General features: G+C 40.9%; 2 protein-coding genes across 6 annotated transcripts; both read left to right on the forward strand.

Moving 5' to 3' along the window:
- The first annotated feature begins 253 nt into the window (after positions 1–253).
- Positions 254–44,761, forward strand: cyth1a (cytohesin 1a). Of its 5 annotated transcripts, none has more exons than XM_039824335.1 (13): positions 254–512; positions 30,843–30,925; positions 32,814–32,878; positions 34,105–34,171; positions 34,268–34,386; positions 36,048–36,128; positions 36,650–36,762; positions 37,548–37,696; positions 37,789–37,901; positions 41,183–41,261; positions 41,366–41,434; positions 41,855–42,009; positions 42,741–44,761. In XM_039824335.1, the coding sequence occupies exons 1-13, from the start codon at positions 494–496 to the stop codon at positions 42,817–42,819; spliced, it is 1,191 nt and encodes a 396-aa protein (XP_039680269.1). In that variant the 5' UTR covers positions 254–493; the 3' UTR covers positions 42,820–44,761. The 5 variants fall into 5 exon arrangements, with proteins under 5 accessions (XP_039680269.1, XP_039680270.1, XP_039680267.1 ...); XM_039824333.1 differs by lacking the exon at positions 254–512 and adding an exon at positions 6,228–6,362 and having other exon boundaries at positions 37,789–37,900; positions 41,185–41,261; XM_039824334.1 differs by lacking the exon at positions 254–512 and adding an exon at positions 16,946–17,196.
- A 14,958-nt stretch (positions 44,762–59,719) lies between these two features.
- On the forward strand, positions 59,720–62,384 carry socs3a (suppressor of cytokine signaling 3a). Its single transcript, XM_039825899.1, has 2 exons — positions 59,720–59,946; positions 60,555–62,384. Exon 2 carries the CDS (start codon positions 60,688–60,690, stop codon positions 61,303–61,305), a length of 618 nt encoding a protein of 205 aa, XP_039681833.1. The 5' UTR covers positions 59,720–59,946; positions 60,555–60,687; the 3' UTR covers positions 61,306–62,384.
- The last annotated feature ends 9,705 nt before the right edge of the window (positions 62,385–72,089 follow it).

Genomic DNA, 72,089 nt, shown 5'->3' on the forward strand with positions numbered 1-72,089 from the left:
TTAAAGTTTGTGAAAGGTTGTTCCCACCTTAAACATAAATACAATATTTTATATATATAGTATGTTTTATCATTGTAATAGTGCTTGCATGAGCAATGTCTCTACTCTAGACGGTTCGTTTCTTACATCATTCCAGTGTTGTTGGTTAAAGATAAGTTAGCGTGACATCACATCTGGGATGGGCGGGGCTAACGTGCACCGGCTTCTCTGAACGCATAACAACAGTCTGCCAACATCGGCAGACACACTCACTAAACGGCAACTAGGGACAAACAAAACAGCAACAAGCTATATAAAAAAAAACAGAAGTACCACTTTAGAGTGAGATAGCATATTTAGAGAGCCTGCCGTTAAGTTGAAACCTGGGAGGTGAGCGGAGGGAGAGCTAAGAAGAGACCGGAAAGGAAAGGAAGAAGGTATCCGGATTGCTGCGGGCGCTTGGCGAGAGACACCCCCGCTGTGTGACTCCTTCAGCAGCATCAGGACCACCAGGATGGAGGAGGAGAATCACGGTTAGTCTTTATTCCACTCTTACAGAGACTGTTTGGCATTTTGTGAACGCTTTGAGCCCCTGACAGTGTGCAATGTACATGTTTTTTTTTTCAGCATTGCTTACCACGGTGTTCCTGCTTTGCTGTGCCTAGTGTACAGAAATGGCATGCAGTCTACTAAGCATAGATGTTCATACTGCTGCCAGTCTGGTGGGACTGTTAGAATGACAGCATATGACAGACTACTGTGCACATGTAGAATTTCCTAAAGTCGTAAAGGGACTCATTACTCATGTTGATTTATGTATTCACCAGATATGAAGTAGCCCACCATGTTGGGGATTTATAAGCCATCTTAAAAACAGGTGTCCCCTGTAGTATTCACTGCCAATGCCAAAAGGATATAACATGATCTGTATGATGAATTATTACATATCACACTGCAGCTGTGAGTGCATGGTGGACAGTGTAGAAATCCACATATTTGTTGTTGTTGTTGTTGTTGTTGTTGTTGTTGTTGTTGTAGCCTACACAGTAGAGTTAATGCAGTGAAAGATAGAAAAGTTCCAGCTCTTATGGGAATTAAGTTGCAAACAGATTTATTTATACCTCAGATGACACAGTTTCACAAAATGCCTTCTTATAAAACTTTTACAGGAAGTTCAATGTCCTGACATCATGTCCCCCATGATGATGTCAGGCCATGATGAGCAAGCTGATGGCTCAGCTTAGGCTATGATAGAGGCTTCATCTCAATTATTTAGCAGTTTAGTTTTTCTGGGATCTTAATGCATCTCAAAATAGAACCACCAGCAATGGCCTCATTGCAAAACTGATGCTCTGTAGAAAGAAGGGAGGGCTGGTACCCCACATTGCTTTCTGTGAGTCCCATAAATGTACCCGTGTAAGATAACAGTATAGAATGAAATATCATTTCACTAGAATTGTACCTGGTACTATTTCATGTGACAAATACAATTGATTGATTGATATTAGGGATTGAAAAACGAACGAAAATGTATCTAGGTAAAAGATGTAAACTGAGACAATTGTACTAATGCTTCGCTTACCAATCTTTTATAAGACACAAGGCACACAGGGTCCAGAAGTGACTTCTTGCATACAGCGTTTTTGCTCTTGGCTCCCAAGAAGGACAGTCATATTTATTTGCAGTCGTCTTCCCTTGTCAGTTTTTTCCTATTTGCAAGAAGAGTCGACAGTTATGTAATTATCTGCACAAGTGTGAGGCACAAGAGGAAGGACATGCCAAAGCTCCCAGCGCATTCAAATAAAACTCTCTCCGTCCCTGACACCTACTTAGTCGAGTCAGTGGCTTGTGGATCTGAATGAGTAAGTATAAGTCATCTCTTCTGTCCCTACGCACCGTGTCTGTTCAGCATAATTGAAGTCTGAGAAGGAGAGAGGATAAAAAAATCAATCCATCCACTGTCAAGACTTGACTCCAACAGACTTCATTTTATTTTGGCACAAAAGTGTTTCCTCTATTTTATTATTTAAGTAGACGTATGCATTTGCAGTATGTCTGAGGACAAATTAAGACAGGGTTACCATACTGTGTTTTTGCACTCTGTTCCTCTGATGTTGCTAGGTGCTGGTGCCCTAAACCAGCTATCTTGGGATTCATTGGGTGCATTCTGTTTCAAGACTCACTTCAAAGGCAACTGTTTTATCGTTTTTTTCTTTTCGTGCTCTTTTGCCCCACCTGCACCTGTCAGTGCAGATCTGTTTCCCTTTGCATAATGAAATTTGTGCACACAAAGGAAACAGTGTGCTGGTTTATAGGCGTGGTGCACTATAGTGACAGGTACATGTGGTTGCTGTGGTTATGGGTGTCATCTATCCTCTCAGTTTGAAAAAGAGTTGACGCTGCTGCTGGCCTGTAATGTGTTGTTTTCTACTGTATACTGTCACTCTCAACCATGTTGTCTGACAGGTTTACTCCAGGTTTAAGCTCCTCTCTCGTTCAAAGCACACTCTTAGAAAAAGCTGTCAAAGCAGCAGCAGCAGCAAAATCTCAGTGGACTTATGCAGACATATAGTAGGCTATTCCTGGTTAAAAAAAAAAAAAGTGTCATGAAAATCAAAAGATAAAAATGATAAGAAGTTTAAATCTGTCACTTCACAGTCAATTCAAACCTGCACTTGTGTTGCAGTTGTTCTTACGTAACCATGTAAGATACCAGTCTAGAAATAATTCAACATCATCCCTTTGTTTTCCATCATTAAATCTACACCCATACAAAGAGTTGTAGATAAAGAGAAGCACACAAAGGGAGGATATTAAAGCTTTGAGACGGCTAAAACAAAAAGTGGGCTAGGGTGCCGGATGATGTTACTTAACACATTCAATCCATATTTAGCCTGTTAAGCTAACTTATTCAGTTGTTCCAGCATAGGTGCTTATTCTGCTGTTAGCCAGTTCTTAGTCACTGGAGGTGATGCTAACAGTGTACTGCTATGTAGGAGTTCCACCAACACAGACCAGCAAGCTCTCTGTAGTTTTTTTTTACCCAAATGGGGAAACACTTTCATCACATAGAAAACTTGCCTGCCTATATGACTGTTTGAAGCCAAAATATGAGTGATTTTCTTTAGAATCTCCTATAGACTGCTTGCAGTTTTCTGCCTACAGTGTTTGTACATGAGTTGTTCAACCTACGTACAGTTCCAATTCAGTCTGCTGTAAGGTAAACTGCACTTGGTGTGTGAGCGAATCCTTCTGGCCTGTTTAGTGAACTAAGAATAAAGGTGTTGTTACATGCTATGTCCACCTGGTGGCATGTATGCGTAACAGCTCAACTAAAGTGTTGATGTGGTTCCAGTTCAAGGCCAGGGCTAGACTACATACAGTAGGCCTATGCAGCACTGTGCAGAGGAAACAAAATCTCAGCAGCCACTGTATGTGCTAAATGAAGATGTTCGCCTCATGATCTACTCAGATGTGGCTGCACCAGATATTGTTGTAATGCGAACATGTATTGATTGCTATTAGGAAGCTCTATTTTTTAATTAATAGCCTAGGTAGAGGTAGAGATTGAAGGATCAGCTACAGAACAGCTGTAAAACTGTAATATCTTGATTATACAGGATTACTGCTCAATTAGAAATATGTTATTGTGGATTGGTGGAGTTTTATATATTATGCTATTATAGTGAGCAACGTGTTTCCCCCTGCAGTTTGACTCCAGACTGTTAAGTACTCACAGTTAATTGAACTGAGCATGCATGTGAATATTTGTGCACCAAAAATGCTTAGTCTATAACTTTAAATATTAATGTTACACGCATTAAACAAAAGGGAGAACCACTCCTGCTTCATGGAGCTAATAGATGTCAAAAACTCCACAGGGAACCTTTAAGGGATGTCCAGGCTGTCAGTGACTGCTATTGGTATCTCTCTATCTATCTATCTATCTATCTATCTATCTATCTATCTATCTATCTATCTATCTATCTGTCTATCTGTCTATCTGTCTATCTGTTTACTTATTAATACTCTGCAGGTGCAGAGCGAGGTGCTGACTGCTGACAACACACTGTTATTCAGATAGGTAACGTGGAGCCTAGCGGAAGGAGCGGAATATGCATACTAAAAATGAGAGGAAAACATTTGTGCTGACTTTGCCGTGCTGCTGATCCTCTTGTGACAGAGCTGCTCCTCTGGGCGATGTGCAGCTGCAGCATTTTTAGGTGGTCAGGACTGACTTTGCAGTTCATGCAGGGGTCCCTCTGAGGCAATCTGCCCTCTGGCAATGAACTGGGCAATGATTGTTAAATCAGAGGTGATGTCATCGCCATGCAGACTGTAGAAATGCAGCATGTGTCAGATCTACCTTGTCGCGTTCTGTAATTGCCACCTAGCCTGAGTTGCTGACATGCGTGCCCCTGATGACAGGGAGGGCAGAGTTGAAAAAATAATTAATGACTGACACTGAATGAGATGGGCTGTTATTAAAGAGTGAGAGACACTTTGTGCGATGGGCAGGTATAGGCTAATTTAGAGTGGCAGTAGCTCAAGAGTGGAGGTAAACATTCCTGCTTTGCTCCACAAGAGGATGTGAAAATCCAAACCAAATAAATTGGCGTTGATTATGAGCACATCTTTGGCAGAACCAGACCAGTTTATTTTGTGTGTGTGTATGTGTGTGTGTGTGTGTGTGTGTGTGTGTGTGTGTGTGTGTGTGTGTATGTGTATGTGTATAAGCCCCATGTGTGTTATGTAGCTTCAAGACCCCTACAATGTAACTGTGTCGCGGTGAAAAACCTCAATAGGCGTGTGAAGATATAATCTAATCAAAACAAAAACCTCACAGTGTTTTGCCCAGGAGCAAATTATTTCTCCACCCTGTTGCCAAGCAACAATGCAATCTTGATTTTATGTACAAGGCTTTTGAAGCCAAAAATGATGGAGTGACTAGAAGCTAAAAAGCAACAGAGGGTAGAGATGGAACTCAAACACTGCACCGCACAAAACAGAGCAACGTGCTGCTGATAGGTCGCCATGATTCTAATGCACAGTAAAACTTTCTTCTTAATTGTTTCTTTAAAGTGCTCATATTATGCTCATTTTCAGGTTCATAATTGTATTTAGAGGTTATATCAGAAAACACCATATTTTTGTTACACATTTCTGCAGCTCCTCTTTTCACCCTGTGTGTTGAGCTCTCTGTTTTAGCTACAGAGTGAGACATCTCACTTCTGTTCCATCTTTGTTGGGAGTCGCACATGCGCCGTAGTTAGGTAAGGACTACTACCCAGTCAGAAGCAGAGTATGAGGTCGTGCCACGCTAGCAGCTAGGCGAGCATTATAACGTGTGTTACAAAGTGACACACGTTTGTCTCTGAAGTAAAGGCTGGACTACAATAGAGCTGTTTGGAGCAGTTTGTGAACAGTGTTTTCACTTTGGAAGCCTATTACATGCACAAAAAAGACAAGGAAAGGAAAGACGCCAAAAAGCATAATATGAGCACTTTAAATGATTTTCCCTTTGTTTCTACATTTTATCAGGCAAACTTGGTTCCAGCAAAAACAAAAAGTAATAGAAAGCAGAGATCTGTCCTTAAGGTACATTAATATATGCATTAAAATACAACCTGACTTTTCCATGTGTGTGTGCAATCTGTTGTGTCTAAGAATATCTACTTGAATTAGTATGGAAAGTAGCCAGAGAGTGCAAGTGGGTGAGAGAGAGAGAAAAGAGAGAAGAGAGAGAGAAAAAAAAAGAGAGAGAGAGAGAGAGAGAGAGAGAGAGAGAGAGAGAGAGAGAGAGAGAGCAGAGGAGGATAGAGGAGCTGAGACACCAGCACAAAAGTCAAACTGGGAGAAAGCAGAAGTGATTTCAGCATCCTGGCAAGTTGCACATTCTATTCAAGGCGGAAGAGAAAGTGTGTGAGTGTAAGAGATTGGCTGGGGAGAGGAGGACTCATCCAGCCGGGGGATTAGGTGAAGCAGAGTGACAGAGAGCGCAGGACCTAACAGAGTCTCTACATGGACTGAACGGCTGGGAGCTCGGAGGGACTCTCAGCAGCCACAGCAGGTTACCTGGGCCTCCCCAACTTTCCTTTTTCCTCAATCTGAATCGTCAGGAGGGAGCATTCCCACAGCCACTAACGGAGACGTACCTTCACACACACACACACACACACACACACACACACACACACACACACACACACACACACACACACACACACACACACACACACACACACACACACACACACACACACACACACACACACACACACACACATTACACACTGAAGCTATGGGGTCAGTGAGTGAACTTTGTGTGTCCAGCCTTCAGACATTCTTGTGTCCAGCTGTTAAGCCGCTCCACCAAGCTCAAGGTAAAGTCACAACTGTAGGCCTTATAATGCATACTGTGTTGTGTTTTAGTCTGTTTGGATTGCTCGTTGGAATGTGTTGTAGCATAGGTCCAGTATGTAAGATGGTTTAAAATGATCTTATTTTAAGCTATCATCACCATTAGTATTTTAAAGACTTATCACTGTCGATAAAAACCTGTTGATTTAAAGGGTATTTGTAGATGATAACATTTGGATGGAAATAGAGGGAGCGTCTTGTCGCTGAGGAGGCTCTCTCATTAAGCACTACTTAAACCTTGGTGTGCGCAAACACACTGAGAGATGGAGCGAGCTAATGTTATTACTTACTGAGAAGATCTAATCACCAGCAGGTCTCACACACTATCCACCGCCAAACTGAATTTAACTGCTCGTGATGACTTCACATACTAATGTTCACCCATATGTAGCAGATCCACATATTGTATTAGCAACATTGAAACACAGCCACACAGACTGACTATGCTCCTACAATACCCCGCTCGGCTGTGCGTGAAAATGTCTCTTCTTGTCCCTTGCTGTTACTAGTAGTCCTTCGATAACGGGGGTTAGGTTTACTTGAGATCACCTCCTGAACCCAGATAAACAACTTTCAGTGCTTCCCAGTTTAATTACAGATGGACCAGAAGTGGAGCTGGCTAAGACGTTGGCCTTTATTCTCACCATCTGTGCTCAGATTTATCCTGTAGTTAAAAATAGGATCTGAATTGTGATGGAGGTAATGTTTGTTTAGTTTTGGTTGTTAAGTGTTGCAACTGCATTACACTACACTGCTGGGTGGTGCACAGGTTCCCATTGGGAATGTTTGAAACTGTGCAGACAGGCAGACAGTGTTGACGTGACTAAAGCGGCTTCGCTGGGTTGTGGTGAATCAGCTGACTGAGCGCGTAGCGAGAGGAAATGGTGCTGCCTCAGTGATTTCAAAACACCTGAATCAGCACCACGGACCAGCGCAAAAAGAGGGGACTTTATTTTAGTTTGGGATATTCAAAGCAGAAGTAATCTGGTATCCGTTTCAGAAAGCAGGTTTAGTGAAAACTCTGAGTTTGTTAATGCTGAGATGAGGGAAACTCTGGGTTTTCCGTTTCAGAAAGAGAGGGAACTTAACCTCAGAGTCAGTTACTATGGTAACTGAGCCTGTGAACCTAACCTGGCCGGGAGCAGGTTTTCTTCAAGAAACTCAAGGTTTCTTCTCTCTCATTTCCTCATTCATTCATTCATTCAGTCTGTATCAGGTGCATTTTAATGCAGTTTGTTATCTGCATGAATAAAAAAACTTATTGTTAGGCAGATTATAAAACGTTTTTTTCTCAAACATGTCATGTCCTTTTGTCGACGATCCTGTTGATGAAAAAGCTGTATTACTTCACAGACAGTTTACTTCGGGAGATGATATTGAACCCGACTAATTGTATTTTCATTTCCACATTTTTTCGCAGTCCATCAGATATGTAGATACCTTATCCGTCCTCATATCACTAACATCCACCATCGTGGACATGCTTTAACATCCCAGCAGATTCTTTGTGTCGCATTAAGTTTTTTGCAAACGGCAGTTTTCTATATTGGTGTGTATACGGATCATACTGTAATAGTAAAGCCACTGTATGCAGAGCCATCAGAAAAGTGTGACTCGCTCTGAAACGTTTTTTAAACGTAATATTATAAGTCAACTGTGATTAAATATGAAATTAATACCCTGTTAATGCTTACGCATTGACTCGAGCAGCAATTTTCTCCCACACCAATTCTCTCTCTGTTGCAGCAGCAGCCGCTGTCTTGCTTTTTTAACGAAATGCATGTTCAAACTCGCTGTTTGTGCGCATGAGTATTTCCGCCGACCCGTTTGTTTGTGGTTGTTACCATGGTGAATCGTAGTATCATGGCTCCATTCATGCTGCCTTTTTATTGTGGTGGTGCACGCGCGTGAACATACTCTGAGTTAATTGAACCAACTCATATCAGCTGTTCTGGAACCGAAAACTCAGAGCTTTCCATCTCAGGGTAAATCAACTCAGACATCAGGGTTAGACTCAGAGTTTGTTAAACCTCCTTCCTGGAACGGACCCCTGGATTGTCCTGGTATCAAGAACATGGTGACTGCAATGTTTTACAGATTTTCGTCAAGCTAACAAAAATGACTTTAACATTTTGGTTAAAATTGAGGAAAAAGTTCTATTTAGATATGACACTGATTTTCCATTTGAATATTCAGCCTCCAGTAAAAGCATTTCCAAAGGCTTGATTCCAGCTGTCACCCGCCTGCAAGTGTCAGTTTTTTTGCTTAAACTGTATTAAAAACATTCCGGTCATGATGACAGCCATTACATTTCGGACGCCTTGTGGGAAGAGATTGGGCAGTGTTCTGAGAGTGTTGGCGTTTCTGTTTTTAATCGTGAATCTGCAAGTGATTCATGTGTGACTCATCGAATGGTCATCCAGCGAGTTTACATTGTATCAGCAGCATTATTAAATCACTCCTGAAATATAGCCAAATGCTGTTTGACATGAAAAAACTACTGCAAACATGAGAGATAAGTTTAAAAAAAAAATCACTTGGCTGCCTCACTGGCTGACCTCATGTAGTGACGTGTTATTTCCCAAAGTCTTTATGTTTCTCAGGGGACACAAATTGATTGCTTCAGTCTTCTTAGCCACTCTCCCTTTGCATCTACATGAATTAACCGCTACAGTGGAATGGCAGTGCCCTTTCAGACTGTAAATGTTACTGTGAGTCTAACTTTCACAGTCACTGTAAGTGTGACTCAACATGCCCAATTCATCTTCACAGGGCACAGGCTGGGACTGATAGCGGGCAGTGTATCGCCCAAAGCAGACGTGATAGTAATTTAGCTGATTAATATCAGTGCGATTACGAGGGCCGTCTGTGCTGTGAGGCAGGTGTGCCTGTGGCTTTGCCTTGCTTTTCTGTCATGGAAATGACTCCATATGGGCCCCAAGGGGCAGCTTAAGACAACGTGATGTCTTTGGGAGCATAAACAAGCCCATCAGCAGCAGCCAGTATTTAGAATATTTGCCAAATCAGCTGGTTGTAAAGGATGGTATGGTACATGGTATACAGACATGTATAAAGTACTAGAGACCCAGACTTGAGTAAAAGTACAAGTGCTCTATCAAAAAAGTGACTTGAGTAGAAGTTGAAGTGCTCTTTAAGCATCACACTTAAGTGGAAGTACTAAAGTATTCAACATTGTTTGTACTTAAGTATTGCAAGTAGTTTATTTTAAAGTGTACTACTCAATTTACATGGTAGTCATACCTGCCCAGGAACTACAGGTGGAAATTAGCAATTGTTGCTATAACCTGGCCCAAGACATATTCTCTTGTTTAATAAGTTTAATGTTTATTTGTGCATTGTCCCTGTTTCAAATAAATCAATTTCCATTTCCATTTCCATTCCAAGTATTGAAAGTAAAAGTACAAGTATTGTGTCCTGTAGTTATTAAAGAAAGCAGTCAAAAGTTTGAATATCATATTGTTTATATTGTTTCAAATGTTTAGCCTAAAGGACACTCACAATTCCTTTGGCTGTAGCAGCAGTACAAGGACAGGGATGTACAACACCGCATGTCATGAACTGCGGGTAGCTAGTTAGCTAGCGCTAATTGATAGCTCAAGCTGGTGTGCCATTTGTGTATTATATTTGTAACTTACCTTGATATGTTTCTCCAAATTCGATGTTGAATTTTTGAAGGCCATTATTTCGCAATCTTTTGGGAGGCAGAGTAGGCACTTCATTCTATATGAATTGTCTTTCACTCCGACAAATGAAAACGCGGACTCTAAGTAGGGCCAGGGATGGTCTCCTTCCTCACCCTCACTGCCACGATTACTCCATGGTTACTCCATACTCCTGGTTCTTCCATCTCGAAACAAAACTCAAGTGTTCTCAATGCAGGCAGACAGCAGAGCGAAAGGCAGAATGGGGGCACGCACAGCCTTCTATAAGACAGCATGATCGCTTGATTCGCTCAGTGATGAGCCAGCTTCATCAATCCTGGTGACAGAGCCATCTACTGCTCTGGCAGTGATAATGTGGGTTTGGAATGATTCAGAACATTTTTATAATTGTAACGAGTAACAATGCAGCACATTAAAAATGTATCGGAGTAAAAGTATTAAACTCATCGAAAATATGCACTGAAGTAAAAGTGGAAGTAGGAGAAAAAAATAATACTCCAGTAGAGTACAGATACAGCCTTTTAGTACGTAAGTACAGTAGTGAAGTAGTTCTACTTCGTTACTATACATCTCGGTGCAGTGACAGTGGGTGATGATGCTAACGTGATTATGGTAGGGGTTCCCAACCTGTCTGGCTTGTGGACCCTTTAACCCTAATTTTCTGTTTGGGTTCCTGGAGAGCCTGGGCCTGGATATTGAACTGAAAACTTGAACAAAAAAATACCTTGGTTTGGGGTCTCAGACAGTCCAGCTGTAAAACATGGTTTGCATGTTTTTGCCAACAAAGAATATGTCCATGTAGCTATAATTGATATCTTCTACCATCACTATCTTTGTAGGTACACAGCTATGCAGTGAGCTAAGCACACTTCTAATGAAGGCTGTCAGCGAATTGCCTTTGAGGTTTTTCACTGGAAGAAATTGTGACATTGGACAACAATATTGATTACAAATCAGAAAACCACAAGATTCCATAGACAAGAGTTAGCCCAAGGACATTGGATTCAGATAACAAGCTGTCAAATCAACCTAATTTGTGTTTTTCTTCTTCTACCCATCCTGTGATCATTTTCCTCCCTTATTGGGGTTTTTCAACCCCAAAGTTGTAAACCATTGGGTTATGGGATGCAAACCTCTAACTTTGTATGGTGATACAGTAATACACATTGATTATAAGGCCTAACTGATCAGTAAGCTCCTGTGTACATTTACATGAAAAAAGATATCTTCACTTGGTAATACAGTTTGACATGTTTTGGATGCTGAACGAGACAGGCTCTGCTGGTGAGCTGCTTTAAAGAGTCAGTGGTGGGAATCACAACAGAGGCAGATGAAATCCACACAGCTCTGTAAGCCAAATAAGTTCATTCTGGTTGCATTGGAGGATTTCTTTTTTTCTGAGTTCTTGGTTTTTCTCTTGATGAAATGGCATGAAATGAACAGGTGTGGTAGCACGTTCGCTGGTGAACTGGAAAATAACGTGCTATCTCGGGCATTTGTGACATAATGTAACTCGTATTGTTGTACTATAAATGTGTGGACATGCTGGCCTTTGAACAACGCATCAAGCTTCAATGATTGCAGACACAATCCCTCTATGAACAGAAGGGGTTTTATTCAGTCTTTCCCTAAGACTGCTTGTTAGTCAGACTTGTGCATAATAAATTACAGATGAACAAATGCTCTGTCAGCCGGTAGTCTACCAAGGCTTGTTGGGGTGATGTCAACTGTAGAAATGCATGCAGTGCAACGAATCTAGCCTGAGGAAGAGTGACTTCTGGACAGGCTGTCATACTTCAGCAGGAGCTTTCTGCATTTCACACTCTCTTACTAAAACTGATTTGCAAAGTCACATCTCCTGACAGCAGTATTTCTGTATGCATATTCATGTAAGTGTAGGTGAGGTCTGCTGGGTGCTGCTACACAGAAAAAGATTAGAAAGTCTTGCTGTTGAGGATATATGGAGAGCAATATAAAAATACAGCTTTATCTTTGCATTTTTAAAGTGATTGGCCGCCCACAGAGTGTTTTTCTCTCACAACCATATGAGAAAAGTGACACGAGAGCTAGATATTCTTGTATTTATATTATGACTCATGTCAGTAATTAATCACTCAGGTAGGTCTGCACACACCCTCTCATTCGGGAAATTACAGGATGGATTGATGCAAAGGTCTCATTACCTTCGACTGCACCCATAAAAGGAAAGCAGTGGTTTCAGAATCAGCTTGTGCAAGGAGATATGATGGAGCAAAAAAACTCCAGCCACAGCTTGCGCGGGGAGCTACCAGTCCACACTCTGTACAGGGACTTGAACCAGCAACCCTCCGGTTCCCAACCCAACTCCCTACGGACTGAGCACTGCCACCCCCAAACCTCCTATTTCTCAATATGCCTTTGCCTTTGCAAGTCATTTTATCATTCAGAGTTACTTTTAGAGATGTGTGTCAATATATTGTTTATGGAACGCAGTTAAATAAAGTTTCTCTACATGCCCTTTCTTTTTTCTGCAGTTTGACTGTAATTACTGCAGATGATCAGCAGGGGTCACTCTTGGCATCTCTTCTCATAGGATGGTTAAAGGTTTATTTTCTCACTTTCCCCATCTAATTTAATCTATTTAAACACAGATTTACTATTGCAACTTCAGGTGCTGATAGCATTATTATCCGTATGGCTAATAATAGAGTCTTGGGGTTTCAGGAATAACCACCGTTGTGCAGTTACTTTTGTGGAGAGTTGGCCACTTCATTGCCCCAGGCACATACAGCTGGAACCCGTCACAATAACCCTTCAGGCAAAATACCCATTACAGGGTCGTTCCACTGATTTTAAACATCAACATCAGTTCATTTGTATTATAATGTATTGCGGTTTTTAGATGGTGTTTTCTAAAGTTTGAGAAAATAACTAATAGTAACTTTGCATTATTGGAGCTTGGAGTTTGAAAGACATGGGTATTTACCAAACATGGAAAAACTAACAGAGACTATCAAGTTGCATTCTGGGAAGTGTGGGATCCAGTGTTTTTGGAGCTTGGCTCATACTAGAGACTAAAAGTCAGGATAACTTGGCCTTTGCTGCATCAGTTTTGACCGTTAATTTCACCTCAAGTCCCCCAACTTGGCAGGACAATCCCATAAAGTGCTGAATCTAGTATATTTCAGAATTTAAAGCCAGGGGTGTCTACCTGACCTGTAAACTCTCTGTAAATACAATACTGTGAAACATCACTGACTAGGGCTGGGCAATATATCGATATTATATTGATATCGTGATATGAGACTAGATATTGTCTTAGATTTTGGATATCGTAATAAGTGTTGTCTTTTCCTGGTTTTAAAGGCTGCATTACAGTAAAGTGATGTCATTTTCTGAACTTACCAGACGGTTCAAGCTATTCTATTATTTGCCTTTTCCCAACTTAGACATTATGTCCACATTACTGATGATTATTTATCTAAAATAAGTGTGAAGATATTTTGTTGAAGCACCAATTGTCAACCCTAGAATATCGCTGCAATATCGATATTGAGGTATTTGGTCAAGAATATCGTGATATCAGATTTTCTCCATATAGCCTAGCCCTATCATTGACCTGCATGGAGAAAACATAGTACACATTCTCTCATGCTGATTTTCTGTTTAACGAAAATTGGTCTGATTAGATGGTCAGCCAGTAGACAGAGAAAGATGGAACACCTTTCAAACATGAGAGCCAGGATTGCTCCTGAGAATTGGCTCCGTCCCTTTCAGCAACACTGTAATCCAAAAGGCTTAACAAAGTATGCTAAATCCGAATAACCGCTATTTCATAATATGACCAAGGCTTGTGGGAGGTTAAAATCTGTTTATGAGCTACTTTAGACTTATACAGATTTAGCTGCTGTAACGTTGTCAATAGAAGCTCTGTCTTGATTGTCTAACCAAATCTAACGTTTCTTCATTGCAAACAGAGCATATTCAAGTCCTTAAGGAAAAATATCACAAATAAGGGCAAAATAATAGTATCACTTGCCAGTATTATCCAATCTAGTCTTATAATGTATGTCTGAAAGGGGCTGATGCATATTTTTGTAACCTGTATCGTATTACCTTCAGTTGTCAGGTGTTCCTGTTGTTTTCAAACTGAAGGATCCTGAAAAGTGTGAACTAAAACCCTATGAACAACTGAGATGAATACAGAAGGAAACTTTTCATTTTGAGGAATGTATCCATCTCGTTGAAACTAATTATCAGCTGCATCTTTTAACATGCAAGAACAAAACCCTCTTTACTCTTCATAATCTAGTATGACGCTGCTTTGAGGTTTGCATAAACACTCTAGGATCAGTTCTACATGGCTTTGTGTTGATCAGGAAGTTGCAGACAACGTGTTGATATCAACTGATGATCTTTTCATTTAAAGGTCAAACGGCTCTCTGATTTTACTTGTTCTGGGTTCTTTAGCACAGATTCACAGCAGTGCTCTGGGGAATAGATGAACTCTTAACAATGAAACTTTGTGTGGACAGGGTTCACTTAACACAGACTACATTGTCAGTTGTTGAGTTTGGGCAGCACAACTGAGGCATTCATGAGCCGCAGCTTGAAGCTGAGCCCCTCAATGAAGTGGCCATGCAGACTAGGGCCCTTTAAGGGTGGGTTTATGCATTTATGCTTTAGGTGTCTCGATGATTGTACTATTTGAGCCAATATGGTCTTCAGAAAAAGGGGTGAATCACAGTATTTGGTCCTGATTTGATGATGGTTACTCAACACAGAGAGGAGGTGTAATCTCCTGGCTTCTTTCATTGGCTGTGAGTGCAGCATTCCTCTTGGCTCTCCTGTATTCATCAACAGGCAGGGACAGGCTCGGCCCATCTGACAGCAGCACAGTCGAGCAGGTGTTATACAAACAGCAGGCTGATTTATTCACTTTTAACAAGAGGACGGAAAGCTGGGTAGCTATGCTGTCTGCCCTTACAGTTTTCCCTAAAATATGCTGCCAAGAAATGTCTCCTTTCTGGGGCAGCCATCAGATGCACCTTTGATCACAAACAGCATACCTGTGTGTTGATTGGCCAGGATGAAACATTGAAGTTATATATATATATATATATATATAAAGATGATACTTTATATTTGAATTTTTGAATCAGACATTAAAAATGCTGCTCAGTCTCACCTGGATTTTTGCAGAACAAGTTTCACCAATAATGACACATCTGCATGTACATGGTTGTAGTCTTGTTGGAGCGATTCAACACAGTTGTGTAATAATTACAGTGTAATGACAAGCAACTCTTTACATGAACCAGGGAAACAACAACAGAGCTGCAGTATTTCCATTTAGCTTTTAGGGTGGCTGTCAAAATGTCTATGTAGGCTAATTGAAAGTGGAAATAAATAGGGAATAATACAAAATACCACAAAGTGTTGTAAGGCCAGTTAAAACGTTAGTTTTTTGTGTTGATTTCAGATTCATGTGATAGGCCCACTGTGATTTATTTGAATATTCAACAGGTTTGTAGGCTAAGTTTTATGCCAGCCACAGACAGGTGTTGTTGCTATTTTCTAAAGAATGGTTTACATTTGTTTCCGAGGTAGAAGTCACGTCTACACTGCTCTCAGCGGATGTGGTGGATCAAACGCAAGCGCAAGATCAGCTGCAATGAACTGCTGTCTGTGTGTGTCAATCACGTTTCTCTCCCTGCCCCCACTCATTCCCTATCGCAAAAACAGTTCTGTGTGTGTGTGTGTGTGTGTGTGTGTGTGTGTGTGTGTGTGTGTGTGTGTGTGTGTGTGTGTGTGTGTGTGTGTGTGTGTGTGTGAGAAAGGGCATTGCCCAAGGCAACAGGGTGCAAACGCAGACGCGTCATCTGGCCCATTTGCTGCACCTTTAGCAACGTCAAGTCAGGAGAGACTATTACCGGATAGGGATCAGACCTTCCTAAAAAATAAGAGTCTAAAACTATAATCACATATGCTAATATTAAATTAAGTTGTAAACTAGTAGGTTTATATTTTTATCTTTATTTCCAATTTGCTGAGGGGGCGTATGTATTTTCTTGAATCTAAGTCAAAATGTAATGCAATGAAAGAGGAAATCTGGGCCATTTGAGTATTTTATTTTAATCCTTATTTAAATGTAGCCTATATTATTTAAATTATATTATTATTTATTTATATCACCTTTAATTAGTACGTTGAGTATTTCTGCTTCCTTGATGCAAATTAATAACCTAGCTATTTAACTTGTAGGCTAGAGCTGGGCAATATATCGATATTATATCGATATCGTGATATGAGACTAGATATCGTCTTAGATTTTGGATATCGTGATATCGTGATATCGTGATATGACATAAGTGTTGTCTTTTCCTGGTTTTAAAGGCTGCATTGCAGTAAAGTGATGTCATTTTCTGAACTTACCAGACTGTTGTACCTTTTCTATTATTTGCCTTTACCCACTTAGTCATTATATCCACATTACTGATGATTGTTTATCAAAAATCTCATTGTGTAACTATTTTGTGAAAGCACCATTAGTCAACCCTACAATATTGTGGCGGTATCGATATCGAGGTATTTGGTCAAAAATATCGTGATAATTGATTTTCTCCATATCGCCCAGCCCTATTGTAGGCCCAGTCAAACGTGCAAAAAAAGAGACAATTATGTCAATATTCAATAGTTATTCAAATGTGTTAAGTTCACCAATTTTTTACAGTCCTCACTGGCACTGCAGCCAGGAGAAAACGTGTGCCTGGTAGAAGCATGAACTTTTGATTCGTTCATGATGGTTTTATTATGAAATTCCAGAAAGACCGGAGTCTCGTTGATTTTATTTAGCGTGTCCTGACAGAGTATTGCGCGCAGGGAAGATTGGTTGGCTAAAGTCCTTCGTCTCGTCAAACCACTCCCTTGAGCTGTCGACAGAGCCACCCTTCACTTACCGAGAACCGTTCCGAAGTGTGTTTGTTAACTCGGTAGAAAACGTGTAAAAAGCTCAATATATTTAACTACACTACTGTCTGGTCAAAGTTTTAACGCTCGGAAACCACTTGAAACTTTCTGAACTCGGACCTGCCAGCCGGAGAAAGCATGGTGCTAAAATCGGAAGACGGAGTAGGTGAGTGAAACAGTCAAGGAACAGTTTTCTTCGTCTAAATATCGTTTAAATGTCTTCACAGCAGTGCGTTTAATTGAAAACATGTTATTGAGACGTATAAACTGTTTATGGGTGAACGTTTTCAGGTAAATCTCAGGAACAAAATGTGTGACGTGAGTGCTGGATCGTCTGGCCTTGTTTACAGTGGTTACTCTGCCGTTTGTACTAGATTGATTTTTCTGAGCCAACTTTGTGCGTCTTACCTTATTAACTCCTGTGGGCTGAACTTTATTACGTGCCTTACCTAAAAAAAAACATGTTAATTAAATTAAACATCGTAATAAAATAATAATATAGGCCTATTGTAATTGATGGTGTCAGTCTGCAATTGGAGATTTACAAAGTACAAATTAATGAATAAAAAAACAACATAATTTTAAGTCCGATAAATAAATAAAAAAAGACAATTTTTTTTTGTTAAATGGTATTAGGGAAATTGCTACAGTTTATGTATCAGTCTTTGCAGATAGCAATTTTAGCACTGTGTGGTTTTTCTTAACCACACTTTGAAACATTTACACATTTAATATGTTGGCCCTTGGTGCAGAACACAATTCACCAGCTTTTCCCTTGGGGAGAACATCTTCAGTGTCATTTTTCAGTGACCGCTGAGCTATAAGCAGCAACAGGTGCGAGAGCAGACAGTTACTCCTCCAATGTCAGCAGCATGGCTGCTAAACATTCAAGTTTTCTTTATTTGTCCAGCCTTTGAGTAGAGTTTCTTAGTTAAAATCAGTATATTATCCTCATAGAAGCCCATTCCAACAGCCCTAGTATGTAGTTGCCATTCCTTTACATGCGGTTATTATTTTTTATTACCACAGAGTGAATAACTATGTAGAAATAAATGAGTGTGCAGCCTTTGAAGACAGAAATCCTTTGTTGCTGAGCATGACTTTCATCTCTTTGGCTTGGTTAGCCTGGCAGTATTAATTAGCACCCTCGACTTGCGTCACTGTTAATCGTGTTAGAGAACAGTGAACATCTGACTGACTGATCCTGTTAATATGCTGCTGCTTTTTTGTTCTGCTGATGGAGAGGGAGAAGAACTTACACACTCAGTTGCCCCATGGCTGAGTCTGGCTGGCACACCGCTGCATTGTGTTTACAGGGATGAGAGCTGAGATGGAAACAGTCAATTCTCTTTGAGTCCATTTGTCTCTGCCGTTTAAAGGTGGGTGGTCTGGGAAGTTAAAGTAGTTGTCACTAATGGTTCCTTAATGAGCGGCTCTGAGAGCTCTAATGGGCCCTCCAGCACAATGTGCCCTGCCTGGCACTAATGCCCCAGTGGTTTGATAACCCTCATTTTCTCCACATAATCATATTTTAGCCTTCTTTCTGTATCAGTTGCAGCCCTCTTTTCCTCTCATGTCAGTGTTTTATTCTGCACAGTTACTACCATAATGCAATTGGACAAATGTGTATTTACTATACAGTGCAGTAAGGTTTTTGGTCTCATGTTTGGTAGCTCAGCAATACACAGTAGGCTGCATTTCTGACATGTTTTATGGTAGAAAGAGGCAGAAAAACAATGGTATACAATATTTTAACCACTGCAACCTGTCGCAGTAGTGTTTGGCTAGATGTAGAGCGGCGATCAATAGGTATTTTTTTATTGTTTAAGTTTTTCATTTAATTAAATAATCACTTGGATTACAACAAGTCAAAAATAAGTGGTCCAGCACAGGTTGCCAGTGCCAAAAAATATTTTTAAGAAAGCTTTAGTTTCATTAGCAGCCAATGATGTTTTGATTTTATAGCAATATAAACGAGGAAAGCAAAGCTACGATTATATTAGCCAAAATCATGCAGCTCTGTCCAAGTCTAAATTTTAACCAAAACAATAAATTGATTAATCAAATGAAAAAAACAATCCCAACATTTTTGATAATTTTGTAATTGTTTAAGTCATTTATCAGGAACACATTCCAAATATTTGCTGTTCAAGTCTCTCAAATATGAAAATGTACTGTTCTCCTCTCTTTTATACGATTGTCAGTTTAATATCTTTGAATTTAAAGTGTTCGTCAGACAAAATCAATTTCACTGCGTCACCTTGGGCTCTGGGAGGTTGTGTTTGTGTGCGTTTCACTATTTTTACGCAATGCTGCCTGTCAGAATAACAGGAAGCTTTACCTGATAGGCTCATAAGGTCACTACATTTAGCTGTTGACACCATTGACAGTTATGGCTGATTTGCATGGAAGCTGTTTTTGTTCCAATGAGCTTGCCACTTTGCGCCTATGATTCATTTTGGTAATGATCTATTTCTTTTTCTCTCAGTCAAAAACATGCTGAGTCACACACACACACACACACACACACACACACACACACACACACACACACACACACACACACACACACACACACACACACACACACACACACACACACACACAGCTTTTGTTTCTCCAGAAATCAAAATTTTTCAATCTGTCTTGCACATTTTCTCCTGCAGTTCATTCTTCTCTCTCCTCTCCCAGCACTGATTTGAGTGACTTTCAGGTTTCTTTGCAGCAGGTCTAGACACGCCTGGAGTCATTTTCCTCATACAGGCCAAAACTCTGTGATCAGTTCTGTTGATAGGGCCCAGAAATTCAAAATGGCACCTGGCAGGTGCTCCAAAGCAAAAACAAGGAGTGTGCTTACTTGCCTACCGAACACAGCTTTGGTGCATGTCAGGCTTTTGTTTATGGTCTGGTTGTGCTTGCATAGTCTGCTCAGCATTATTTGTGTATTTTTGTTTTTGTTTTGGACTGCAGTAAAGTAATGCAAAGCTGAAAGCATCAGTACATCACATTCTATGCTTTGCTCCTGACCTGACTTGTTGATTTGACAAATTATTTACTATTTGTATGGTGTGTGTGTTGTCTCTTTTTGAAAATGCAAAGGATGCATTGAAAAGGATCTGGCACCATAGAAACCTTCTCAAAGAGATAAACAATGCATGCTGAGTAGTTGGAGTCCTTTTGGTTTTTGTGCACTCTTCAGATAACAGTTGAACATGCATGCCATCATATTGTAATATGGCTGAAGGATGAAAGTTATGAAGGAAGAATGGCTATTTCATTAAATTTCCCACAGGATGGGTGGGTTTAGTCATAGCTTTCACTCCTCCCCTGAAGTATGAAAACGGCTCACAAACAGGAAACCGAGAGTTTGACAATATGCTTGACAGGAAATTACATCCCACGGTTTGTGTGTGGGTTAAAAATTCGACACTTCTTTGCCACAAAAAAAAGCAATACAGAAATAGAATGAAAGAAAGATTAGTGGCTCTTCCAGCTTTCCCATCATGTGTTTTCTGTGCATGTGTGTGTGTTTTACTGGCGAGAGAGGATGTTGATAGTAGGACAGCCCCGATAAGAATCAAGGCCAGCAGCATCGGAGGACAAAGGCATGCATTGTGGGTAGAAATAGCACTTCCGCCTTTGAGGAAAAACATTGAAAAGGGTTCACATTGTCCTATCAAAACAATTAACGTTGATAAATGCCAATAAAACAGTATGGAGATTATTTAACAAAGCTTATCTTTTGTGTTCATAGTGACGGATTGGATGCCTGTGTCTGCGTGCAGCTGCAGGATGTTTATGCTGTGGAGTCCTCTGTATGTTTGCTTTACACTGAAGCTGTGTGTAGGGGATGCTCTCCAGCTTCCACCCAGTCACATCCCCTGGTCCCAGCATTCCTTCAGAGCAGCCTCAACACAGCCAGCAGACGGACTGTGAACTGTTTCTGAGAGACTGTCATGTTCTCTCGGGGTAGCAACAGTCCCATGAATCCTGTGACTCCATAGTGTGGCATACACCTGACCTGACTCATATAAATGCAACAATGCCAGGTTGTTTTTGTGGGACAGACGAGGCTCCGGAATTTGGGATGGTTTTGACTGCGCAGTGTAGTGGTTCCAAACCTGGGGTTCGAAAGCCCACAAGGGGTCCCTAGATTAATCTGTTAAGTTAACTTTTCAATTTTTCTTTTATTTGATTCTTCAAATTGAACAACCGGAGAAAAAGAAATCCCTCTGTGTATGTACTGCTCACAGCTCATGTTCGTACTAAGGCTGTAACCTGTAATGAGAACACATTGCTTCATTTTAAAAGGTCACCAGCCAAAACGATTGGGAACCATTAGTGTACAGTAGTGAATATGGGCTCCATATATGTTTATTTACATTCTCTATCTGGCATATGTACTTATACTTTACTTGATTGCCTACAACCCAGAGACAAAGTGTCTGATCATGAGCTGCGTTTTATGAAATATATGTTTTTAAAAGAGTAATTAACAATACTGCTAGTGATATCATGACCAAGTGAAGGTTTTTTCTGTCACATTCCATTATGGACTTTTTATAAGTCTAATGTAGGATTTAAATCATCACTTGTCAGAACTGGGTATAACCCTACTACACAACACATGGATCCCATACTGGCCCTTGTCAGAGGAAACTCTGTCACTGTGGGACTGCAGAGAGCAGACGGGACAGCAGAGGGCTCCAGGTTGACTCATAGAGACATACAGACATGAGGCAAGAGCTCACATCTGCTCTGGGATGCAGACATACCCAGGGCAAGTATACACTCATGCTGTAAAAACTCGAGACATGACAAGGAGGAATGTTGGGAATCTTGCGCAATCTTTTGGCATGCATCCTTAGCATTGGGGTAATGCTCATGCACTAGTCTCAACAAAAACATACACAATTATCTTCAGGAGAGTCTCCATTGTTTAACTGGAGTTTGGAGGTGATAATGATGGCATGCCTGGTCGCATGACTGATCAGTGGGGAAAGGACCTGGCTTAAAGTGGTGACTCATATCTACAGCTCATGGCTTCCTCACTGTGGTGACCGGATGCGTCCAAAGAAGAATGAATACATAGGTACATATACTGTTCACCATCAAGTTTAGTACTATTTGTCTTTGTATGACTTTTTTTCTTGACATGTTATATCTGGAGTCACTACAAAGATATAACATTAGCTACATTTGACTTTTAAATTAATCTTTTATGAAAAATATGACCTTTTTTTTGACACAAGGCAGACTTTATGTTTTCTCTTTTTGGCCGCTGGTTCTGAGTCGTATGATATACCATCTTAACCTCCAAAACATCCTTTGTGTAGTTTTTTTTTTTAAAGCAATGTGGGCTTGTTAATCTTAGTTTGTTAATCATTGTAATCCTATAATTAGGGCTGGGGTCAAACCAATATTTATATTCGTAATCGTATTTGTCTTCATTTCATGAATACAATTCCTGTAACCGCAACTATCCATAAAAATAAAAGGTTTATATCACAATATCCACACAAATTTCATTCTAGATAGATAGATAGATAGATAGATAGATAGATAGATATAGAATGAAATTTGGGTGGATATTGTGATAGAGACCTTTTATTTTTATTACGTGTGTGTGTGTGTGTGTGTGTAGGCGGCAGAGAAAGGAAAGACCAGTGGGTGGAGCCTTCATGTTAATGGTAGTGGCAGCAAAAGAGAAATAAGAGAGCAGCAGAGGGAGAGGAGGGAGTGAGGTGGTGAGTAAGGCTCCTTCCCCAAATGGACTATGTCAGTGTGCTGTGAGCATGCTGGGAGCTGATGGCTGTGCTGTGCAGTTGAGGAAACCCTGCAGTATCTCTCTCCCTGACTGGAGGAGGAGCAGGCTCCTTCTCTCTGCCACTTGTCATGTGGAAGTCCGGCTCTCCTGCGTTAAGCCACAGGAGCTGACAGAAAAGGGGACTGCTGGGTTTTTTTGTATCAAGGAAGAGAGATAAGGTGGAATAGAGAAAGAAGAGGAGCTCTCTGAACAGACCCAAAATTGACACTTTGGAGGATTTCTCTCACAGGTTAGCACATAAATTTGCTGACGCTCATGTTTTTATTTATTAAATTGATCTTGTGTTGTTTTCCACAGGTCTGTTTGTGTAGCTGGTCATTGCTGGTACTTTGCTGTCATGTGGATCAGTTTTTATCGACTCTGTGTCCACCCCCATCCACACTTTGAGTAGAATTGAAATGCATGGGCGTAATGCATGTTACCCAGATATAACCAGCTAGGATCAGAATTATTTAAAGTGCAAGTGGTTTGACTTTTCATTTGCTGGGCTCTCCTGTCATTCTCCAGCCCGTTTTTGTTGTGTTTTGATTAAGGTAGATCAGAGGTAGAGCGGGTCGGCCCTCAACCACAAGATTGGTGGTTCGATCCCAGTCTGGGAACTTGTCAAAGTGTCCTTGAGCAAGACACTGAACCCCAAGTTGCTCCCCAGACGCTGTATGTTGTTGTCCACTGCTACTAATGCTTAGGATGGGTTAAGTGCAGAGATTGAATTTCACTACACTGTGCTGTATGATTGTATGTGACGAATAATAAAGTTGTTTCTTCTTCTGACTGTGACATTTAAGAAGATTGAGTACTGGTGAGCAGAGGCGTGTTTGTATGAATTGGCAGGGATGGTATGAAGGCGTATATTTATCTCTAGGATCATATGTCTGAGCAGTAAAAGTGCAACCAGAGGCAAAGCTTTAGTACAGCTGCAGAAGTCAGACTGCGATTTTACTTTATTATGGAACTGAGTGGCACAAAAGGAAGCTGGGATGACCAACAAATAAATGTAGAGCCTGGACACAAGTAAAGCCAAGGATGCTGAGGCCATCAGTCCCCTTGCCTGGGCCTTGTTGAGGAATGTCCTAAGAGGCCACTTGCAGACACAAAGGGAAAGCTGTGATCGTCCCACTGCTCTTTTCTACTGTCTCTGTGTTCCCCTGCCTTACGCCGTCCCACGCCTCCTCGGCCAAACACAGGGCTCCTTCTCCTGTCATCTCTTATCTCTCGGTCCCCCATGCACCCCCTCCCACCCTCAGGCCAGGTCAGGTTCAACGCTTTGTGGCTTTTTGATCCATAACTGGTGGTCCATCTCGTACTATTTCAGGTTCTGTTTTTGTGTTTGGCAGCAATGGATCTGGAGGTTAGAGATGAATAACTTATTTCGGCCCGATGCCCATATTAAAGACTGGCATTCCTTTACAGCCCCTGCTCCGCCTTGGTACAAGCTGTCAGGTTCAGAAGATGAAGGGGTATGTGTGTGGTTTTACATATGAGGGAGAATCCCGTTGGGGTTTACTGTAGTAATGAGATTCAGATCAAAGATCAGTGGATGAGATGGCTCCCAATGTTCACGTTTTTAAATCATCCTTTATTGTTCAAGCAGCAATATTGGGAAATATCAGAAAGCTTGGAATAATTTTAACAGATCTTGGTGTACTCTTGTGTGTTTTTGCCCATTCTAGCTCACATAATCGAATGTTTGTGTGCATGTGTTTTTTGCTGAATGCTTTAAAGTCCATCATAAAGTAGACTTCAGCTGACGCTCTTGGTTTAGGCTAGGGGTCGATTGATTGGAGCCTACAGGGACTTTGGAGGGGTAGAGGGTGCATTTTGCAGTTTAAAGGGAACTATTTCTAAAACTAAGGACAAAGGCAGTACAGCAGCAACATCAGCCTTAAGGAACAGGGGGAGGAGGTGGAGAAGGGCTGGAGAAAATGGATAAGATTGGCTAGAACAGAGAGGGGTGTATAAAGGAGTAGATGAGAGGAGAAATGATAGAGAAAAAATAATAAGAGTAATTAAGCATAATGTAAAGTGTGTGTGTGAGGACCAGATGGATACTGTTTCCTTCGCAAAGATATTGAGGAAAGAAGATGAAGCCCCTTTTGCAGGGAGCAATTTCTGCTATCGGCATCATCCATCTGCCTCGATCAGTGCATGCACTTCATCAAAATGTAATTATGTACAGGCACACAGACACGTTGCTGCAGAAATAGTGTGTATCTCTTTGCATATTCCTTCAGTCAGCAGATCATAGGCAGCGTTGTAGCGTAAATATATTCATTGATGTCTCCATCTAGTCCAGTAGATATAGATGGAATAGATCCAGTGTCATACTAACCTGTGTTATTTCAACATGTCTTTTTAAGTTCACCTATATGTGTATCTTCTGACCCTGTTCAGTAGCTGTGTCACTGGGGGCAGCCTAGAGGAGGAGCTTATTTAAAAAAAAATTTGGAGTCCTTGTGAGCTAAGAGGAGCTCCCTAAATTGGGTCACATCTGCAGGGAAGGGGGGCTGAGAGATCCTACAAGCACTCAAGAATTCTAATTTCCTTATTTTCCAAGGAGAGTTCTTCAGTGATCTGGTTGGAAATAAGACGTCCGCCTCTTCTGCCAGGATGGCAATCAGGATGTGTATTAGTGGGCTCTGCCGCTGTGGGAGAGAGAGAGCTATAATTGGTCTCTCCCCTGATGTCACCTCCCCAGTGCTCTCGGCTGACCCAGCCCTCACTAAAAACTACTTCGCCCATCTAGGAACTCTGCAGATGCTCTAAAAGCAAAGGATAAGGACATATACTGTCGGACTGTGAAATTTGGATTTAGGGCTCAAATGAAGCATTGTGGTGGGTTATAAAATATTAAAGACACATGAGTTTTGCAAGAAGGGTTTATGTAAAACAAAATGCATTTGTAGTAGGGGATAGGGATGCAGCAATTCAGTGGGCACCATGATTATACTCAAAGGAAACGTATCAAGTGTTTTATAAATTTAGATTAAAAAGCACTACGTAGTAATGGGGGCCAGGACACGGCAGGCCAAATCTCAGATTATACTGTCTAGGCAAAAGAGCACTTGTGTCTGTACCTTTTTTAACATAGGGATATTGTCATATTTTGCTCTCCACTTGCATGTTTCCAAAGCACTTTGCACCACCTTCGTGTTGGCAAGTTATTTAACCCAGTATAGGCTACATCAAGACTTGATGTAGGTATTGCTATTCTTTCAAGAAAGCTAATGTGCAGATGTAATTTCAGTACGAGCACCATTTTATTGCTCCTATAAATGTCCTGCATGGTTTCCTGATACTGACTTTGGTTAACAATCTATTTGAAACATTTTTGCAGGGCAGTAATGGATTTAGTCTGAATATCACTCTGCACAGTTCCAGTCAGATGGTGTTAGTGTTGGACGTTAAAACAAAAAGCAAGTTACGGAGCGCTGACACAGCGCCAGGCACAGCATGAGACGTGCAGTCGGCCCAGGGCGTCGGTGTGTGTGTGGGGGGGGGTGTTATGCATGTGTCCGTGTGTGAGTGCATGTGACTGTAGTGTACCCTGTCTATGTGCGTGACTGCACTCCTTCCACGCACGCCTCCAATTGAATCTGATTTCTTTGAATGACCTGCTTTCCACGCAGCGTGAGACCCCAAAGGAGTAAAGATGTGGGCGGCCCGTGTTTCTCCTTCAGCCTGTGGAAATCGCTACATAGAGTGCTTTAGGGGCCCTCTGCTTTTGAGAGACTCCAGGAGTCAGATATAAACAAGGCAGATGAGGAGTAGTGCATGTTGTGAACATTGAGGAGAAAACACCAGATTTCCTTTCATATCATTTACTCTTCAAACTTTTTAAATCTATCTTATTGAGATAATTAGCTTTTAGAAACCGATTGTCCCCATCACTCTGTCTGTCTTCTGTCTTTGTCTGTTTCTGATGACCGTCTCTTTTCATTGGCCTTACCAGTGCAGAAGTTTTCTGAATGACAGCCAAGCAGCACTCAGCATTTACTTAAGTGGATGGGTTCCCCCCTCATCTGCTGCGTTCTGGGAATTGACACCCACTTGTTGCCCACCTCTGGCAAATACATGAGTGGGGCCTTTCCCTTCCCTGATGTGGTTCAATCTTTTTTAGGTGGCGTCGGGATGGCAGTGATGTAAGTCCTGATTGGCTCCTTGAGTAAGTCTGATCGTGTGGGTGACAACCTGATGACGTGTGGGGTGGCAGGGTAGAAATCCTGCCCTTTAATCCTAATACCAGGGTGTCATCATGCACTTGCTCTGCAGGTTGGCTAAGATACTGATTTCCTACAAGCTCCCTGGCTTCTCTTGAAGGAGGCAAGTGAACAGATGATTACCATCCTCAAATAATAACGTTCCTTTGCTCAGTTTCTTTTTAATTATAGTCCTCTGCAGCTCTTCTCTTCTGTCCGTCCTTTACTTTGTGTTCCTCCTTTAAGACAGAAATGCTGTGGTTGTGTTGGGCCAGCTGTCTTGTTTGTGTGGCGTGGCTCCCTTCAGCAACTGCCAGCTGCCCAACCTGACATCATATTTCCAGAAAGGGAATAGACTTTCTGTTTTAGGCTGGTCCGCTCTGTTACTCTTGTTTCTGTTGTTGAACGCACAGCCTGCTCTGGGTTTACTCAGAGTGACATTAACTTGTCTAGTCGATAGGGTCATTGAATGCAAGAAGAACACCCATTCTCAAACCTGTCAGCACTTTGTTTCATTACAAGTTACAAGTTTTCAGTTACTTTTTAATTTTAATGTAAAAAGCAAGTTTCCTAAAAATAAAAGTAAAAAATAAATAACTTGCAATTTTTGCAAACAAAATAAATTATTTTACAAATTGCCATATCAAAAGTAAAACACAAGGCTGCCAAGGGGAGGGAGCGGGGGGGGGAGTGGAGTTCATGTTCAGGACAAGTTAACAAGACTTTTGTCGCTGCACCATTCTCATTTTGTCTGCTAGAGTGGCCGCTGAAATGACCGGGACCTCAGTCACCTTTGTCAGCTAAACTTAACCATGTTGTCGTCTTTACTGAAGCCAAAATGTGTCCAAATGACGTACGCAGCGTTTTTTTGTTGTTGGTATAAGCTGTTGCTCAGTTGACTCATTGTTTGAGTTCTCCTCCCTGCTGCTTACATTCCACAGACTAGATGGGGCGGATTCACGTGACTACACACGCGGTAGTATGTTTTTAAGGGTAAAGTACATGCTGAACATGCGCAGTGGGCAGACAATTAACAGGATTTAAAAAAAAAAAAAACGAAATAACCGATATGCGGTCAATTATATTGATTAGAGGTTCTGAGTTTTGGTTACTTTTTAATGAATTGTCCAGCCCTACTCTCGAGGGAGCTGTCTAACCAAAAATAACAGTTGTGCAACTATTTATTTTGGTGTCCGCTTCCCTTGTAAGTGAGAACAGTTGTGTAGAGCTAACCATGGTTTCCATGGATACCCTGACCATTTGGGATGAATACAGTTTGCCAGGGATACTGTAGGCTGTGAGGTATGTGTGAAAGGTCAGTCTCGTGCGGACTGCTCTGCTCCCCCAGTCGTCTGAAAACAAGACGGGAAGACAACATGGCTTTGTTTTGGAGCTCCGTAACAGCCCGCTCTAAGGCTCTTGCATGCACTTCCATTGTCTATTATCTCCATGTTAAATATTAGCAGACATTCCATTAAGTGTCATGGGTATTTGCCTCAAGATGTTTAGGTCAGCATACCTTTTATTAAAATAAGTGCTCTCTATTATGCAGCATATATTTTGTCTTTCGGATATCATTTATTTAGCATTTTCTGCTTTGATAAAATTTTGTTACGGTAAAATTAAATGTGTGGATCTTGTATTTTTGTGTGTGTGTTTGTCTCCAAGCACAATGAAGCTCATAATTTCTGGATGGCTGGCCTCGTCCTTGCTTTATTGATTGCTGTGCCAGATTTTGTTTAGCTTTGCACTGACCTCTTACTGCAGGTACACTGCATCCATATTTTAGCCGCTGACATTTAGTCGTGAACCTTTTGCAGTTTTATTACAATTATTTAGGACCAATATTGAATTCATGTTTTTTGAAATAGAGTAAAGAAAAAGGGAGATTTTTTTTTTTTTCAGGTCATTGTTGGTATACTAGAGAGTTGTGAAATGAGTATTATAAAACCATTTATTCCTCTGTCCTAAGCTTCCATTACTCTATAACCTTTACCTTGTTAACCGTTTGTAGAGATCCACAGAGTCAGCCCTCGCCTCGACCTCTTCAACCTTTGAATCTTGCTGCTGAGGTAATGAGGGGAGCAGGAGGGGCTTGTCCACTTGGGGAATCAGAGAAAGAATGAGAGATGATCTCCCAACACAACTGCTGTGACTTGAGCAGCTTATGCCACGGTCAGGGTTCAGCAGGGTTAATTGCCACTCATGCTAAGTATCTCTAGTCTTGTAATACTGCTGCAGTGTCTACCAAACAACACTTTGCAGCAGCTTTTTTGCTGCAGAGCGTCCACCGTCCAAAGGATTGATTTCTCACACAGGCTTTCGTTTTATTTCACAGGAAGTTCAACAAAAATTTAGCATCTGCTAAAGGAGATGTACATTGGATCCTGCATCATGCATTTCTTCAGCAAGTGAAAACACGTTTCACACAACATGAAGAGGATGAAATCCGTTCCCTCTAGGCATCCCAAATGTTTTTTAGAAATGCATAGAAAGTTACATTTTAACTGTATACTTTCAAAATTGCCTGCCATTAAAAAGATTTTGATTCAGGCAAGTAATCATTGCCTTCTTTTAAGGGTTATTACCAAGTCATTTGGATACAAGAATAACTTTGTCTTCAAATAGAGACAGATTCGGATAGCCTAGAAATCTAGACGCACCCTAGCGGCAGCAAATTTAATTTGCTGCCAGGGGGGGTCTAGGCACTCTCCGTTGACTTGCGAGCTGGAAAAACCAAACTCTGGTCAGGCCAATCACATCGTGTATAGAGTCGGTGGGCGGGCTTATGGTTGCTGCTGCTGCTGCTGGGTACAGCGGTCTTCTTGAAGACTTGTAGTTAAGCTTTTCTTTGAGCAAAGAACGGCACTGAAGTCATTCTTAAAAAAGGAAGATGTGTTCGGATACGGCAAAAGTTTAATCTCTCAACTAGCTTTGCTACCTTCCTCCTTGCTCTGCCTGGTTGTAGCGCTATCCTATTGCGTGCAGGGGAAATTTGAAAGACAACCGTTTATCCCGCCCCTCGGATTGAGCTCCGTCAATGGTGAGTTCCCAACATCTTGATGTGGGTCTGGCTTGTCAGGCTAAGATTCTGACATAAAGCGGAGGAAGAGTAAAGGGAAAATGCTTCCAGCACAATGTTGTAAAGGCAACAGAGATTGTCCTTGGACTGCTGTTATGATTAGAGTGCTGATACTAGTGGTGTCCCTTTTTGCTTGTAGTGCAGGTAGGGGTTGTGCACACAAATGCATTGTCCATCACTCAGGACACATTGCTCGCTCCTTACTCCTTCCTACAGACAAAGCTAGTTATAGCAGCCTATAGCGTGACTGACAGGAGGACTGGCAACGCTTCGAGACCTGTCACGTTTGTTCTACTCTGGCCCGATGCTCACTGCTGCCTGGCTGACCTGAGCTGTTTATTTAGTCAAACAGATTACACACAGAAGTTAAATCCTCTTCAAAGTGCATCTGGCTAATGCACACTTGGCTGTCTGATCTGTCCCCTTCTCTTGTCCTCTCCTCTGACCACATATCAGTTGCTGCTGAGAAACATCTTTCATGATTGCCATTGCCACAGTTACATTTCATGATGCAGACTTCACACCCCTTGCCATGGGCTTTCAGTCACCTTCTGATATCAAGGAAAATTATAATAAGTAATTTCTGTGCACTGAACTACCCTCAGGGACATGCCTCAGGGGATAGATATGCATAGCGAATGATTAAGGTGCATTATATTTTGGGCACTACTGTCCTCCTAACCCTTCAACCGCTCATTTTTTCCCAGTGCCGGACGACCTCACTCCAGAGGAGCAGCAGGAGCTGGAGAATATCCGCCGGCGCAAGCTGGAGCTGCAGGAGGACATTCAGGTAATAATGGAATCTTTACACACTAGATAGGTACACAAAAAAACAAGCATGTACTCTATATGTTTGACTGCAGAAAATGTCCATTTTAAGCTTATTTACTCATTTTCAGGTGTACTGATCTTGTGTAGAAAAATGAGACAATTACACATTTTTCAAATGTAATTGTACTTGTTTCAGGAGTTCTTAATCTCTCTACAATGTCCAGCTATGTGGCTAACTTCAGCTGCCTTCAGCTACAACTGCAACTTCTCTGCTTTTTGGTTAAATATTTACCTCTTATCCAGTTGTACAAATGTCTCTTTTTCAATGAGTTCTTAAACCATTTCCACTCAAGTGGAATGTGAGGTATTTCCTGCCAAGTGCTCACTTCCTTAGCAAGCCATTTATGTTTACCCTTTAGCCATTTAGGTTTTAAAGATGTACAGTACTGTATCAACAAAGCCCTCTATTTATGGATACAGGTTATCTCTTTTTGGCATTTTCATCAAAAAGTGAATAAAGGTTTTGAATATATGACAAGTATAAAAATAAAATAAGCCTACAGATAAAATAGGATTATGCTCTTATGCTGTCAGTCGGATATCTCTCATATACTCTCTGATTTTCAAAAAGAGCCAGGATTCAAATCAGCTTGGCCAAATTTCCCTAAAGTGGTTTGTTTGTTTGATTCCTGTCCATGGCACATACTTCTTTGGCTGTTGCTTTGACCCAAGAGCAGAGCTTCTCATGTCCGTTCTGTCATTCAATAACCAGCTCCCTAAGCAAATGACACACAGGGGTGACAACTGTCATGCCCTGGCCTCCAGATGTCCCAGTGGGCGACTCAGCTTCCACTGGCCCTGACAGACAAACATTGGAGGCATGATCCAACACCCCCTTTTTTTTTTTATGAGCCTGGCCCACCATCGCTTCTGCTCCGGTCAACACTGCTTCCCCCCCTCCCCCATCCTCTCCTCCTCTGTTTTCTGCACACTGACCTCTCTCCTCCTCCTCGACTCCCACACCCTCCTCTGCTGGTCCTGCGTGTCAAGGCCCACCCCACCACAACCACCCACTTTCCTGTATGAGCACGGCCTTTGTTTGTGGAGGCAAGCATCTCAGGAATGTGTTGTGATTGCGCAGGTCTTGAAAACACAGATGTTCCCTTTGTGGTTTGCTCTATAGTGAGCTGGTTATTATGCATGAGAAAATATAAACTAACACTGCAGTTGGATATGAATGGAGAGGCTCGATGATTGTAACATTTTACTTAAAGAGTTGCAGCCTCTCGTGATCAATAGCTTTGTCTGTATACAGGACTTCTCTTATGCTACACTCTATTATTCCACACTTTCATCATGCTCACCCTGTCCATCCTCTACCCTCTGTAATGCCCTTACTGCGCCAGTCTGGCACCAGCGGTCTTGGCTTGATCGACTAAATCTGCTTCTAAGGCCATTAATCACTAAAACGCTACACAAAATATAATCCACTTTTACGCTTTCTTACTCCATTTGTATTGAGGTTATCCGCCTAATCGAATTCAGATTGAAAGGATTGTTTAGGAGAGCACACATGCGCAAAACATGTTGCTGTTTGTTTTTAGTTTAAGGGAACTGAGAAGATCTGAATGTGCAGCAGTGTGTGAAGTTAAAGTGAGTGATGTGAGGATGTACTGGATATGATAAAAGGCCACCTGGCTTATAGACAAACAGGTGATTCAGAGAGGAAGGCCTCTCCCTTGGCATTGTTTAATAAAGCCATACAAATACTTTGCATGTTGTTTGTATTGGTCACACCCGTCCACGCCTCCTGGTGTCAGGGAAATTGGTCAGCAGATGATGAATTTGTCCTCATAGTCATGACGTTTTAAGATGAACATTATGTCTACAATATGTCTTTTCTGCAGCGGCTGAAGGATGAGATAGCAGAAGTGACAAGTGAGATCGAGAACCTGGGTTCCACTGAGGAGAGGTAAGAAAAAAGGGATCCGTACCACCCCCCACACACACACACACACACACACATACACACACACACACACACACACACACACTTCCCTCTCTGTTTTGCCTAAATTTGCTTGTTGTTTGCCTTCGATTAACTTACCAAATGAAGCTGTCAATTATTAATGTTTGATGGGTAGGTTGGGCGATCCAAATACGCTCCCCAAATTGGCTATGCTTTTAAGGCAGTTTAAATGTTTCATCAGGCACACCTTTATGATGGGAGGCCTCATTGAATAATGCAGTGGGTGTACGGGCAGAGGCAGACAATGGATGGTCCCAGGGGAGGGAATGCTGATGTTTGGTCTACTCAAGTGGATAGGGATCCCATCAGCTACCGAATAATCCTAAAGCACTCTTTCATGGATCTAAAACCCATTAAGTGTTACAGCACTTTCTTGTGATCAAAGTTTCCTTCGATCCAATTAATTGAAGAAAGTACATGATAGTCTGTGCTGTCGTGGAGTGTCTGTTTAGTTGAGTGTTAGATTTTGGCAGACAAGGGCCGAAGGAATGCTGGTGAGAGTGAATCAGTGGGAAGAAGTGGTGACCTCTCACCGGTTGGAGATGGAGATGTAACCATGGTGACGGTAGACTCTTTGAGTGCACTTTGACCCCTTAATAACTCGAGGCCTGAGAAATGAGACGTTCCCATAACATATATGATGTTAAACGCTTTATCAATGCTTAGTCGTCACGGCGGAAGGGGGAGGAAAAGCCGGCCTCTGCCAAACAAATGAAAAATGTTAATGGAAAAAAGACACTTTCAGGAAATTAAGCGAATACATTTATTGTAATGGACCGAGCCTTGTCGGATTTGCATACTTCAAAGGTAAAAAATCTAAATGGATTCATGATAGAGTGATGATTGAGTTGTTTATCAAGCAAGAATGTCAAAAATGTCTGGTTCCAGCTTCTCAAATGTGAGTTATCTGTGATATTTAATGTATTTGGGTTTTAGACTGTTGGTTGGACTAAACAAGCAATTTTAAGACATTACCTTGAGTTCGTGGAAATTGTTTTTACCATTTTCTGACATTTGTTAGACCAAATGCTTAATAAAAAATAAATAAACTCAGATTAATCAATAATGAAAATGTTAGTTGCATCTTTTTTTATATACCAATTTGTTCATGTACAAGTTTATGTTTACGTCAATCACAACTAACAACAACCCACCATCTTATGTTTCAGGAAAAATATGCAGAGGAATAAACAGGTGGCCATGGGCCGTAAGAAATTTAACATGGACCCCAAAAAGGTAGGTGGAAGAAACTGTTGTGATTCTTCAGAAATGTGATTTGTCCCATATGTTCTCATAAGCAGAAAGTAACCTGGGGCCCTGTCTCTTTCTTAGGGGATCCAGTTCCTAATTGAGAACGACTTACTGAAGAATACTAGCGACGACATTGCTCAATTCCTCTACAAGGGCGAGGGCCTCAACAAAACAGCCATCGGAGATTACCTCGGAGAGAGGTCAGGATGAAAATTGACTTGTTGTTTTTTTCCCTCTATCTAACCATCTCACTCTCCTACTCTATCATGACTCACCAGCACCCATCCATGTTATGTGGTGGATAATGGCATCCTCTAGCGAGTGCATTCTTTCTGTATTGCTGTTTCTTCCTAGTAAGGCACACACCCATCCATTCTAGTTTATTGGCCCCACATTTAGACCATCCTCTCAACGATGACCATTACCTAATGGCCTCCATCGGTCTATGATTATCTTACACGTTAATAAGTAACATGATCAAGAGACTCGCGACTCTGTAATGCACATGTTTGCAGGCAAGTCCAAATTCCACTCAAGAGCTGAGACCATCCTCATTAGAGTGAACACATAATACAGGAAATAGTAATGGGCCTGGTGTACAGTATGCGCTGTTCAGGGACTATAGGGCAAGCAGGGTTACAGTCGAGGTGTGTTCTGTGAGGTCAGACCAGGAAAAGAAGCTCAGGCTTTTGATGGATTGCTCTGAGTTTGATTATTATCAAGCTCTCCAAGTGTTTTTGATTCTGTGAAGGAGGGGCAGGAGCAGCATGAGAGCCTTGAGACACGATTGGTCACTTGACCACTGGGAGTGATATGACTCTGTCAGTGAGAGCTCCTTAGAGCCTTCCCATGATCCCACAGGGCAGATTATTTACTCTGAAGGGCATGAAGGTCGGAGTGATGTCATGGTCGAGATTAGATGATAAATGAAAGGGAGGTGGTGGGTGTTTCTCCTCTTCTATTGGGTTTAATGGGAGTATGCAGCGTATCGTTGACCTCTTAAGCCCATGTGAGCCAGATCACACCCTGAGCTGAGTCCTCAGACACGCTCCTGATGGGGAATACTTTTCAAACGAGGCAGCGATCAAACTTTTACGAAGAGCTACAATACAAGCATGGTTAAGTCTTGGCTTTCCTCAGCATTCACCAAATCACTCCTTAGAATTTACTTTATGGACTTGCTTGTAGGTAATGACTTTTTATTTATATATATATATATATATATATATATATATATATATATATATATATATATATATATATATATATATATATATATATATTAGAGCTTCACAGATTATAATAAATGTATTTATTATTAACTATTTAGTTTGATTAATAATTTTAAAGGAAAATTCCCCCAATTTATGCATATTAGTCTTTTTACGGTTCTTGGGGAGTATTACTGCATTTATTTTGTGTAATTTTTTTTCCACTTTACACATCATAAGTCTGGACAGACAATGTTATTAGAGTGCAGTATGAATTGGTGTATTATTCTTTTAAAATCGTTTTTCTAGCAAAAATGCCAAATGTTCCCTGGTTCCAGATTGTCATTGTGAGGATTTGCTACTTTTCTTTGTCTTATGTGATGGGAAATTTTATATCTTTGGGTTTTAGACTGGGGTCGGACAAAGTTGTGATGGGCATTATTCACAATTTTGTTTTTGACATTTTATAGACCAAACAACAAGACCAAGTTGTTTATTTGAGAAAATAATTGGCAGATAAATCGATAATAAATATAATCATTAGTTATAGCTCTAATCTTTTGTATATTAATTTTGTCTTGGTTATGCAGAAAAGAACTTATACATTTTTACCAGTAATACATTTGCTTACTATGTTTTGTCTCCTGTAGAGATGACTTCAATATCCAAGTCCTCCATGCCTTTGTGGAGCTTCATGAGTTCACAGACCTTAACCTGGTTCAGGCCCTCAGGTAAGACCGCATCTCCCCAGGAATGTGAATCCTGAGGTCTGCTACAGTTCTTGACTAGATCCTCATAGCTTTGCCCCCTTTTTTATGTAAATCATGTGAGATGCAGGCCATTATTTGGCAGTGGTGGCCTAAAGGTTAAAGAAGCGAGCTTGTGACCAGGAGGTTGTCGGTTCAATCCCCAGACTGACTGGATAAAATATGGATGGGGAAAGTGAAAGAGCAGCGCTTGTCCCTCCCTCATTACCACCACTGAGGTAGAGCTGCTCTGTGGCCAGCAGATCAGACTGTGGTTGTACTGGGAAACTTCCAGATATGAATGTGTAACCGTGAATGTGACAGGTCTTCGTTGCAAATGAGAATTTGTTCTCAATCGACTTAGCTGGATAAATAAAGGTTAAAAAAAAATAAATGTAAAAGTCTCCTTAATTGCAATTCGGGCAGTTTCAGTCTTGTGCCTTAAGAGAGCTTATTCAGCCTTTTGACCTTTTTGTTGCTGACTACTGAGCTGTGTCCCCGGACAGACAGTTCCTGTGGAGTTTTCGGCTACCAGGAGAAGCTCAGAAGATCGACCGCATGATGGAGGCCTTCGCTCAGCGCTACTGCCAATGCAACCCTGGCGTTTTTCAGTCCACAGGTAGCGCCGTCATGCCATACAGCCTGGCTTTTAGTATTGTCATAAAAGCCAAAGGGCTGTGAATGTGTGCACATTGAAAGGACAAAATTACTTCAGTTTTTGTTTCATTTTGTCTAAAATATAGCCACTTTTGCCAGCAATATTGATAAATACAGTTACTTTAATTCAAATTCCTTATAAGATAATAACTAAATCTCAACATTTTAACTTTTAAAGGACTATACCAGATAAACTTGTCTCCCTAAAGCACTTCATTTTCCACATTGCACTGAGATCTAATGGCATGTCAATGGAACATATCTAAACTGCTTTGTTTAGCAGACACCAAGTCTGCTGAGGTGAACTGTCCTCTGAAAGAGTGTCTGGCTTTTAGGAAATAATGCCCACAGCAGACAGCAGCCTGCCTCTAACATGGATACAGATGGATGTGAATAATGCATGGGACTTATCAACAGCCTAACGGACCAGATAAAGTGCTGCTGCGTCAGCCGTGTGCTGGCCACGTTGTCTTTTAGCAAACATACACATTAGAGTGCACATCCAGAAACCCGCATGCATACTTAGCTGCCCACTTGCAGCCTTTCACTCCCACCCACTCTCCTTGCTAACGAAGCTTTGTCTATTTGTTCCTCTCTGTGGAGCTGTGGTCCCCTAAGTGCAGTCCTTTCAGCTCAGCTAATTTACATTCATATTCAAATACTAAATTAAACACAGTTTTATGGTAAACTGCAACCTATTGCTTATCTTTCTCTTTTGGTGTGATCTTGTTTGTGTGTGTATTACAGACACCTGTTACATACTGTCATTTGCCATCATCATGCTAAACACCAGCCTCCACAACCCGAATGTGAAGGACAAGCCTTCTGTGGAACGATTCATCTCCATGAACAGAGGAATCAACGAGGGAGGAGACTTACCTGAGGACCTGCTCAGGGTCAGTATGGCTGTAAAACTCAGTTATTTCCTTTTTTTCCACCTGCAATCTCAAACCTGCTCTGTGTTCATAGTCAACTGTCATTATTGTAGAATCTGTATGACAGCATCAAGAATGAGCCTTTCAAAATCCCAGAGGATGACGGCAATGACCTCACACACACTTTCTTCAACCCAGACAGAGAGGGCTGGCTGCTTAAACTGGGTGAGTGACACTGGAAATACATGCACACAGTTATTTGAGCACATAATGAACGGCACAATTAATGGTGCTAATCAATGTGACTGCGCCGATAGATGGGTTTTCATAGCAGCAACACATATTGGTAGATTATCTTAAGGCTGTGTAAAGTTATAACCAATGTCTTCCCTAAGGTCAATAACCTATGTGTATGTGTGTCAAGGTGTGAGGGAGATGTGTGGATAGGTTTGTACACACTCAACCTGAGACATCTGAAGACACGTTTGCTTTCATGTATTATGAATGTGGCCTTGAGATCAGACCACTACACGTCGAGGCCTTTGAATTATTTAAGACGGGGCATATTCATACACCGACATGCACACACAAGCACAAATAACTGACTTTTATAGCTTGTAAATCAAGTGTATGCACACACAAACATACACATACTGTACATACGCAAAGTTTAGAACATTTTACTTGAGAGGGCTTTTTTTTTATTTTGATCAGATTGTTTTTCCTTTTTCTGTGTATATTTTGATCCTGATTTTTATTGGAGATTTAAAGCGCATACTTTGTCCCATTGTGGAAACTCCCAGCAGGCCTTGGAATTTTTTAATAATAAAGGGTGTGTCTTAGTGTTTATAATTATTTTTCTTATCCGTTTTACTAATTTCTGACTTTGACATATTTGGACAAATACACATGCACAACACGCATACCTTTTTATTTTTACAAATGTTTTACAGGATGTCAGCTGTTACAATGGTCACAATCACTTTACAAGCAGAAAAGCACAAGCCTGGACCCCTGAACTCTTCATCCTCTGTTTTCTTCGGAGATCTTTCTCTTTTGTACAGATTCACAATGAATTTAATACAAAAAAGCATGAATGTTCGAAGTAAAATTGAATCTTCCAATCGCTGTGAATCTTTACAACAGACTACACCAAGAAAGTAAAGAATTACTCTTTCTCCAATGACTCAAAGTTGGCAGATCTGAGTAGAACAATCAGGGTGGAAGGCAAATTACTGGCTATAACCTAAATGGACCCAAGTGGAGGCGATATTTAATGAAGTGCTTTACTGCAGCTGTGACATTGAGTAGAACTCCCCCTTGTGGCCTGATTACAACAACAGATATGGAAAATCAGTTCAACCTCATTGCAAAATTGAGAAAATGAAAAATTAAAGCTGTAAAGCAGTGCATCAAAGCCTCACTAGAACCAGATTAACAGGACTGTGGTGCAATAATTCCTTATCATTTAATTTGATTTTTTTTGTTTTCTTTTCCTCTTCGTTTGTTTGTTCCATGATTTTGGCTGTTGTCTTTCCTCAGGAGGTATGTACACCTGCTCTTCCCAAACGCTAGTCCATCTCTCAGCTCTCGGGTGCTTTTGGTTCACACGGGTTTATTTGTCTGTAGATTTTTTTTATTTATTTTTTTGTCTCTCCATTGACTCATTTGAACTTCAGATGTTTGTCTGTACAGTCTCTCATTGAGCTGGTGGTTAGTCCACACTCTTTTATCTCTGTGGGTGGTTGCCGGGCGCTCACCGGGTACATTTGCCCCGCTCTGTGGGCTCGGCTCAGGGAGCTGATTCTTTGTGACCACTCTACTGAGCAGTTTGACCCTCTTTTCTCTGTACGCTGTGGTGGTCACTCTCTTTGATCTCTGTTTGTATTTTTGTTTTTAAAGCTGCATTATACCTTTTCTCCATACAGTGAGCACAACAAAGGAATTGTACTCTACTCTCCAAATTGATCATGAACCCATTTACCCATTGGCTTATTGTTGTTTGCTCTCTGGTTGCATGAAAAGGGAATACTGCACCTTTTCAACAATGTGGCTCTGCTCTCCTTATCTTATGCTGTAAATGGATCTGAAGTGTAACCGTGGGGCTGCGGCCCGGTGTGGTGCTAGACCGGACTGGACCAAACTGTGGGAGAGAAGCGTGGGCAGAGGAGTGTGTCGAAAGGGATTCAGGCACGGTTCTAATGATTCGAGCATGCTTATACACTTACAGTGCACATGGTTGGTAGTTTGACTGTGCATTCTTCTAATGTATGCATCTTTCCTATTAATTACAAAATAGGAGCCCTTAGGTAAGAAGATAACCTGTTGCTAATTTATTTTGTTGAGATAAATCATTTCCAAAGGAACCTAGATATGATTTGCAAGAAAACCTGTTCCCTCTGAACCTTTACTCGCCCAGCCTCCCACAGCCCCGTCTTGCATGGGTGCCCCCCTCTACTCAGCTCCACTCCGGTCCAGCCCCATGCACACATCTCTGCAACAATCTGCTGGGACGTCCCGCCTCGTCCCAGACATTCTTGCACGGGAGGAGGTCATCTCTCTTTCTTGGGAGTCACAGTAACTGACATGACCATGAAACCAATCCCAACCTCCAACTGACCCAATCAGCTCTTAGGCCGTCAGCTGTGTGATTCTGCCCATCGCGTCTGTGTTTTCCGTTTGTCCGCTTTGTGTTGCAACACGCTGACGAGTCGAGATGTGGCGAGGGGCTCTCCATCTCTGCCTGTCGAGTGAAGCGTGTGTCGATGGTGTCTTTAGATTATAACACGTATAGACTGAAGTGTTTAACCTATCATCGACCTATGATGGGATATCATATACAGTGCTACTGCTGTTATATGATAATACAAGTGTGTTCTACATGTCTGTATGTAAACATCCTCAAAGCCTCCTCTATCCTGGTAGATAGGTTTCACATTGCAGCTTTTTACTAACATTGGTGGTGGAAAAGCCTAGTCTAGACAAGGCTTAGGTATTTATCAGGTCATGTTCAGAAAGACGGCGCGCCAATAAGTCAGCAGTTAAGGAAAAAGAAACCGGGCCAAGTGAGCAGTTTCTAGACACATAGACATGTAGCTTTATTGTGTAGCATTACATCGACTCTAATTATCTTAATATGGCATTCATCAACTATTTGGGATTTAACGGTTAAGTGGTAATTCAAATGTACTATAGATGTGAACATAGCGAAAAATTATAATCAACACATAAAAAGGGGAAAAGAATAAGTAGTTATAAAATCAAGAAAAAATGACCAGAGGTGTAGGCCATGCAGTTGTGGAGATGGGTAGCGCATGGTATGATGGTGGATCAGGGTGAATAGCGGGATGTTATGGGTGAAAGGAGTCCTGTGGAGCTGTCATCTGTCTGTCTGCCCATACATCTGTCTGCCTGTCTGCTGCTGCTCGACCTGGTGCTTAGGTGCTCGTTTCTCTCTCTCTCTCTTTTCTCTTGCTGAGCCTCTCTAACGCTTGCTGTTTGCTCCACAGGGGGACGAGTTAAAACCTGGAAGAGGAGGTGGTTTATCCTCACGGACAACTGTCTGTACTACTTTGAGTACACCACAGTGAGTACAGCAGTTTCTCAGTCACAGTGAAGAATCTGCCCACTCTATTCATGTTGTTTCCTGTGTGCAGCACTCTGTCACTCACATATTTGATATTTGTCCAGGACAAAGAGCCCAGAGGAATCATCCCATTGGAGAACCTGAGCATCAAGGAGGTGGAGGATAAGAAGCCTGTAAGTACAGCTCCCTCTAATGGTTCATTTCTGTGATTACACACAGTCAGCACTAAGATTTTACGACTAACCATTTTTTAAATGAACAATAAAGGACTCCTCAGTGCTGCCCTTTTAGAACATTCACAACTGGGATTATTTTAGCTGAATTTCCACAGCTGTGTTGTGTACCATGCACCGTTTTGACATTTGAGGACGACCTTTTTAGTGGCAGTTACGTCCTCACAACATTGTATGAAGCCGTATACAGAGGTGAACAGTATGCCATACAGACAGATTTCTAAATCTACACAGTGTACACATGTGGAACTGTAGGTACATGAGCAAATAGATTATAGCATTTTTGATAAATAGTTGTTTTTGTCTTTACGTCACAATACTTTCTATAATTTCTAACCTCCATCCACTTCATTTCTGTAGAACTGCTTTGAGCTTTTCATTCCTGACAACAAGGACCAGGTGATAAAAGCGTGCAAGACCGAGGCTGACGGACGCGTTGTGGAGGGCAACCACACCTTCTACCGTATCTCCGCCCCCACTGCTGAGGAAAAAGAGGAATGGATGAACAGCATCAAGTAAATGTTTTTTTAATAGTATGATACAATGCGTGTTTGTAACTTGCATGTAAGCCTCACTGCTGTAGGCCTGAGGTTTTCAAAGTTTACTCCTGTTATTTGTCTTGCTTCGATTTTCGGGGATATTCCTGCTTTGAGGTTTATTAAAGCCCCGATAATTCAGGGGCTTTGGGGAACGTAAACAGGAACTATAATGTTGCGTTGGAGTCAGTAAATTAGCTGTGGCTACAACTTGAGCCCTGTAGCTGTTTACATTTCTGCATTTTGCCATCATTAAAACTATGTTGAATTAGCTATTAGCCATTTCGGTGTCCACCCAATGTACATGGATACAAAGACAACTATCAATAGATTACTATGATTGTCAAGTTCTGGAGTCATAATGTTTTTCACCTAAAAAATACATGATTTCTTTTCATTTGGAGCAGATTGGTTTAAACTGATTTTCACTTTGATATTATAGCCCCACACTTCCACAAGTTTTTTTCAGCACAGTTTAGAAGATTTTACTGTTAAAAAGCATTGAGACTAAAAGCACACGTGCTGAATATGCTGAGCAGTTCTTCCTAAGTATTTGTTGAAAACAATAAAAAGTTAATCTTGAATCGGGTATTGAGGATGTTATTGTTCCAATCTCACACGTCCACATAAATTCTAAGAATTTAAGTCAAGCAATTTGCACACTTATGCCATAATGTTTCTCTCACTGACATTTTCCTCTGTGTCCACAGAGCTGCCATTAGCAGGGACCCTTTTTACGAGATGCTGGCAGCCAGGAAGAAGAAGGTGTCGTCCATGAAGAGGCACTAGGGCTGCTCAGTGCTCCAGATGTTGCACTTGACCGAGCAGGGGGTCCAGGTATCTACTCGCCCTGTCTAGGTCGGTGCAGAGGCCGCGGTTGGGGTCTGCTTCGGACCTCTTCAGGGGATTTTTCTAGGACACATTCTAGGTCTGACTTTGGGACTCTACAGGTCAGAAAAACAGGAAGCATGCTGAAGTTTCTAGATAAGAGTCGGGGCCAATAGGTCCTCTAACCTCCTGTCTCTTTCTCTCTCAGCTTTGTTTGTGCTCTCTGTCTGTGAGGCTGTAAGGAAATCTTGCTGTATAACTCAGCAAAATGCCCTTCAAAGATGCTTTAAAAACACAATTCCCATAAACATTGCACACATACACAACGTGCATACACTCATGCAGTCCCCCGTAGCACACATCGTTTTAAACTCAGCAGGTCTGACCAAGTGTGGCACTCTAACCAAAATATTTCTCGCTTTGTGAAAGAAAAGTAAAGACTTTTTCTGATGTGCTTTAAAATCTTAGGGTAATATGTGTCTATTTTTACAGCTTTAAATGTAAATTCCTCTTCAGTCTTTTTAGTTTGTTTGCATTTGTAATAAAAAAACAAGGTTTGCAACAGAAACTGTAGGGGTGGGGGGGGGGGGGTGTGGAAGGGAGTGTGTGATTTGCTAACTGTTAATAATTTTATAAAAAAAATATAAAATAGTTGCCACTCAGGAGATTGTTACGATGTTCTGAAACTTTCCATGTCTGAGTTTACATGGATCCTGTTTACAACACGACAGCCATGTGAGGAATAAAAGCCTCATCTGTGTCCCAGACTGAAGTGTTTTTGTAAATGTGAAGCTGCAGTGCAGGGACGGACCACTGCAGGTAAGGGTGTGTGCTTGTCTGGACAGGCTCTCAGTGTTGGATCTGGCTCTCGCTGTTTATTTCCCGAAGGTCCCGGAGATGCATCTTGGGGATTAGAGTTTTTCACCCTGGGCTTCTTTTTGAGGTTTTAGGTTGTCTGGAAATTAGAACTTTTTCATTTTCTCTTCCAATAACTTTTTCTCCCATTTTTTTGTCTCAAACCCACCACTTTCTGTTACTTAATTTCATTGTTAGGAAAATGGCTTTACTGTTGCACCGTGCCTGGCGATCTAGGTGAACTACGATGAGAAAAGCTGCTGGTTAGTGACAGTAAATCAGTTTTCTTCTCCCAGTCGAACAACATTTAATCTTTGTTCCCTGCCTTTAACGTTCTTTTCTTTTGTAGAGGGTTACTTAACCCAGCCTCACTGATCGTTGTACAATACGGTGTGCTTCAGGTTGTTTATGTATAATACATAATATATGACATATTGTTGTAGAGGCTTTAAAGCGGCACAAATACATGTGTGGTTCATTGAAGCTATGCCTGTAAAAGAATGGGTTGTCCCGGTCTCAGGATCCAAAGTGTGATGTGAAACAATACAAAACTACTACTTGTATGAGGAATGTACTGTGGTGAACCAAAAGATGGAGGTCAGGATGTCTGATTGGTCACGCTGAGGCAGTGACACGTCATTTAGTCAAATAGCAAAAACTACATTGAGGTACAATTTTGCAAACGCGGTCTGATTTGTGCATCGAGCGGTTGTCTTTTCTACTCTTGTCTGTTGTCTCTACTCTCATCTGTGCCTGCTGGTCATTAGCTTCACTCCCTGTCTGTTTTGTTTCCTGGTTCCCTTCCTTTCTCTACTCCTCTCTGTGCACTAATCGTAGAGAAATAAGGAAAAATGCAAAACAATCATAATTCTAGACAGTATTGGTTTATTTATCAAAGTTGTACATACGTAAATGTATAGTGGGTATTTTGTCTTCATTTTGTTTCGTATTGTGCCATTTTCTTTTGTTATTCTGTTGGATCATGTTTGATTTGAGGTTTGTATACTTGCCATTTAATCAAGCTGAAATAAAGACAAATTTGTCACAACGCTGGCTGTGAAATGTCTTTTACGCAACTGCATGTCAACATCAGCTCATGTTACAGTGGTAAAGTAACTCCAGCAGGTGGCAGTATGTGATAGGAACTGATGAGGCATTCTGCTGCAGAGAAGGAAGTCTATTTTTATTTATTTTTATTTTATGCTGCTTATTAATTACAGCTGAAAAACGGTCATGCCAAATCAATTACAAATAGAATTATGCTTCTATTGAGAAAAAAAGAAACCAATCTTTTGGTACTGTTTCAACCTTTATTTACAGCTCCATAAAATTCCATATCTTTTCACAAGCTTGCTTTTAAAGTATTTATGACACAAATGTCGGGGCAGCAGGGAAAGGTCGATATTTACAAGTGAATATGTATCATATTAAATGATGCCTGGAAAAGCAATCAATAGAAATGACTTTTTCTCAATGGAGCGACCATGCAGGAAAAGGACTCAAATGCAGTTGAAAATACAAATGCATATCTTTAGATTTGTGTTACGGTCTACTGAGCTTGACTCATTATGACTTATATTAAATTACTTTATGAATAGAAATGACCTTAACCTTGTGTAGAGTTGTGATTGTGTACTTTTACTGTCATCCTTCAGTACCACGGGAAAAAGAGTTAATACCCCCATTGAGACATGAAAAAACCAAACTCATTGTTTTGACATTACAATGTGAACAAGGGATGGACATGGACAACCAGGTTGCAGCAGTTAAAAAAAGGTCTGTTGTAAAAAGTTGAGAAAGTGTGACTGAAATGTTTTTATTCCGTCATTTGACATTATTTTCAATGAAATGTTGAGCAGTTTGCACGAATTTGCAGTGAAACACAAATCTGCTTTTCAGCATCTCAAATGTGAGATTTGAGACTTACAGAAAGGGAAGACTGCTATTCAGAGCAGTTTGGAAAAAAAACATCAGCTACAGAAGCACTTTGTAGTGTAACACAAGTCAGCTTCATTCCCCATTGAACATTCACAGTTAATGCTAAATTGTACTGACGCATACTTTCTAGTAGTGGAGTTGCCGAGACCCGTGGGTAATGTTGAGCAGGTGGGAAGTACAGTGGTAAAGTAAAACCTACAACAATCCTGCCTTGTGAATAGTAGAGTTTATTCAAGTTGAGACGTGTTTATCTGAGCATAGAGAATTGCTTTCGAAAGCCCTTTAATCTGTGAAAGATTAAAAAATCTTTTTTTCCCAGCAAAACTAAATTATGCCCCTAACTTGAGGCTAAATGAATAGGTGCTTATTTCTTTATTTTCCTCTGGGCCATAGCCTGAAGTGTTTGGGGTACAAATTGTGAAACAATTTGTTCCAGATGTCCATTGAAAAGTCATAATAGCACTGCATTTGCAAACCGCAATTCCTGCTGTGCATTTGAGCCATTCTGATATTAAATGAGTAGAATTTTGGTGGATTGGAAATTGACCGTGCTAATGTTTGCACAACTGCAGTTAAACAATATTTTGCAAAGCTGCTGTAAAACAGGGTGATAGTGACGTTTTTTTTTTTGAGAATTACAGCGCAGGGCCAAGGATGTGACCGTGGCTGATGGGAAATGAGGGGCATGTTGCCACGGCAAGAAAAAAAAAAAAAAAAAAGTTAGAGAATGTGTGGTGGTGGTGAGGCAGCAGGGATGTCTTTGTTTTTCGCCATCTGAGCAGTTCAGTCTTCACTTCTCGTATTTCTCAATGTGGATATGCAGGAAAGACAGTGTACTTGTACATCTTTGTTGTGAGGCTGAGGTTTGTGTGCGTGAGAAGGGGAACATGATATACTGTACAGTTGGAGGGGGAGGTTTCATTAGTCCTGACTCAGAATGAGGTAAGAGATAACAAAAGGAGGATGGTGCACGTACTGTAGGAGAAAGGAGATCCTTGGAACAAACTGTACCAAAAGGGTTGTGTCAAGGTCAAATATACTTAAACCGATAATATAACGCTCAGTATATCCTACCTGATATATCCTCACTGGACTAAAACACCCCAGACCACAGCACTCAGTTATGCTGTCATGTCAGGCCTGCTTGGTGAATTCACTGCTGTGTGGTTATGCTGATGAAGGGGGAAAGGCCTGGGCCTACAGCAGCTCTCATAGGCCAGGAGGCAGGATCCTCTGTCTCCTCCAGTAAGTGGAGACATGTGAGACCAGTCAGTCTCCAATTAGGCCCAGACTGTTTCCCAGAAGCGCTTGAGGCCTCCCCCTGCCTCTGAGCCCACCACGGCGGGAGAATGGTGCACCCCACAGTGTCAGGACCTGACCTCAGCTGGCATGAGACGGGCCCTTTCTCGTATTGGGCTCATGCAGGCGAAGAATGGCGTGTGCACGCACAAACGCTGTCACGAAAGCGTAAATGAAACACAGCCATGGTGGACGTTTTTAAACCAGTTCACAGCTGCATAAAATTTGCTTCAACAGGTTTCTCGGTTTTCAGTTTTGCATACAATTACCAAGGTTATTTAAGAAGCATGATGCTTTGAAGTTGACGTTTTAAGAGTAAATGCTGTCAATCATTGTTCTTAGACAATAACAAGCTGTCAATGCCGATTCAGTAAACAGCATCCCATAAGATTGCTCTTAACACTACTGTCATGTTTATACAAATCCAAAAAAACACTACACATAGACAGACTGGAGCCAAGTGCAGCTCATACTTTGAGTTACCGTATATCACAATGTTTTAGGCGCATGCACACTTCAGGTGCTGTGTTGACTGATTCATTGTTACTTTACTAGAAGAAAAAATCCTGTTTAAATCACTTTAGGAAACCGAGGGGCACTGAATTCATCCTAGGGCAGGATTTCTGAGAAAGGGAGTTTAAAAACAAATACAACAAAGTCTCTCCCTCACCTTCCTCTCCTTATGTCTCTCTCTCGCCCTCTGCTTCTCACACACACACACACACACACACACACTCATATAACCATGCGAACACCACATTTACAGTATATCACAGCATCTTAGCCATCTGAGAGTGAGTTTATAGCACATGATAGTGAAAAGCAGTAAAACGTTGGCCTGTGTTCATGGCAGCAAGTAAAATACTGCTGGAATGTGGATTAGCCAATATAATTTACTAATTTAGTTCAAAGTATTTTTCCACAAACATGCAGTTGTGTAAGTTTGAAAATCGCCCGCATACAAAATCTTGCAAAACATCTAATTTAAACTAGCTGGAGCAGAAGAAAAAAATGAAGATCTATGGCTTCACTTAAGTTTTTATTTTAAATTATGCGACTTACATCTGAACATTACATCTATCCCTTTCCCTAAGGAGGACCTGTCCGTAGGTGACCAAGATATAAGAGTAAAGATTAGTGTATTAGTGTAAAGATAATAAAGGAGTGTGAAAACAAACAGATTCTAGCAGACCGCCTGATACAATCCTTCTGGTTTAACTGGAGTGTACTGGGATTTATGACCCATTTGTAAACATAAGCAGTGTAATGTGAAGCTAATAAAAAGTACTAAAAGTAATTTAACAGATAATGTAGTAACAGCAGTGACTGGCATTCTTGGATGAGGCTACAACTGAGAAATGATGCAGCCACCTTAGGTATTAGTTCCTGAATTGAATTTGACTGAATAGAATTAATTTGAGAGATAGACGGCGTCTGAGTGCCACAACAATTAGATTTACTGGAAAAGAAGAATTCACTTTTTTTGGGTAGTGAACTTGCTGATGTAGGGGTGCAGAAACACTGTGTGAACAAGACAGAAGGTTGTTTGTCCCAGCGGGAAAATGGTATTGTGGGATTTTTTTTCTGCACATTCATTGAACTGTGGGTGGCTCTTATTCTCGGAAACTTTTTCAATGTGGTGTGAAAAGAAGCACTTTTTTTTTTCCTGTGGGACTTTTACGATTTATCTTATGTCTTAATGGAGCGTCCCGTATATTATCTCATGTTGATTGCAGTATATTGTGCAGCTTAATGATTACAGGCATTGCAGAAATCTCAGATGAGAACTGCTGGTAGATGGATAAGCTGGAGCGATTTCTGGAACGGGCAGATTGTTTGTTTACATGCAGGTTGGAGGTTGGAACAGACTGTTCCCTCCTTCCAAGATTTCTAGTAAAAGAGGGAAAAAGAGGCCGTGGTTTGGGGCGCCTCCAGAAGAATTTCCTGTCTACAGGGAGTGCCCCGTTAGAAGAGGACAAAAGGAAATGCCTTGAGAAGAGAGGGAGTGATCTCTGATTCAGGACAAGCTTACCGCACAATTGATGGTCAGAGTCAAAGTAAAAAGTCCCATTGAGCTTCTCTGTGTGATGCTTACAATCAGAATACATATCTAAAATATGTAGGAGAGGCTGTGGAGACAAGGGCCCCCTCTGTTAGACCTCTCAGGGACACTGAGTTGCTGTTTGCAGAGGTCACAAACCTCAAAGTGTAGGAGTGATACATATTTAATGTAAAATGGGAGGATTGCAGCTGAAACAAAGAGAACTGTAAGAATGAGAAATACATGGCTATATATACTGACCGTTAAAGCAGCTGCAATTTTAATAGAAGCAATAGAGAAGATAAAAAGAGATGATGAAAGAGCCCTCCTGTAACTCACTCTGAGCAGAAACACACCTGCACCAGTAACAATAGGCTGTATTTTTAAACTCCCAATGGCTTGCAGTCAGTTTATAGTCCCTTGATATGACTTCATTGCATCTGCTTGCCATGAAGACGTTTCATGTAAGGTCATCAAATTCCCAGTCATGCATACGCGGAATTATTTACTGATTGAGGGAATAGCTAGGATCAAAGGTTTCCTCTGGGTGACTGATGCATCCTGGGTAGTATCCTCAAACATCTGTGACTGAGTCAGTCCTTTACACAATGTGGAGTATGCAGTAAAAGGTGATTTATAGTTAATGGATAACTTGCAATCAAGATCTGGTTCCTCTAGGATGACATCTTCTAGGTAAATCCCCTCTGTTCCTTCGAAACGTCGCTGTACTCTGCGTGTCACACATCACAGGCCGCTATCAACACTCTTATCTAGACAGTAACCACAAAACCGGTATGTGTGAAGGTTGCACATACACACTAAATCTATCCGGAAATGTCAGACTTACTGGAACAGCTTAGGATCAAGTTACTACTGTGTTATAGAGGAAGTGTGTGTGTGTGTCTGCGTTTGCATGTGTTCATGAGTGTATATGCATATGGATAACCAGCATATTATACTATTTGCATATGAAAACTGTATGCATGCACAAGACCCTCAATGAATTTGTATGTTTTGGCAGTATGCACCCTCTTGAGTGCATTTAGACAAGGTGTGTGCATGTAACAGCATCTCTCAGTCAATCTGCTATCATAGTGTAGACAGATATATTACCATCTGCCCAATGACATCAGCCAGCTATTTCTAGGGTTTGTGGGAATCAAAGTCCATTTTGAACATCCCGATTATGTCATTGGCTCCCTTTGTCTCCAAACATTTGATACTGATAAACGGATGGAGGTAAACAGATAGAGGCAGGCGAGCCGAGATAGGCGGGCAGCGTCAGATCAATCATATTATCTGCCATGATGCAATCTGAATGTTTGAGGCAGCAGTTGATCTGGACACTGGCCGTTTCGGGGAACTGGGCAGATGTGCATTTTCCAGATGCAGCTCGTACCACTATGATGGTATGACCTCACATGTTTATTTCAGTCGGTAAGTGCAGACATCAAAGAGGTGCAGATTGCACTCTTGCACATGATGGTTTCCTTCAGGGTGTTATTTAGGTTTCCCTCTTGTTTGCACATGACTCTTACATTGTGAAATTGTGGGAAACATTATTTACTTTCTTGCTGAGAGTTAGATGAAAAGATCGATCCAACTCTCATGCCTGTATGGTAAATATGAAGCCACGACCAGCAGCTGGTTCGCTTAGCTTAGCACAAAGACTGGAAACAGGGGGAAATAGCTAGCCTAGCTCTGTCCAAAGGTAACAAAATCCCCCCACCAGCATGTGGAAAGCTCTGCTGAGCTGAGGTGTTATGTGCCAGACAATTATTTTGGTTGGGACCAGTAACTTCCAGGAGTCTGGTAACTGGAACAAAAAATAGTCTGGGGCATAACCCCTAGTGAAACAGCAAATTGTGTCTTTTACACTAATGTAAAGATTAATCAAGCATGATATAACCTGTTAATCAGGGAGCTTTAGAGGTGCTAGTAGGTGGACCTTTGGACAGAGCCAGGCTAACTGTTTCCCCCCTTTTTCCAGTTTTTATGCTATGTTATGCTAAGCTAAGCTACGCTTATTGGCTGCAGGCTCCAGCTACATATTTAACATACAGACATGAGAGTGGTGTTTGTGTTCTTGTCTTACTCTCAGCAAGAAAGAAAATAAATGTTACCCAAAACGTCAAACTAGACTAGCTCATATAATAATCATTTTCTATCTTTTAAACAAAGATAGAATGAGATTTGGTCTGTAGTGGAATTTCCAGAAACACCATGTTGTGGTAAGATGAGACAAGGAAGTAACATCAGGTCACTCCTAGGTCACAAGTCAGGGGACGAGAACATCTGGAAAATACTGTATCTATTAAACCTGTCCCGTGTTCAAGTATGAATATGTGTTTCTCTAGAGATTGAGGGATTCTAGGCAGCTGCAAAATGGAATGTTGTGTTCCGGGGCCGTCTCCATTTAAAGGTCACCCGAAAACAGAGTAAAAGGGGCCTCACACGCATCTTAGCCTTCTTCCCAGAGAGAGATAGACTGAATTAGATTTAGGTGAGCATCTTGACAGCCAAACTTGACAGCTTGAGCGAGACATATAAGCTCTCTTGGAAATACACATTCACTCAGAGTTGGGATGGCACTAAATGACACTTCATGTGGTTAACTGTACTGCTAATCCTAATTCTCCTCGATCAAGAGTTCATTAAATGCTTTTGTGTAAGTCATCAAAGTCTCAAACCTTCTTCACGTATGTGAATATGAGTTGTGCTGCTCTTGAGTTTTTCCATAACATGGTGCACTGTGGATCAGCTGATTTACACACTATAATCTTGGGCATTTGACTTCAACTTTCCAGTAAATGTCAAGGTGCCATTTCCTTAGCAACCACATCTAGCATAATGTGGCTCGTGGTGAAAAATAATGACACACTGGATGCCAGGCCCTGATGACGTTTGTGACATTCACTTCTTTCTTTGACTTCTTCCTCAACACCATGACTGCACAGTCAAACTGAACTGAATCACACATTCCTCTAGTGTGCATTTCCTGTATCTATTTTCACAAGTTAGCACTAAATGAAATTAAAATAGTCACTGCCCCAATTGTGTCAGCTATATGTGATTTCGAAAGAAAGGGTTTTAAAATTCCAGCGCAGGTCTCTCAGGAGTTAGTCCTGTGATGTCTGTCTCAATGATAGCCCCAGCTGAAGTTCCCAGCTCACTGCCACATGGCTGAAATGTTGGTAATAGACCCACGTGCTCTTCCAGTTGCAATTTATCACAACAGAACTAGACGTTCCTATTATTGTCTCATTGGCTTATGCCAGGAAAATTTCAAGCGAAGGAAAGACAACACGCTCTGGAAAAGTGCCCTTAAGTTTATCACAGCTTTCCTGTTATCAACGTGAAAAACTTTTCTCCTCTCCTCCTGCTCCTCCTCCTCTTCGTTTTAACCTTGAGGGAAGCAGAATTGGAACTGGCCCTGTCAATGGGCCACATTGTGGTGAAATGTAAATATTGGAACGGTGCCCAGAGTTGAAATATTTTCTGGCAGGGCTGACAACAACCAATGCCAGAAAGTACGTCATAAAATCAGGAATCAAATAATTTATTCAAAGACCATTCTCAGCAATGTAATAGGCTACTGTTAAGAAGGTTCACAGCTGTTGTGAGATAGATGGACACATTTTCGAGGGATAATAATCTATGCCACTGGTGGACAATACATTTACTCAAGTACTGTCCTTCAGTGCAAATTTGAGATACTTCTATTTAACTTGAGTATTTCTGTTTTATGATACTTTATACTTTTACTCCACATTCACATCCACATTCACACTCCAACATTTCAGACAAAAACATTATACTTTTTACTCCACCACATTTAAATGACAGCTATAGTTACTTTTCAGATTAAGATATTACACACAAAGATATGATCAGCTCAAAACAAATACTGTATTATCACATATTAAAATAAAGACTATATGAAGTAGTTAAAATTAGCTCCACCTTGACCAGCTACAACATTAAGGTGTCGCTTACATTCATACATCAATAATAATCATTCAATTATATTATAAAACTGATTGGTATCATTCTGCATAATGAGTACGTTTGATACTTTAGTGTTTCTGAAACTCTGTAATTTTTCATTTAATGATCTTAAATGACCCGTAACAGCAAACGAGACTAACAGTGAAAAGAACACTATTTTTGCGTAGTTTTTATTAGTGCCGTTGCTTTGGGTTTTTCCCGCGTAGTCACGGAATGATTTGTGGCAGGTAGATGGCGCTACAGCAACACATTCTGATGGTTCACAGATTTCTTTGTAACACAGGAAATTAAATGAAGAACAACTAAAAGCTAAAAGGGAAAGGGAAAGTGAAGATAATTACAGGATTGTAAATGATTCCACCCCAAATTGGCCCTCAGGTATCATTCATAAAATAACGATGCGATGTGGTTGTACGTCAATACCCAGCATTAAATCAAGTCCCCCTTCCATTTAGCGCCAGGTTTTTATTTCTTTTTAGTCCGTGTTTGTGTTGGCCTACTTACATTTTCTTTACCCTTGTCCCCCTGTAATAGTATAAAGCGTCCGTGCGTTCCATGAAATGTGCTATTTGAATCTAAGTTATGACGTTCGTTTGTTACAACAAATTCTTAATGCTTTGGCTCGTGGTGCAGTCAAAGTGATAACGTTGTTACCCGGTTTAGGTCACGATACATCCAAAGTAGACTAAGTTACCGTAAGCAACACTTGAAATGCAACGATGCATCTGTAAAGTATTCTCTTATTGTAAATTAATGATTTTCTGTCTATCAACGCCGTTTGGCCTCCATTGACTTACATTAGCTTGCGATTGCGTCTGAATTTACGCCGTAGCGAGTAGTATGAAAAGGCGAAAATCCGCGTAGTGAGATTGGTCGGGGTGGTGGATGGGTAAAACACAGGACCTTCACCCAGGAGACTGGGGATTGTGTCCCGCGTGCCACGTTTCCTTTGTGTCCTGCATTTCCTAAACTCAATTGTCGCTTTCTTCTTTTCCTAAACCCAACCCGTCCGCTGTATACAGCGCTCAAAATGCGTACAGATAATACGCCACTTGGCGAAAGTGGTGTGTATGTTTACGTCCGCTGTATACAGCGTAGACATACACAGTGGATAACTTAAAATGCGTACAGATAACACGCCACTTAAGAAAGTGGGCGTGTATGTTTACGCGAAGTCATGATGTCATGTTGCGTAAAGAAAAGATCTTTACGACAGCAGGTGTGGTAAAAACACTACTGCTTTTGTCCAAGGCGGCCGCTAGAATCAACACAAACTGAAAGTTATAAATAGCTACTTTAAGTACAGTTTGTCTTTAATACTTACATTTTTTTTTTTATTTTAATGCAGGATTTGTAGGAGTACTTTTTTATTGTTGCTACTTTTACTTAAAGTAATCATCGACATAGGTGCCGCAGAAAAAACAAACTGGAGATCTTCGAGATTGTAACTTTAAGTAAATTATTTGAATACTAATCTATGTATTTGTTGAATAAGTAAAACAAGAATTCTTATGAAAAACACAAGTTGCACAAGATGAACTAACTTACCTAGAATAGTTGCAATTGTCAAATATCATTGTGAATAGTTTTGTGGGTGTGAAAGGTATGTTACTGGCTCTGTGTTCTGCTTTTAGCTCTTCCCAGAAGGCAGCTGTGACAGTGAGGGTACTCTCGGCCAGCCATAATGTGCAGGGAGAAATGCCCAGTGCTCCATGTGCCCAGCATGTTGTTACACGTGGGATTTCACTGCCAACTTTCACTGACAGTTTTCACACCTTTTCAGATCATCAAATGGAAATCATCCACTCATAAGTAACCTGTGTATTGATACAAGATGAAAACACCCATGTCTGGTGAAGGGTGAATACCGTTTTTTTCAGCCCTGCAGACAGTAGTCTTGCTTTGCCATAGCGCTGCGGAGGAGGGTCTGGTTAGTCCACACAGCATTCCGGGATGGGAGAAAAACGTGCTCTGGTTTATTGGCATTTCTTTCAACCAATCACAATTGTCTTGAGCGGTGCTAAGCACCGAGCAGAGCCTCGGTAACGCTGCGAAATCGCCTCGGGAAGAAACTTGTTTTGGTGGAGCGTGTACGTTCAAAGGTTGTTTTAGTCATTCAACAGAAAACTCAGATTGGACAGATAGTCTAGCTAGCTGTCAAGATTTACCATGCAGAGATCTGAGGAGCAGTTAACCATAATCCTGATAAATTCACCAGAGTTTAAAATTCAACACAAAGAAAGCATAACGGACATCCGGTCGAAAAGAGCGACATCTGGCGGAATTTCCGGCGGCAACGGAGCAATCCCGGAAGTGGAACATCGTGGATATAGACTATGCAGACAGAGACACAATAGAGAGAGTTTATACAGAGTGCACAAGTACTATGCATGATATGTCGGGCATAATGCCCGAAGAGGTGTCCATTAGGAATAATTGTAAAGGACGACGGGCAGACCAGAACCGTCGGACTAGCGGAGAAAGGGGAGTATACAGGGCCCTCATATGAGGGGACCCCACAAAGATACTGGAATGAATAGCCATGGATGTGGGAAGGGGCCCATAATGAGTGACCCTGGACAGGGTCAAGACATTTGTGCTACGCCCCTCACAAGGGCAGTATCCCACTTACACCAAGTTCACTTGCCAAAGAAGAAGAATTAAGACCATTCATTTATATTTTCATGTGTTTTGCAATAAAAATCTAAAGTTTTTCATAACACCCGATGGTTTGACTAATACCTAGAACAATTGTTACCCTCCCATAAGGTTCATGTGCAATGGAAATTGTTGGTCACCGCTCCAGTAAGTAGGTCGAACCTTAGAAACGACTTGGCACCGAGAGATCTTTCTAGTCCGCTCAGCTCATAGAACCCCAGCTATGAGCCATAAAGCTAAAATTATGCTAGCGATATTCAAAGTCAATAAAACAAACAGACTAGACAAACAGCTAGCTATCCAGCCATGTCATTGCCCCCAAATCAATATAAATATTTTCACCCATAAAGATTAACCCATACCATGGTATAAATAAAAATAATGAATACCATAAGTAGAATCTCAACTTGTCTGCTGGTTAATATAGTTTGATTTTGTGTGAGCTAAATAATTTGTTTTCTTTTATATTTTTCTTTTCTTTCTTTAATTCTTAACTACGGTGCTATTTTTTTTTTAACACCTAACATGGTGCAGTCACTTCTACAATAATTACAAAGTGTTCTTCCCTCTAAATTGACAGTCATTCTCTACAGTAGAGTTGCACAATCAACAGAAGAAACAAATCTTTGACACTCCTGAACAAAACGTTCTTTAGAGAATTTATGGCGTCACTCCACATAGCATGGATGACTATTTATAAATGTTTCTAGTCAACACAAAATACATAAATACATTTTATACCAATACCAAAAGGACATAGTTTACATTTTGTTAAGAATGAATTGTGAAAAACAGTGTTGCCACTTGGGTTTCAAAGAAATTACACAAAGAAGAAAGAGAGAGAGAGAGAGAGAGAGAGAGAGAGAGAGAGAGAGAGTTACCAGGAAATGAATATGTGGTGATTGGTAATCACACAGAAGTCTTGCTCAACCAACAAGGAAGTTTTACAGTAATACAGCTGTAAATTGCAATGCTCAATAGTGGACACATGGTGACAAGGCAGGAAGTAAAGTTACTGTACATAATGATAACAGGACTAACAGGAATCAGATTGATATGCCAGGAACCTCCCTGGCATATCTCAGATCATCAGTGACAGTTCCACAGTATCTGTTTAGAATTTTACAAAACAGTGTTTCCTCTTACAACTCTTTCATTCATTCGGTATCGTTTAAAGGTTTCAGTAAAACACAGATTTTTATTCTTTATTTAAGCCTCCAAAATGTCAGATGATATTCAACAAATAATATGCTGATGTTTTAGACCTGAATTAAGGGCTCACTGTATTCAGCTGTGCAAACCATAAGCTGTGCCTTTGTTGTTGCAAACACCGCAAACAATTTCATAGAATTCAAGAGCTTTCAAAAAATCGCCCTGTTCAGTTAAAATCTGCCTGACCGAGCAGCTCCAAAATATTTTGTTGAATAACATTTTTCTGTTCATCACTCCTCTTTCCAGTCGAGAGATCCACTTTTCCCCCCTCGTACCCAGCGGGTTTACGGGAACCATGAGCTAGAGTAAATTTCTGAGTCAGTGTGGGAAAACCTAAACAGCTGCCTTTTTCACTAAACAGTGGTTTAGACCAACACGCTATCATGCGAGGTCTTGTCTCATGCACAAAACTACATTCAAAATCATTGACTTTACGTGTGAATTGAAACTCTTTTGCTGTATGTGCCACGCCTTGATTACACAATTAGAAAGCTAAGGAAACATGGACAAAAGGGTATTATTGGTTTTCTATTTAGATCGTGTAAACCTTCCAGAAATAAAAGACACAGAAAGGCTCACAAACACATCGCCTACAGGGCCCAATCTGTCATTGCCAAGCCTTACACCCTGAGCCTCAGATGGTTTTGGCTGGAGCAACGGAGCTTTCTCAGCCCCCAGTTGCAGCTCCAGGTCACTTGGTTCGTCAGCTGCCTCAACTGACCAAACATTTGAGGGTTGACCTCTGGTTAAGTACAAACTGTCTTCAGTTTATTTGTATTTCTTTTACAAGCCTTGACATCTGTGGGCTCTAGCAAAAGTGTAACTGACTTGGGGAAATTACAGTATACATGCTAAGAAGTCAGCATGCTGTTATAGCTAATAAACTAATATGCATAGTCGTTTCCATGGAGAGGTGGTGAGCTAAAACATGGTTTTGGGAGGTTTCTCTTCTTTCTTTCATTGACTTGTATTATAGTCCCAGAAATGGATGGATGCTAAATGCATGCCTCACAATGATGACACAATAGACTTTCTGGAAACAACTGAACTGTTACGAGGCTATCCTAGTGATTCCCCCCCCGCCCGTCCTGCTGGTGGTCTGAATCAACACCTGACTCACCTCTGTGGACACAGCTGGCTTTACCAAAAACCCATCAGGCTCTGTGGCGTCAGTCCGTTGCCCACAACCCCCTCCCTCTGACCAGCTTCCAGCCGAGGATTGGTAAAACTTAGGCCAAAACAGATGCTCTATGCTGAGAAGTTTCAGAGCTGTTTGCTGACTGATTTTCACTTATCTTTTACATGATAAGTACAACGAGTGAGCTGTTTAAAGGAAGGCAAAGCCTGACATGATACCATAGCCTGGGGTTAATCTGCAGTACAATAACCACCTGAGGCTGATGGTGCTCATTGCTGAGTCAGTATGAGCACTCCATCAGTCACACACATGTTCATGTTGCCATGAAAACATTACATTACATTCTTTCAGACAGCCTAATGCTGATATGCAAAGTATCAGAAAGTGATGATAAAAAAAAAGTCTGACAGTAAGAGTAGAGCAGCAATGGACTATCCCTAAATTAGCATTAACAGATCTTAGACAAAATAGGATTTTGCCTACTACTTTTTTTAAACCTATTTTTACTTTCTAGTAAAATGTCCTTAATTTCTAATTAATTCTGATTGGATTATAATAAGAAAAAATTATTTTGAATTCGCATTCAATGTTTAATAAATGGTTTATAACACACTGTAATGTAACTGTCAGCACCTATGAGGACATTTTGTGTTGTGTTTATTAAATGTAAAGTATTTGTCAACAATTGTAATTTCTCCTATAAAGACATACTTTATATCATTACAACTGTATTTTTCAATTCACTATCCGTGTACACACCAGCCTCCACTTACTGTATGTGTGCCCTGTATGTGAGGAGTTATAGTTGACAAATACACTTACATTTGCCTTCAACTAGACTACATTATGGTTAGATTTTATTAAAAGGTCTTAGGAAGGTATTTTTTGTGGCAGGTTTTATTCATAGAGCTCAGGGCAGGAAATAAAGATTTTTGTTTTCACTGCAATGTAGCCTGTATGTCAAAAGTGATGTTCTTGTCTGAGAAATGCTTCAGTGCTGAAACAATATGTTATGTATAATGGGTCCATGTGGGTTGGGCAGTTGTGTGTGCAAAACACAATAAATAACATAGTTAATTACGTACTATATTAAATTATTTTGATATCGAATAACACGTTAACAAAGGATTGTCAGTACAGTAAATATATGCTCATAATGACTGCAGGGAAAAACAGACACACAACTTCGCAACAATGAGTAGTAAGTAATACCTGCTTCCCCTGGATACCAGCTCTTGTTATAGGGAAATAAAGTCATATTGTGCTGTATGAAGTTGCCCAAAATCTGGCGCCCTCTATGGATAACTGGTGCTCAGCATACGAGCTACGATTAGCCCTACTGTGAATTTCTCAGAAACCGACTACAGACTGAATCATCACCGCATACTTATTGACGCAAAAGCGGAACTTCTACCAAAAAAAATGCAATCATTCATTTATATGGCTGGTTCTTAAATTCTCAGCAACAACAACAAAATAAATCCACAAAAGACTGCATTATTTAAAGTGTTTAGAAGACCCTAAAGAGACCGGTAGGCTACTAGGTTACCAAAGGTAAATAAGTACTGCTTGGAACTCCTTCATCAACAGCGGGGGCGCTGCTCATAGCAGGAATCCTTAAAAAAAAAAAAGCTTCCTGTCAAGAGAGCGAGAAAGAGGCTTACTGGAAGGGGGAGGCGGAGTCTCCTCGGATATTTAATGTCTCCTCTCCTCCTCCTGCTCCGCTAGTAACTCTCAGCTCAGCAGGGATACACACCGACAAAACTACTTTAGAAGTCTGAAGTTTATTGCCAAAGAACTTCGAAACATTTGTGTCACCCTGAAAGACGCTGGACTGTGAACAGACTATCTATCTATCTATCTATCTATCTATCTATCTATCCAGCGACTCACACTTGGATTTATTTTTAAACGAGCGAGTTTGGAAAAACCATTCAAGGTGAGGATCTGTTTTTTTTTTTTTTCGCATACTACTTCTCATCTATGTACTCCATATAGGCTAAACTTGGATAAATAATGTTGCGCTTTTGTCTGAGTGAGGTAGGCTAGGTTTTTTTTTAACTGAAGCCGGGTTATGGCGTGTAAATTGCGCAATCTAGATTACGTTGTCTTTACTGGAATTGGCCGAGTCCCGAGGGCAGATTGCACAAAAAGTTTCCCCGAAATGGCTAGAATTTACATGGGAGCATTTGATCAGAACACAGTGTTAAAGCCACAACTCCTCTCAAACAGAGGACAGGACTAATGCAGTTTGTGTCTATATTGTTTTGTTTTATGATGACAAAAAAAAAGCAATGACGCTCTGGGACAATTTCCCCATCATCACCAGGGATGTTTAAACGCATGATATACAGAACTTCCCACATCTGGAAAAATAGTTTCCCTTAGAGCTGCTGCAGCTGTTCCGTTAGATCTAAACATGAATAAAACAGATCTGCTATTACTTTATGTCATGGCAGTGTTAAACTTTTAAACTGCATTTTATGTTTAGTGTCATCTTTTCCACACTGAACTCAAAACTCACATCCCCTTCTCTTGTCTCCTCAGGTGTTTCAGACAGACTGACCTCTTCATGCCCTCAGCGACAACCCTTTGAGCCTCTCTTTGACCCGACCTCTTCTTCTCTTGTCTGTGTGGCGCCCGGTGCTCCCCAGGCTATCTAGAGAGTGGGCACAGCGCCATGGTAACTTACAGCAAGTTTGACTCCGCAATGAGCAGCAGCCTCTTGGACTCGAGTATGCTGCTGCCTCAGCGTTACAAGACTTTTACCTCCAAAACGCAGTACCAGATGGTCCTCGCCACGCTACACAAGCTCCAGGAGAGTGGCTTCTACTGGGGCGCCATCACTGGGAAGGAGGCCAACGCCATGCTGGCAACCGAGACCACCGGCACGTTTCTCATCAGGGACAGCTCCGACAACCGACACCTGTTCGCCCTCAGCGTGAAGACGGCGTCGGGGACCAAGAACCTGCGTATCCAATGTGACACTTCCTCTTTTTACTTGCAAACAGACCCTAAGAACATTCAATCTGTTCCCCATTTTGACTGCATCCTCAAGCTGGTCCATTTCTACATGCCTCAGAGCAAAGGGAACACTCGCAGTGGGAATACCTACTACATTTACTCTGGAGGGGAGAAGATCCCCCTGGAGCTCATCAAACCTCTCCCCTGTATCTTATCCACCTTGCAACACTTGTGCAGAAAAACAGTCAATGGACATTTGGACATTTCTTCTCAAAGAGACCAACTTCCTCATCCTCTGAAGGAGTTTCTCCAGGAGTATGACGCTCCTATCTAAAGGTGTTGGACTGATGCTCTTGAAGGGGCAAAGACATGAAAGAAACGGGATGGTTTCAGCTCTATCTGAGGAGTAACAATGAAGCAGAGTCAAAAGAGTCAAGCCCGAGATCGTGCTTGTGTAAAGGAGCAGTTTATCGTACTGACAAGATGTGTGTACGTCTCGCAGAAAAGTGGGCATCAGTCTCTTAAGTCCCACATGGACTAATCCACTAACAGGGCCAAGAGAAAGCGAGCACTGCTGTTATCTGGTGGTATGAAAGAGGCAGAACCTCCTCTGCCTCACTGATGACATACAACTTACTGAAAACCGAAGCTGTCTACAGTCTGATGACACACAGGTTCCTTCTGCTGCTGCTGCCAACCAAATGTGCTGTGAGGCCTCAGCCTCAGAAAATCATCCATCCATTAAAGCTGGATCGGCTTTTACATTCAGGCTGGCTTTTTTTGTCGACCTCGGGTGATAATCTTGGACATATTCGAGACGTCCACGCAGCATTGTGGGGTCTCTGACCACGCTGGAAATTCACAGACAGTGGAAACTTAAGAGTACAAATGAGTGGACACCGATGGCCTTCTGGGTGTATATAAGCACCAGCCACGATGGGGAAAACAATTCTGAATCTTATAAGATTTTTTTAAGACCGTTAAATGTGGAAAGAAGATGTAGTCCTGATATTTTATTTTGAGGAAGGGTTTTTGCCAAACTTGCCTGAACTTGACTGAATCCTAGAGGATCTTACTTGAGAGAACAGTACCACTGCTTAATATGGCTTCAGGGGTGAGGGAAAAGATGTGGTAGTACTACAGGATTGCCATTGCTTGCAAATGAATGTATTAAACAACAACCAATAAGGAGAAGAGTCAACATGTATCTTATTTTCATGAGTTTACATGAGTGAAGATGTGTTTATGCTGTCTTTTATAAAGATGTACTTTTACCAGCCAAACCACTGGCTGTGAATGCTTGAAGACATTTGTTTAACGAAGCAAGCAGACTGATACGACTTTGCACTTATTTATATTTGTATGATAACATTTCATTAATTTATAATAAAAGAGCACTATTTTTCTATGAAATGAGATCTCACTGTTTGATTTGTTTTATGACTTCAACATTATTTCCACAGAGAATGACTGACTAATAGTGAAATGCACTACACAGGACATGAAGCTCAGCGTAAATTCTTAAAGGAAGACTTCATTCACTTTTCCATCACTCATAATGATAAGCTGTTTCACGGTACGTCACTGGTCAGTAGTAATCAGAACAGCTGTGTTGTTGTTAGTTAAACCAATCAGGGTCGACCATTTGTTGACGAGCCTATCACAGCTTGATACCCTGCTTTAAATCTGCTCTCTTCCACGGTTGGCAGTTGTGTTTCGGAAATAGGGCCCCGCCTCCCTTCTGCCACCGGTGGTCACGCCTCGACCTGGGTTGATTCGGCTTGGCTGTTGTGGTCCCTCTATTTATTCTCCACCACCAGTGTCTGGACTCCATCAGGGGATTTGTTTGGGTTCCTTAAACCCTTTAGGATATTTGGGTTCGATGGAGTCCAATCTCCAGAGACTCGTACATTTACATGTTGTATGTACAATAAATATGTTCATAATTGCAAAGAAGTCTCTCCTGATTGAAATATATTACATGGGTCTTGAGTCTAAGTTTGGGTAACATGAGTTTGGGTTTTGTGAACTTGCTAAAGTGGTCAGGGCACAAGTTCACTGTTTTTCATGATTTTTCTCATGAATTTTTAAATGTGACCTTCTCACCTACTTAACCTCAACCCGAGTGATGGGAAACCACCACTCCGTGTGACGCTGCATTTTCAGAGACGCACTAAACCCAAACATATGTCAATATGATATCAGTTTATCATATATCAAGAGCTTTAAAGTTTCTCTTTTAAAGATAAGTTTCCTAGAAGACACAACACACTTTTTTTTAAACATGTATTTATTGAGTTTTTGTACATTTGACAGACAAAAACATATAATATAGCCACATAACATAAAACAGAAAAGAGATCAAGGATCAAATGTAGAAGCTGTAGTACCCACAGTCATGAATCTGTACATCCATAGGTGTATGCTTACATGAAAAACATACAGCAGTTGTTTGTCTCAACACCGTATAGTACAGATGGCCCAGACACTACACACTTATTATTTTCAGCTTCAAACAGAGCAAACATATTATCTTGTTTTCTGAGCTTATAACCTTTTCCTCTAACAAAGAAGTTGAGCAGCTGCTTCAGACAAAATACACCAGAAGCCTAGAGCAGCCTTCTAGAGAAGTGACTACTTTATTCTGCTGTGACTCATTGGATTCCCTGTAGGTGTTAGCGTGACATAACACGCTCTCACATGCACATGCATAATGATGCCATATAAATGCCTCTTACAGGTACTACTCAGAAATGGTCCCCGCCCTATGTCTACAAATACACACTAAGGTAGAAATTGAAAGAAGATGACACATTAAAAGACAAGTTAATCTTGCATGTGTTGCACCTTATCCAGTAATCAAGCTGAGTGCTGCCTGCTCACTGGAACAACATGTTCCTAAACAACAACGTGTCTGCCATACTGTCTGTTCACCTGCACACAGTTTGACTTAAACCAGCTATACCACAGTGTGCTAATCAGGAAACATGTCAAGTCCCCTCCAACCAGTTAGAATTATTGTTAGGATTATTTTTAGAACAACACATCCTGTGCTCCATGGCCCTCTTCCTTTGTAAAAAAAAAGTTGGTTTTCATCTGTATGTGTATGAGTGCTTTCATGTTATAGTCTTCCAAAAAAACACATCCAAAAACCTTTCTTTGTCAAATTTTTGGATCAAGAAATGATTTAATTTGGCAGTTTCTCTAACCCTAATGTTGTGTTTGGTCCCTTGATACTGTACTTCATAACTTTAACTAATTCTATGACAATTGATTATGAACATAATTTTGCACTGATGGCATGTTTCAGAAATATGCAACAGAAAATTATGTTTTATTTATTACCTCTGTTTGGGGTCTGTTTGTGGCTTCTTTATTGCAACTCCCCTGAAAGCACAGATCCCTCACCGACTACAGCCAGGAACACATGCACATTTACGGAAAACAGCTAAAACTAGGGCTGAACGGGAATCTGCAATAACCTCCATATCCAACATAATTACAGGAATCAGCTTGTGCTCTACCTGCTTCCACAGCACTTTATTGTTTCCTCTCAGCCAACGGAGCTCAGTGAAGAGCTTTCAGAGAGATAAGGGGCCTCTGAGGTGATTTGTGCTCAGTGAGTGGTCCAGAAAAATTTATAATTTTTTCTCTATAATGCCTTTTCTCTATAAACCACCATGGTTCTACTGAAATACAGAGTTAGTGGCCCCTTTTTAATATGTAATTATTGTCTCAGAGATAACCGCAAACAATTTGTAAATTATTTCTTTAATTGTAAACTAAACAATGTGAGGATATTGGGAAATATCATCCCATCAAATTCATTTTAAGTAGATAACTGCCGGACTGAATACATCACTTTGTGTGTAACAATACCAAATAAGTGCAGGCTGCTGCAAAACTGCTGAGCATAAAAAAAAAATCCCATTACTCTTGATTCCCAGTAAGCCTGAGCTCCATGTATACACAACACTCAAGAGCGATAGAAGGAGAAGCACAAGAAAACACGTGCATGATTCTGTACAATTTATTATGTGTTGAGTGGTTTGGAGCATCTGTCAGTGTTGTTATCAGATATATAAATATCAATAACCTTTCAAAGGCATTTATGCATGAAAGACATGAAACACATTTAAAGACAGATGAAACCAGTCTAGGACTATTAAAAGCATGCAGGCTTTCTGCGTGGCTTAGAGGAAATTCTCTGGTAGTCCCTGGGTCATGTGATTCTAGAGAAAAAGCGCTGCAGTGTCAGAGCACCGCTCACACAAGCCATATATTTGTCATTGTGGCTACAATCAGTTGCTACATGGGAAACCATTACAGCTCCCACATCAGGTTTTTCCTAGGAAGTCCTAAGAATAACCTTTGTATTTTAGATGTTAATGATTGTATAAAATGAGACTTGGGCTCTATACAAAATTAGACAGTTTTCCAAGAAAATAGGTCCTTGAGCACATGTCCATGAACTTTGGATGAAAATCCTTTACAATCAGTATGTAGGACTTCATGGACTTCATATCTCCAGGTTGACATCATACATTGAAGTGTACACTTCCTCAGATGGCAGACACGACAGAAAGATGAGTAATAGACGAACAATAGTGTTATGAAACAATCCGATCACGATTGTTTTGTGGTTCCTATCATCTACTGGCTTGGTCTCTGTATATGGCTCTGAAAGCAGTGACAAGCGCTCACAGAACAGAAGCAGGGTTCACTTCTAAAAGTTTAATGAGACACACAAGAATATACACATTTTCAACAATTAAACTCATTATACACAAATGTAATTAACTCTACTTGTTAAAACTGAGTAGTGTCACGTCTGCTGTTTTTCATTTATGCTAGTTTTTTTTTTTACTTTTTAAAATAATAAAAAACATTTTGTGTGATGTGTCAAACACTCAAACTGTAGTAAACAGATGTAAAAAAAAGTCCCCTTACAAGATAAATAATCTTTAATCTGCTGAAGTTCGCAGGTATCAAGCAAAAACGTCTGGCTGTAGAGGAGATTTCTTGAAACAAGCACTACAAAAACTATTGCCTTTAAACTAGTAAAAAACTTTAAAAAACTAGTTAAAACTAGTACAAATGTTTACGCATTTTTTAAGCCCTTTGTCCCACTTACTTAGATATATTTGTAATCCTATTTATGTACCTTTTCCCTCAGCGGCATTGATCAATAAAGTAGAGCTCATAGGTCGGTCTGTTGGACTGAACTTTGGCCATGTATTTATCAGAAAGCATAACCCAAACAAACCCAGAAGGCACGGTAAATGGTCAGATAATTTAGCATTGTCCGATAAACCGTTTATATTCAAAACAATTCCAGCTACAGTACATTTTGATTCAGCATTGGGGAATTTACATAGACATACTGTAGTTTTTTTGCAGGGCTGAGCGAGCATTTTCTGCATCATCTGCTCCCATGAGGTTTTGACAGGATGCCTATTTGTCAAAGACACATGGGAGCTAAAATTGAGTCCTAAAGTAAAGTATTTTCAAAAAGTCATAGATAGGAGGAGAAGCTTCCCCTGTATGTCAGTTTTTAAAAAGGCCTGCACACACAGGTGATGTCAGATATTCTGGCTCATTTGTGGCATAGTTTCTAGCATTATTATGTGGTAGAGCTATGTTGTCTGATCATCAGCAGCAGAAATTATTTTTGTAAGTAAGAGGCTTTTTGACCGTCCACACTGAATTCAAACCCCTTTCACTCTCTCACTCAAAATGCCACTGAGACACTGATGCGGTTTCATATGCAGTTACTGGTAGTTCTGGGAGGATGGGAACTACTGAGAAAAATTTAAATTGTAGTCAAGTCAAGTCAAGTCATTTTATTTGTATAGCACATTTAAACGAACAACTGTTGACCCAAAGTGCTTTACAGGTAAAACAGGGAAGGCAGAGACAATATGCCTTAAAAATACGTAATCGCATGTGCGAGGCACCATGAATACAAATAGGCAAAGAAAGAATTAACAATGCAACATAGAATAAAATAACAAAGGAACAATGTTTGTAAAAAAAAAAAAAAAAAAAAAAAACAGGAATCAAGGAGAGTTAAAAGCAAGAGAGTAAAAATGCGTCTACAGATTTGATTTAAAACTAGCAATTGTATTACATGATTTGATATGGGGTGGGAGGGAATTCCAGAGTTTGGGGGCTACTACAGAGAAGGCTCGGTCCCCTTTGGTTTTTATTCGTGTCCGGGGGATGACGAGGAGTTGTTGTTTATTTATCCAGTTAAATAAATAAAAATGCACAGTTTTCTGCAATGTAGGGGAAGTAGGATGTATTATCTTTTATTTTTCACGTCTCAAATATTCTAAAACATTATTGGAATTTGATCAAGTGTGCAATACATTTGCACACATTATTATCTTAGTATGTAGAGTGTATGGCTGAGCTGTTGTATTTGGATTTTAAGATTAGGATGAAGACGTGCTTTATTGATCCCGCAATGATTTCCCATACATTTTTAAACTCTGTTGTTAGTTACACACATTACACACAGGCCCTCAAAACACACACACATGCCCAGGACCTATACATGCACTAATGGAGAGATGTCAGAGTGAGGGGGCTGCCCATGACAAGCATCCCGAGCAGTTGGGGGTGCAGTGCCTTGCTCAAGGGCATCTTGGCAGTGCCCAGGAGGTGAACTGGCACCTCTCCAGCTACTGGTCCAAACTCCATACTTGGTCCGCATATGGACTAGAACCGGCGACCCTCGTTCCCAAGTCCCTACGGACCGAGCTACTGCCACCCCAATTTGGATTGCAATACAGGTGTACCTGATAAAGTGTATACAATACTGTATATTTTACTTATCCAAAAGTAGCAATTTAGTGCTCAGTTCAGGATGTAATCATGTAGAAATGCTTTGAGTAATCACAGTGTAATAGTATGAAACTAAAGTTTTACTTGAAACAAGCCACACAAGTAGCAACAGGCCACTTTGAAATATTTAGATTTCCTTGGTAATTCGATCCACGTTACACAATTTGTCCTTTTTGAGGATGGACTTGATGTAAAAATCCCGCTTTGAGTCACACAAGAGCCACAATTAGGCTGCATTATAGCTATTTATAATATTTATAATATAGCTTTTATAATATTAAAATACTGTGAGCATTTACGTATTATTGGGCTGTATTCACTTTTTACAGTGGCAAAAACTCTTAATCGTTCTTATCTGAATCCTAAATGCTGCAGAAAGTTGCATATTACACTATGCAAGGGGGAAGGCCTTTATCTGTATGTGCATCCGGTCATTTCACTGCATTTGCTCCCTTTGACCTCATCAGACAGTATACAGTAAGCTGACAGGAGCTCTTGAGCTTGTGGTGGAGAAACAGCAAAAGCCTGCTTCCAGCTTTCCAGTCTCTCAGTCTGTTTACAATTCCACAACTGCTAGTTGCCATGGAGTCATTTGTCAATGAGCTCCAGATGCCAGATATGAGAGCCAACCAGGGAGTAGCAGTGAGTCACCATGGCCCGCAAGTCCCGCCCTCTGAGGCTCTTCTCCGGGCATGCTCCTCCTGTTCCTCCTCCAGGCCTCTAGATTTACTGTTAGCACTCCACTTCCCTGTGCTCGAATCCACTGCCTGACTGTTATACTATAAATCTGCATAGGTTTTCTTTGAGCCTGAATCCTCTGAGCCTGAAGCCACTTCAGCAGCTTTGTGTGGACTGTTATATCACTAGATCTGCTTTGCTTCAGAAAGGAGGGGGGGCGGTCTTCAAGCCTAGGAGAGGAAAAACAGATGAAGCAGGAATAAATATGAGGCAATGCTTCAAAATTAGAAACCACTGACGGTATTGTGCATGGGCTCTTCTGGCAGTTCTCAAAATGACCTTGGCTATTTCAGCCTTTCACAGATCCCAGAAAGCAATACACAAAGAACACAACAATATTAGGATTCCAGTTTGATTCCACTAGTACTATAGTTTTTGTTAATTAACTATGTTTTTTACTGAGGCCGTAGTAGATGTGCTGTACTGCACTGCATTATATTGAAATGTGTATCTAAAATTCTTCCCCCCTCATGTTAATGTAAACGGAAACACCTCGTAGTATAACACAGTCCAGTTCAACACCACTGCAAACTACAACTTCAATACTACACATAGTTAAACTAATACCTCTGTAACAGTGTCAATCAAAACTGAACATTATTATCTTTGTATGTAGAGTGTATGGCCGAGCTGTTGTATTTGGATAAGATGAAGACATACTTTATCAAACCATACATTTTTACACTCTGTTGTTAGTTACACACATTACACACAGGCCCTCAAAACACACACACATGCCCAGGACCTATACATGCACTAATAGAGAGATGTCAGAGTGAGGGGGCTGCCCATGACAAGCATCCCAAGCAGTTGGGGGTGCAGTGCCTTGCTCAAGGGCATCTTGGCAGTGCCCAGGAGGTGAACTGGCACCTCTCCAGCTACTGGTCCAAACTCCATACTTGGTCCGCACAGGGACTAGAACCGGCGACCCTCTGTTCCCAAGTCCCTACGGACCGAGCTACTGCCAATTTGGATTGCAATACAGGTGTACCTGATAAAGTGTATACAGTACTGTATATTTTACTTATCCAAAAGTAGTAATTTAGTGCTCAGTTGAGGATGTAATCATGTAGAAATGCTTTGTGTAATCACAGTGTAATAGTATAAAACTACAGTTTTACTGGAAACAGGTAGCAACAGGCCACTTTGAAATATTTAGATTTCCTTGGTAATTCGATCCACGTTACACAATTTGTCCATTTTGAGGATGGAATTGATGTAAAAATCCCACTTTGAGTCACACAAGAGCCACACAGCTACACAATGAGCTAACAATAGTTGGCACATTCAGCACATTATAGATTTACACTTCGTACAAACCATTCATTTCAGGTCAAAAATAAACTGGAAAAAGAGTGGTGTGTGACCAGATAAGGCTGTTTGTTTTGCTTTCATTTAATAAAAGCCATTAAGTTATTGAAGTACTGCAAGTTCAGGTGAAACGCTGATAGTTTTCCTTTCTTTTCTGCATTTCCTGAAACTAAAATTACAATTGGAGTGCTTGTAACTGTCAAGCGGGCGCTAAATGTAAACAATATCAGCTGAAGAGAAATCCCTAGCAGTCCTTCTGCACTGTCGGGAAACACCCTCTGAGTCACTGCTGTAAAAAGCAGCCTGGTACAGTACAATAGCAGTAATCTGAAACAGAGCGAAATGACGTCTTTCTGGTGGATGGTTACTGCACGAGATACTTCGATACGCTGTGCAAACATAACCTTCATAAGTTACAACATGGGAAAACACAGGGAACCCATACATACACGGCAGGGAATTTTTACAAGCTTCACAAGAAATACAATCAGATATCAAATAACACTGAACAGACTGTAAGATAGAGAAAAAAAAATTGTTGAGGTCTTTAGGCTTGTTGCTGTGCAGCACTGTGGTGATACCCTGACTTACTTCCTGCTCATCTTATCTGAATGGAAAACACTTCAAACAATCAGCATATTGGTTGGTCAGAGACTTTTTTTCTCGGTTGTACCAAATGTTGGAAAAGCTGTGGGCTTATAAAACCATAACTTTCTTCTGAGTCATGAGCATCTTTATTTTAATAAACCTGACAACAGTGTTTGTTGAAAAAAGAAGTTGTTGCGCAATGTTAATACATTTTTGTCTTGTGTTGGTCTATAATATGACATCACTGTGTGTGTGTTGTATTGGAACAGGGTGCGTCTGTCATGACGCTTGATCCTGGTTGTAGTGTGACGTAAATGACGCTAATAGTGTCCCCATTCATTGTGCAGCACAGGTTGTCATTACCATGGAAACCAACTATTGTGGTATATGCTCTATGTGTAAAGATGTATCCATCGATGCAGTAAAAGTTCAAGGGTACATGCTGCCCACTTTGACAACAACTGGAATTTGACTTTAATAACAGTACTTGTTTAAAGAGAGAAGTGAAAACTCAGCAGTTTTGCACATCAAATAGAGGAACAAAAATAATATCGGAACTTCTTTTTGTGAAACATAGTTTTGCAAGAATCATTTTTTCTCAGAAATATTCTAGTACTTCCATCAATATTCCACGGATTTCCTCTGACCTTTCTTGGGTATCAGTAAAGTTAGAAAGAAAACGACTGCCTCTACAGCACCACCCACACCACCCTAATGGGAAATCTAACACTGCTTCAGCTGTCTGTCCTGCTGTGTTGCGTACCATATTAAGCAGAAAGTAAAAACTGGCTGATTAGCAGTTTCTCAGAATTTTTCTTCAAGTTTGACTTTTCGTAGATGCAATATGGCATGTAATAGATAGCAGATACGTGTATCTACACTGTGTTCTCACTGAGTGTGTATAGATGTGATGTGCTGATCTGTGTGTTGTGACATGCATTTGTAAAGCCATTAAAGTTACCGTGACATGTAGACACACATTTGCTTCCACGAAACAGTCATTCAAAAACATTACTAAAATCACAGTACACTACAACAGTGCTATGCAAAGACTCTTGTCTTTTGTTTCTTCTTTTTTTCTTCTACCTTTCTGATTTTTATTTGCAAGCTGTAGCTGCCCTGGCCTTATCAGCCAATAGAAACAAACATTTTCCAAAGAACAAGGGGTGAGCTGCAAATCCTTGTAAATCAAGGCTTTAAAACCATGGGCATATGCCTGCAGGCTTTAATGCTGACCGCTAAAAAGATTGGATTTGGATTAAAACACCCCCGAGGAACTAACGAGCGTTTCCTGGGTAAAAGTCAGTGCGTTTACATGCACAGAAGTAACCGGGGTATAGTCTTACCCCAGTTAGGTGAATAACCGGGTTATGCCAGTTCTTCCCGTATAGGCTACATGAGCTGGGAAGAATAGGAAGAATGACAGGAGTAACTCTACCTCCAACCCACAACTGACTTTTTCTTCCGGTTGACCATGTCAAAATTACACAGACTGATCACTAAATTAGTAAAATTTAACAACTTAATGTTTCATTTACTGTTATGGTTTTGGTGTTTTGTCTCATTTTGGTAGTCTGTTTTTCTGTTTTGTATTTTGCTCCGTTTCCTGTTTTATTTTGACAGTCTGGTTTT

The sequence above is a fragment of the Perca fluviatilis genome, chromosome 15 (assembly GCF_010015445.1).
Source record: "Perca fluviatilis chromosome 15, GENO_Pfluv_1.0, whole genome shotgun sequence".
Taxonomy (NCBI): domain Eukaryota; kingdom Metazoa; phylum Chordata; class Actinopteri; order Perciformes; family Percidae; genus Perca; species Perca fluviatilis.

Excerpts from the sequence above, each read along its gene's own strand:
- cyth1a (XM_039824333.1), top strand. The coding sequence starts at position 6,281 with ATGGGGTCAGTGAGTGAACTTTGTGTGTCCAGCCTTCAGACATTCTTG. Across the intron at positions 32,879-34,104 it reads CTGGGTTCCACTGAGGAGAG|GAAAAATATGCAGAGGAATA; the intron begins GTAAGAAAAAAG and ends CTTATGTTTCAG. Across the intron at positions 42,010-42,740 it reads GAATGGATGAACAGCATCAA|AGCTGCCATTAGCAGGGACC; the intron begins GTAAATGTTTTT and ends CTGTGTCCACAG.
- socs3a (XM_039825899.1), top strand. The coding sequence starts at position 60,688 with ATGGTAACTTACAGCAAGTTTGACTCCGCAATGAGCAGCAGCCTCTTG.